Source organism: Chiloscyllium plagiosum, unplaced genomic scaffold (genome assembly GCF_037043375.1).
Source record: "Chiloscyllium plagiosum isolate Xiang-an unplaced genomic scaffold, Cpla_swu_hap1 HiC_scaffold_32, whole genome shotgun sequence".
In the NCBI taxonomy this organism is placed as follows: domain Eukaryota; kingdom Metazoa; phylum Chordata; class Chondrichthyes; order Orectolobiformes; family Hemiscylliidae; genus Chiloscyllium; species Chiloscyllium plagiosum.
In genome coordinates this window covers 11,093,107-11,165,195 of record NW_028270170.1, presented here as the reverse complement: position 1 = coordinate 11,165,195, position 72,089 = coordinate 11,093,107, and the positions used below count along the sequence as shown (strand labels likewise).

General features: G+C 40.9%; 1 protein-coding gene across 1 annotated transcript; it reads left to right on the top strand.

Moving 5' to 3' along the window:
* The first annotated feature begins 16,448 nt into the window (after nt 1-16,448).
* On the top strand, nt 16,449-71,529 carry med1 (mediator complex subunit 1). Its single transcript, XM_043674864.2, has 17 exons — nt 16,449-16,576; nt 30,476-30,582; nt 31,029-31,107; nt 32,201-32,255; nt 32,368-32,500; nt 34,952-34,980; nt 36,182-36,253; nt 39,555-39,629; nt 41,512-41,585; nt 43,573-43,662; nt 44,502-44,616; nt 46,650-46,774; nt 48,035-48,156; nt 49,023-49,224; nt 60,065-60,160; nt 61,240-61,345; nt 62,785-71,529. The coding sequence occupies exons 1-17, from the start codon at nt 16,450-16,452 to the stop codon at nt 66,017-66,019; spliced, it is 4,842 nt and encodes a 1,613-aa protein (XP_043530799.1). The 5' UTR covers nt 16,449; the 3' UTR covers nt 66,020-71,529.
* Nucleotides 71,530-72,089: the final 560 nt, after the last annotated feature.

Genomic DNA, 72,089 nt, shown 5'->3' with positions numbered 1-72,089 from the left:
CCAAATTGAGTTGTAAGGGTTAACTTGCTTGCTCAAGAGGTTGCTGCAGGCAATAAAGTTTAAATCATCATTTCAGAACTTGATTGTTTGTGATTTGGAGATGCCGGGTTTGGACTGGGGTGTACAAAGTTAAAAAATCACACAACACCAGGTTATAGTCCAACAGGTTTAATTAGAAGCACTAGCTGTCGGAGTGCTGTTTCCTCAGGAGAGCTCCGAAAGCCAGGGCTTCCAATTAAACCTGTTGGACAATAACCTGGTGTTGTGTGGTTGCTTGTGAGATTTCTTAAATCTGAAATTAAGAGTAATGTGTGATGGTTTACCCACAACACAGTGAATTCGGCTCTTGAAGCAGTGACCCAGGACCTGAGGTGTGGGACTGTTTTCGTCCTTAGTGTTTTGCCTGGTAACTGACCAGATTGAGAGGCTACTTACTGTCAAATGGGAAAAGATGCTGGGGAAATGAGAGGAGGCAGAGAGGGGCAGAGAGGTTGTTTTGAAGTTTGGGGTCTGAATTGGAGGGGTATAGGTAATGTGTACTGTGATATCAGATCATGGGGGCTTTGCAGATCACAAAATGGTAATAAGAGATCAGAATGTGGCAGGCAGGCTTGTGGTGGAGGCTGTGGAGTGACTGATTGCAAAGAGACGTGGAAGAACTACAAAAAGTTCCACTCCATTAATATGCAATTGGTTACGTGTCCATACCCAGACCGTAGTATTTCTTGAGGCAGTCTGCCATTCTGTCACATTCTGGTGACGACAAATAGGCAGAGACTAGTGTTCTGCAGACAAGAGCTATCACTACACACATAGCTTTTGACACACTTCACACCCACCTGACAGGACAAGAGTGAAGGGCGATCAATGAGAGCTAAGGTACCATTAGGAAGACCACAGAGCAGATTGTCAGCATTCTCATTCAACAGAGAGCTAGAACTCCCTTCTTAACAGCATTGCGGGTGTAGCTACAGCACATTGACTGTACATTGTGCATTTCAAAAAGGCAGCTCAGCACCACTTTGTAACAGGCTTTCGACATAGATGCTCATGTAGGCTCATCCAGAAGGTTAAGATGCATGGGATCCACAGTGATGTGACTGTGTGGATTCAGAATTGGCCTGCCCATTGAAGGTAGAATGTCAGGCAGAAGTGTTTGATCCTGAAAGGCTAATGGACTTACAACAGAAAGATGAGACTATAAAAAATATATGTATTGATGGACACCCAGAAAAGGAATTAGAATGTATTCTTGAGGGTGATTATTTTAAGGCTAGAATCCAAAGATGTAACAGTAGAATGAATGAACAGTGCTCCGAAAGCTTATGATTTCAAATAAACCTTTTTAATCTACAATTTGATGTCATGTGACTTCTGGCTTTGTCCACCCCAGCCCAACATCCGCACTTCTACATCATGGCTAACATTAAGATAGACACAGATGCCACTTGGATTGGGATAAAGGATAATGAAGCAGCTTTAGTGTTTATACACTTATTTGACAAACCACTTATGTGAGGGAATGGAGAAGGAAAGGTTTAATATGGATATGAGATGAGAGATAGTCATCTGGAAAGAACAGCTGGTGAAAAGGGAAGTGTTTCCCTTGATCCTTCAAATTCTCCAAGACTCATTTCTTACTTGATTTGTAAGAAACACAAGAGACACATCATTCCAGAATCTAGGACAGCAACTTGAACCACAGCTGGTACATGAAGTGTAGGTAACATTATGATTATGTCAACTGCAGCATAACAAAGTTTAAAAGATGGTTCAGAATGAGTTGGTAAGACAAAGACCAAAGCAATAAATTGGAAAGGGAAATTATCAGAGAATGAAAATTAAACTGTGAAAGATAGTGTGTGAATAGCCAAGCTTCCTTTTACCAGGGTAGAGGACTCCAAAGCTAGAGGGCATAGGTTTAAGGTGAAAGGGGAAATATGTAAAAGTGACCTGAGAGGCAACTTTTTCACACAGATGTTTGAAATGAGCTGCCAGACGAAGTGGTGGTGGCAGGTACAATTACAATATTTAAAAGGAATCTGGGTGGGGATATGTGTAGAAAGGGTTTTGAAGGATATGTTACAAATGCTGGGCCTAGAACTCTGTGGGAGCAAGTCAGTGATTGATGGGCCTTTTGCTGAGATGTTTGGATCATCAATAGTCACAAGTGAGGTGCTGGAAGATTGGAGGTTGTCTAATGTGGTGCAACTATTTAAGAAAGCTGGTAAGGTGAAGCAAGGGACTGGTAAGCCTGGTGGTGGGCAGGATGTTGGAGGGAAACGTGAGTGACAGGATTTACATATATTTAGAAATGCCAGGACTGATTAGGGAATGTCAACATGGCTTTGTGTGTGGGAAATCATGTCTCACTGACTTGATTGAGTTTTTTGAAGAAGTAATGAGGAAGATTGATGAGGGAGGAGAGGTAGTGGTGATCTATATGGCCTTCAGTAAGACGTTCGACATGTTTTCTCATGGTAGGCTGGTTAGCAAGGTTAGATCACATGGAATACTGGGAGAACTAGCCATTCGGAGACAGAACTGGCTCATAGATCGATGACAGAGGGTGGTCACTGACAGAGGGTTGTTTTTCAGCCTGAAGGCCTGGGACCAGTGGTGTGCCACAAGAATTGGTGCTGGTTCCACTACTTTTCATAATTTATATGAATGATTTGGATGGGAACATAGGAGGTATAGTTTGTAAGTTTGCAGATGACACGAAAATTGGTGGTGTAATGGACAGTGAAGAAAGTTACCTCAGGGTACAACGGGATCTTGATCAAATAGGCCAATAGGCTGAAGGGTGGCAGATGAAATTTAATTTAGAAAAATGTGAGGTGCTGCATTTTGGAAAGGTAAATCAGGCCAGGACTTATACAATTACTGGTAAGGTCCTGAGGAGTGTTGCTAGAGAAGCAGGTCTAGGAGTACACATTCATAGTTCCTTGAAAGTGGAGTTGCAGTTGGATAGGATCGTGAAGAAGGTGTGTGGTATGCTTTCCTTTATTGGTCAGAGCACTGAGTACAGGAGTTGGGAGATCATGTTACGTTTGTACAGGACATTGGTTTGGCCACTTTTGGAATATTGTGTGCAATTCTGATCTCCCTCCTATATCGGAAGGATGTTGTGAAATTTGAAAGGGTTCAGAAAAGATTTTTTCAGATTAGATTCCTTACTGTATGGAAACAGGCCCTTTGGCCCAACAAGTCCACACCAACCCTCCAAAGAGTAAATCACACAGACTGATTCCCCATATTTACCCCTGACTAATGTACCTAACACTATGGGCAATTTAGTGTAGCCAATTCACCTTACCTGCACATCTTTGAACTGTGGGAGAAAACCCATGCAGACACAGGGAGAATGTGCAAATTCCACACAGACAGTTGCCCAATGTTGGAATGGACCCTGGCGCTGTGAGGCAGCAGTGCTAACCATTGAGCCACTGTGCCACTCAAATCGCTTGATATTTTCAAGGATGTTGCCAGGGTTGGAGGATTTGAGCTATGGGGAGAGGCTGAATAGGCTAGGGCTGTTTTCCCTGGAGCATCGGAGGGTGAGGAGTGACCTGAAAGAAGTTTATAAAATCATGAGGGGCATGGATATGGTGAATAGACAAAGTCTTTTCGCTGGGGTGGGGGAGTCCAGAACTGGAGGGCATAGGTTTAGCATGAGAGCGGAAAGATATAAAAGAGACCTGAGAGACAGAGAGTGGTACATGTTTGGAATGAGTGCCAGAGGAAGTGGTGGAGGCTGGTACAATTACAACATTTAAAAGGGATCTAGATGAGAACACGAATAGGAAGGGTTTAGAGGGTTATGGGTCAAGTGCTGGCAAATGGGACTAGATTAATTTAGGATATCTGGTCAGCATAGACAAGTGGGACTGAAGGGTCTGTTTCTGTGTTGTACATCTCTATGACTCCAAATGGGACTAGGTCAGATTGGGATGTCTGGTTGATGAGGATGAGTTAGACCGAAGGATCTGTTTCCCTGCTGTATCAGTGTATGACTCTACAATCTGGAAAAAAACATTGACAAAGATGAACATGACCAGTGGGAAACAATTAGAAAGTTCAACTGGAATATTCAGGAGAAATGTGCTTTGCTAAAGATACAAAACCAAACTAGCTAATAATGGAATATGATGGATGAATAAAAAGTTAAAAGGAATGCTGAACTTAAATCAAAAGGCAAACATAAAGTTCAAAGAAATTAAAGCAAATAATGACCAAAGTAAATAAAAAGGAGTTACAAAAAAACTCAAGTTGTAACCTTGAGAGTATCTTCCTTTAATGGTCATACCTCTCAGTGTTCATTAAGGCCCACCTTTCAAAGCTACTCTTTTCACAATGCATTTGGTCATATAGTAACATCTCCTTAAGATATCTGTGTTTCTTTGAGTATGTGACTGTGATGTCCATTGGTACAGTTTCATATGTTAGGGGATCTATAAAGGTAAGTTGTTGCTGCATGCTTCCTCTGGTTATGTAACAAGGCAAGAAATGGTCATATTCATCTCTCAACCAACATCACTGAAATTACAGATTTTCTGGTATTTTCATGTTACTATGTTGGATCTTACTCTGTATGAATTAGCTGCCCTCTTTCTAAACTTTACAAACATGATTTCACTTCAAGACTTTGAAAGATCCTGAATTTGAGAAAAGTTCCGTAAAACTGCAATTATTTCTCCTCTCACGATTATGAGATACAAGGACTTTATTGAAGCAAAGTAACAGGTGATGCAGCAGAAGTAAATATAACCATGCACACTACATTAGCTCAGAGAGCTGACAAAGATATACTTTTTGTAATTTGGAGATGCCAGTGTTGGACTGGGGTGTTCAAAGTTAAAAATCACACAACACCAGGTTATAGTCCAACAGGTTTAATTGGAAGCACTAGCTTTCAGAGCGCTGCTCCATCATCAGGTGGTTGTGAAGGACACAATTGTAAGACACAGAATTTGTAGCAAAATTTTACAATGTGATGTAACTGAAATTATACATTGAAAAACACCTTGATTGTTTGTTAAATCTCTCATCTGTTATAATGACGATGTTAGTTTCACTTCTTTCATATGCAAATCACAAAATATTTTTTCAAAGTTACATTCTCAGATTAACTGTAACAATTGCTGTCAGCCCAGATAATGTGTTGACGGTGTTAGTCCCCTGTGTGCTGTTGTCTGTGCCATAATGGTTAGACTGATTCTAATCTAAATAATGAGTAAACAGAGTCTTACATGGATTCATGCAGTTTTTGAGCAAAGTACAATGTAACTCTGCAAGAACAAATTCATCCTACAAATGTATATGTGTACGTGTGCATGTGGGTTTGTGTGTGTATGTGTTTGGGGTGGGGGGGTCGTGAGCGTCTGTGAGAGAGAGTGTATGTGTGTGCATGTGAGTGTAAAAGGGTCTAAGTCTGTGAGAGGATGCATGTGTGAGTGTGACACTGTGTGTGTCTGCGTATACGAGTGTCTGTATGTGTGTGTGTGTATATGTAGGATTGCCTCTGTGTGTGTGTGTGTATAGGAGTGTCTATGTCTGTGTGTGTGTATAGTGCAATGGTGGTCACCTGTAGTGTGACATGAAGCCAAGGTCCCGGTTGAGGCCCACCTCAGACAGACAGACAGACAGACACACACACACACACACTCCCACGCTCACACACACTCCCACGCTCACACATGCGCCCTCTCACAGACTTAGACCCCTTTACACTCACACACACATACACACTCTCTCACAGACACTCACAACCCCCCAACCCAGACACACACACACACAAACCCACATGCACATATACACATATACATTTGTGTGAATTTGTACTTGCAGAGATACATTGCACTTTGCTCAAAAACTGCATGAATCCATACAACATTCCGTTAACTCATTTTTGAGATTAGAATCAGTCTAACCATTGTGGCACAGACAACATTACACAGGGGGCTAACACCTTCAACACATTATCTGGGCTGACACCAATTGTTACAGTTAAACTGAGAATGTAACTTTTTAAAAATGTTTTGTGATTTACATTTGAAAGAAGTGAAACCAACATGGTCATTCTAACAGATGAGACTTAACAAACACCCAAGGTATTTTTCAACGTATAATTTCAGTTACATCACACTGTAAACTTTTGCTACAAATTCTGTGTCTTACAGTTGTGTACTCTACAACTACCTGATGAAGGAGCAGCGCTCCAAAAGCTAATTTTTTTGTAGTTCTACAATACCACAAGTAAGCACAAAGCACAAAAGATAATCTCTGCATCAAAGATGATTTTCAAGTAGCCAAAAAATGACCAATGGAGCATATTGCTATCATTATCAGACTGAAGGACAACATCAGCAAGGGGAAAGATAAGGATGAGATGCAGCCTCACATCAGCAAGGAGATATCTGAAGATTCAAGGCTGACACCAGCAGGGCCATGGACCATTGCATGAATCATGTTTACTCAGCACAAGCACTGAGAATGTACAAACTACTGAAGATGTGAAACAGCATCGCCTTATGCCCATTATCACAATGGTGTGTGATTGTAGACTTCGTTCTCTTTAGGTCAACTCCAAATTCTTTCAGAATCTTCTGAGTTGTTAGAAGCTTGCTCTCTGTCAACACAAGGGCCAGGGTCTCCAGAGTCTCCTCAGGTTTCTGCACATTTCCAGCTTCATCCACCAACTGAATTAGAAGTGGGTTGAAATATTGTTTTTCAATCTCTTCCAACTGGAAAACCAGTTGGAGTAAAAACATACTGTGTAGGTTGCTGATTTTATTTGAACAAGGAACAGGTAACTTAAGAGAGTAACAGGTAACTTGGAATATTGTGTACAGTTCTGGTCGCCCCATTACAGGAAGGATATGGAAAAGGTGCAGAGGAGATTTACCAGGATGTTGCCTGGTCTGGAGGGAAGGTCTTATGAGGAAAGGCTGAGAGACTTGGGTCTGTTCTCATTGGAAAGAAGAAGGCTAAAGGGGGATTTGATAGAGACATAGAAGATGATCAGAGAATTAGATAGGGTAGACAGTGAAAGACTTTTTCCTAAGATGATGACATCAGCTTGTACAAGGGGGCATAACTACAAATTGAGGGGTGATAGATTTAAGACAGATGTCAGAGGCAGGTTCTTTATGCAGAGAGTGGTAAGGGCGTGGAATGCCCTACCTACTAATGTAGTCAACTCAGCCACATTAGGGAGATTTAAACAATCCTTAGATAAGCACATGGATGATTTTGGGATAGTGTAGGGGGACGAGCTGAGAATAGTTCACAGGTCGGTGCAACATCGAGGGCTGAAGGGCCTGTTCTGCGCTGTATTGTTCTATGTTCTATGTAAGAGCTTCTCCTGAAGAACATAAGGAGTTAACTCATTCTAAATGTGTTTCTGGCTTAAATTCCTTCCCTCGTGCATCTGCGCACACACACACACTCATTGTCATTGATCTGGAGCACTGACATTACTTGACAAAATAGGAATGATTGCAGCCTTCCAAGTAATTCAATACTTAATCTTTGCTGATATGGTTCCACAATTGATAGTGGGTTATGCAGAAAACAACACACATAAGCTCAGCACTCCCTTCATTGAATATACTGAGTGAAGCATTGACTGAAATTGTTTTTTACAGACATTCTGTAAAATCATAGCTCTATGGTTTGTGAGAATTGGAAACATTGCAAGGCTGGATGCTGTCAGAGGCATCCAAGCTGTTGTCAAATGCCAACTCCGTTTGTCTTGAATTTATGCCCAACTCGTGCAGAGAATAAAGACTGGTCACATTTGTGGCCAATTCTTTGTCTTACACCAACAGCACATGCTCTGCACTCCACACTCTACATCCAGGAGCTAAGTGGGAAGGAAGCCATAAAGGAGGTACAGAAAATATCTCTGACAGGACCCAAGACTTAAACAAGGAGCCTTGTGCATCAGACACAATGCGATTTGTAAATAAAGCTCCAACAATTTATGTATTTAATAAGTATCACTGCTCCCTCACAAATTTTCACATTTTCATTGTTCTCCTTTTGGGGCTCTTCGCAGCAAAATTATAAAAGTTTAAAAAGAGCTATAAGTGTCTGTGTCATATTCAAGCTCACATCTGACATACTGTTTCAAATTTAATTTAATTCACCAATAAAATTTAAAATTTACATCAATATTGAAAGCTATAAAAGCTTAAAATCAATTTGGGGAACTAATTTAATTTAAATCATGATACAAACTTCTGAGATCAGAAATCTACTGCCCAGCTACCAGTGGAAGCCAGTACTACCAGCTATAGGAAAGCTACCAGGGAGAGTTGTGTTCCACCTGGTGGCAGTGAATTGAAAAGCTACTTCCTGAAGAAGGGCCTGTGCCCGAAACGTCGAATCTCCTGTTCCCTGGATGCTGCCTGACCTGCTGTGCTGTTCCAGCAATAAAGTTTCAACTTTGATCTCCAGCATCTGCAGACCTCACTTTCTCCTACTGGTACTTATTGCCAAAAACAAGAGAGAATCGACTGGTGGCTAACTGGGATTTACCAGTTTTTACTAGCCTTGTTAAAACATAGAAGAATAGGCCATTCAGCCCATCAAGTCTACTCCACTATTCATGGCTGATCTGAAAATCGTCAACTCCACTTTCCTGCCTTTTCCCCGTAACCCTTGATTCCCCTCAGGTTTAAAAATGTGACCATCTCAGGTTTGAATACACTTAACGACAAAAACTTCAACAGTCCTCAAAATTCCCCAGATTCATTACTCTCTGAGAGAAGAAACTCCTCCACATCCTGATGGTATGTTTGCTATCCTTATTTGTAGATAGACTACTGCTTCTCGCAGTCATGTCTTCTCCTGTTGTATTATGCAAATTCTATCAACTTCTTTTCAAGTTCATAAAACCTGTTAAAGTATCACAGTGATAAAAATGGACTATCATTGTTTGACATCCATCATCAGCATCTAATACCTGGGAGGTAAAACAATAACTGCAGATGCTGGAAACCAGATTCTGGATCAGTGGTGCTGGAAGAGCACAGCAATTCAGGCAGCATCCAACGAGTGCGAAATCGACGTTTCGGGCAAAAGCCCTTCATCAGGAATAAAGGCAGAGAGGAATAAAGGCTCTCTGCCTTTATTCCTGATGAAGGGCTTTTGCCCGAAACGTCGATTTCGCTGCTCGTTGCTGTGCTCTTCCAGCACCACTGATCTAATACCTGAGGCCTATTGTGGACTGAAATGTTTGTTATAAAAGGTAAAACACTGACTTTCGACAGCCACTGTTATCAGCTGACCTGGTTGAGCCATGCTTCATGAGACAATCAATAAAAGGCTGAGCTGAAATTAACAAGTCATCAAAATGACTGAGACCAGTCACTTTGATCTGTATATCCAGTTTTATATACACCTTTCTGAAGTGTTCATAAAATAGGCTGAAAGTCTTCCCTTCAGATTATTCAACTTGATTTAAATAGTTAATCCAGAACACAGGAGTAAACAAATGATCTGAATCTTTTTGGCAAAGGAAAGAGGAGACGTAATGGATTTGAAACGGTTCAGCTGAATGACTCTCACTGCAGCTTTGCTTTTCATTCTCAGTGTCTCAAAAGATCAAGCAAATTGAACAAATTCATCAAGAATTCAAAGATATCACACTCAAAAGGCATTTGGATGGGTATATGAGTAGGAAGGGTCTGGAGGGGTATGGCGAAAGTAAGTATTCTAGAATTCTTGCAAACTATCTTCTAATGCCACTTTCACACTGTTAAGCAAGACAGATGACAAACCGTGTTGCTTGACTCTTAAGGATGCAAGATCACAAGTAACACAGGCAGAATTAACTATCAAAGCTCATTGGAATGATAGGGGGCTGTGAAATTTGAAATAAAGCTTATAATTATTAACAGAGTGGAGAAAACCAAGTTCTATTGCAAATCAAATTTCTGTACATTTATTTATTTTATCTATAACATATCAAACGATAAATTGGATTCACCATGAAACAAAAAGTGAGAGTTGCCGTCGTCTCAGAGGACTCCTTTTTATGGCACATCACTACATTATATTTCCATTAGAATGCAGTTCACTCATTCAGAAGTAAGGAATCAATTGCAAGGCTTTCTTGAGTGAAGAAATAAGTGAATGTGCCAAAGTCAGAGCTATCCCTGTAATATGTAACTGCAGCAAATCTCTGTTACACATGGTCATGTGATTTGTCAATGACGTCTTATAAATAAATAAAGCAATTACTATCGCTGAATGGTATTACTGTACCACATGGATTTTTCATAATGTTTCAGTAATTTCATTACCACTATTACTGTTACCAGATTTTTATTTAACTACGAATTCATGTCTCAATCTCATTGTGAGCCAATACACAGCAATTAATATCACGCACATATTGGCTACAGATTTACACTAGGGTACTGTAATAACTCCATCCCAAAACCAAGTCGCCCTTTATTTACACATGGTGAGTACTTGACACTGATCCAGCTTCCTCACAGCCAGCTCTCAGAGTGAACCGAACCCCTGACACTCCTGTTTATATCGTCAGCCAGGGCTCTCCGACTGGACCAGGCTAACAGCCCCAGTCAGGTAACTCATATTCTGGCTTACCTCACTAAAATCACTACAGATACAGTAATACTCCCCTTGATAATCTGAAATAGGAAACTCATCCCTGAACGTTCCCTGTTTGTTTTCATGAGATAATATGGATCCTAGGTCTTGATCACTTCCTTGATGACATAATTGAAAATTTCCTTCAGTTGTTTCACAATGCTGTGCCCTCTGTCTATTTTCCTGGAAAGAGAATAAAGAGAAAAAGGACATCAATTTCTTAAGGACTTCCCCTTTCACTTTGGCATAAAATGAACAATGTCAGTGATATCAACTGCATAATTCCCTGCCTAATCCTGAGTCCAGCGTTTTTAACACCAAGTATGAACAGTGTTTTCTTTTCATTAAAAAAGTGTGCAAGATCATGGAATAGTCACAACAGTATTGAGTACACTGCCTTATATGGAGATTCAGAGAAGTAAATGCAAAACTGAATCAACAAATTAATTTATTTTGGGATAGCAATCTTTCAAAATATTGCTTATCACAAAGTCTACAAAGTAAGGCACATCATTAAGTACAGAAACCAAGTATAAAGTATTGTTCCATTGACGATTATAAAACCTGTCACTTTGCTTTATGAGGACAAATGCATGAATGAAAAATTTGATATATTATCCACAATATTACTCTGGTAAGAGCTGTCATTAGCTATCTGATGCTCGGTATCTTACAGAGATACAATACATTGGCTCATGTGGCAAAATAGCCTTTGTCTGCAGGATACATTCTTCATGATTGGTGAGTCAGTTTAGTTGAGAAATATGTACCTGCCTTGGATATTTTCATCTAGTTGCTTTTTAGAGATGGCTTGCTTTATCATTTCTATTACAGACATGGTACCTGATTTGCTTTCTGGAACACAAGCTCCTTCTTCACCCATTGGAGAGCTATAACCATCAACATATTTGGTCAAGGTTGAGGATTTCAATCCTATAAAAACAAAATAATTCTATCATAAATATTACTTCTCTCCCTCTCTCTTTCGCACTTTCTCTCCCTGTATTATGTCTATATGGACGCTGGGTATGGACAGGATTGGACCAAAGGTTATGGCATCTCAACCAACACTCATTGTCACTCATCCCTAGAGATTGCCTCTTGGGTCTGGAACTGGGAAACACCATCAAACATTCCCCATCATGGTGTCACCATTTCAGGAAGGCTGTTGTAAAATGAGAATAAAATAGAAAGAATTGATTTGATAGAGGCATTTTGACTTTAGACAGTAATGTAAAACTTAGCTCATCTTACCTAAAACATTGGAAACTACTTTGGGAAGGATTTTTGATGGGCACTTAAGGATTCCAATGGCATGGATAAACAAACAAATTTAAGCATTTGTATTAAAAACTGAAAATGCAGGTCTGGCAGTGTCTGTGAAGTCAGAAAGAGAGTCAAACCTTTGAATCCAATTTGACTCTCCTTGGGATCTGAAGCAAGGTGGGAAGATAAGGTACTTAATGCTGTTGGGCAGGTTGGGATGGAGTGGGTGGCAGATGCAGCCACAGGGAAAGTTTAGATGATGTCAGAGATTATGGAACAAAAGGGTCATGAAATGAAAATAAAGTGAATGGCAAAGGTTATAGTGAAGGAACAAAGTCTTTTACACTGATTTAGCTTCCTCAGAGTCAGAGTGATAGGATATCTTACACTCCTGTTTACATCTGTCAACCAGGGCTCCCTGACTGGACTAGATTGACAGCCCCAATCTGAGAACTCATATTCTATGAGGTCCACCTGGTTGTCCTTGTAACAATCACTACACACTTCACTCAATGTAGTCTCCTGTATTCGCTGCTCACAATGTTCTCTTCTCTACACTGGGGAGTCGAAACACACACTGGGTGATCACTTTGCAGAACACCTACATCCTGTTCGCAAAAATGACCCTGAGTTTCCTGTTGCCTACCATTTCAACAAACCACTGGGTTCCCATTCCTAACAATTCTGCCTCTGACCCACTGCAATGCTCCAGCGAAGCTCAATGCAACCTGGAGGAACACCACCTCATCTTCTGCTTATGCACCTTCCAGCTTTCAGGACTCCACATTTAGTTAAAACTTTCAGAAGGTGAACCTAACCCCATACCCCAGGTAGAATCAGAGAATTCTTACACTGTGGAAGCAGTCCATCATTTCCACCTCTCCTAACAGCATCTCACAAAGACCCATACGCCTGACCCTATCCTTACATTTCCCATGGCTAGCCTGCACATCACTGGACACTATGTACAAGTTAGCATGGCAAATCCACCCATCCTACTCATCTGTGGATTGACGGAGGAAACTGGAGCACCCAGAGGAAGCTCACACAGACACAGGGAGAATGTGCAAACTCCACACATATAGTCACCCGAAGGTAGAATCGAGTCCTAGTCCCTGGTGCTGTGAGACAGTATTGATAATGGGTTGCTTTCAGCACAGCCAACCTGTTGTCAACTATTCAACCTCCATTATCATTTACTAGCTTCTCTACTTCTTTCCACCGCTCCCCCACCCCCTTTCCCATCATCAGTATAAATACTACCTTTTCCCTGTTGCTTTTAGTACTGAATAATGATCACTGGACTTTAAACATTAACTGTTTTCTCTCCACAAATGCTGCCAGACCTGCTGAGATTCTCTAGCAATTTCTGTTTTTGTTTGTTTCAGATCTCCAGCATCTACAGTTCTGTTTTGTTACAGGAAAATGAGATGATGTTCCATTCTGCCACATTAATTTACATTGACAGAATTAGATAAATCCTTCAGAAAGAATGAAAAGAGATTTAGTAAAAGAGCTATTATTTGCCATCGTGATGATTAAAGTTCCCTCTAAACTGCACATCTGTTTCACTCACAGCAATTCGCATCTGTACACCAATCACTGCATTGACTTCTAGTTCTGGAAATTTCTGTCATGCATGGGACTCAGAGAGCTATAGGCCTGGAGTGAAAATTAGATGGTGAGCTGGGGGTGATAGCTCAGAGATGTGACACTACCACATTGGCTCAATGACTCATCTGAAACTGAGTGAGAAAGAGAGAGAGCTCCTGGTCCAATGTGATCAAGGTGTAGAATCCAAATACCTCCCCACCATCCCCCCCCCCCTTGCCCCCCCCACCTCCCCCAACCCCCCCACCCCCACCCCAATCAGCGAGAGAACCCAGGCTGAGACAGTCAAATTGAAATAAAAAGAACAAGTTACCAATATCTAAGTTTTTGCTGTCCTGCAGTATGTCAGTCAGAATGATAGGCATTGATATGAATTTGTCACAGCAAAAGGGAATGAATGCCTTTTTTTGTCAGGACGAGATTAAGTGGTTCACAGTGAGATTGAGCCAAGCTTGATGCAGGAATCCATCTGCCATCAGGGTCAATCTCATTCACAATTTCCTTGGTTGACCCTTGAAACATGATTCTAAATATCAATAAATGTAAAATATGATTTGATTTAGAATTGTACATTGATGCAGAAACAATGGACTGTGTTAGTGTCACATGCAACTAACAGTTTACTTTCCTGCTGAAACCATTCTTTCCCTGTCTGAATTTTCTACAAGAAGTTTGCACTGTTACATAGAGAGCAGGAGAGGGTAAGTTTTCCACACCAGCCACACCATCTCCCCGTTGTACAGACCGTGGTCAGGATTATCTGTTTCATGGAGGGTCTGCTTTGCTCCTGTGGGAGAGTCTAGCACCAGAGAGCATAATCTCAGAATAAGGGGTCACATGTGTAAAACAAAAATGAATATCTTCACTCAGAAGGGAGTGAATCTGTGGAATCCTTTACCAGAGAGGGTTATTGAGGCTGGGCCATCAAATACATTCAAGGCTGAGGTAGGTTCTTAATCAGTGAGGGAATCAAGAATTGTGGGGAAAAGGCAGGAAAGTGGAGTTGAGGATCATAGTGATTAGAATGAAGGCCAGATGGATCTCATTGACTATGAGCTCCTTGATTGGGGCTTATAACCTGGGCCGATCATGGTGCCCTGACTGATTGCTATAAACAAGAGATCCAGAAAGTCTCCTCATTCTAGGGACTGGCTTTTCTGATGAAGGTTTATGCTTGAAATGTCAACTCCTGCTCCTTAGATGCTGCCTGACTGGCTGTGCTTTTCCAGCACCACATTTTGTGACTGTGATCTCCAACATCTGCAGTCCTCACTTTCTCCTAACATCATCAAAGATCGCTCCCATCTCCATAATGTTCTCCTACAACTTCTTCCAACAGGCAGGAGATACTGAAGCCTGAACACATGCAACTGCAGGTCAGGAACAGTTTCTTCCCAGCCATTATTAGACTTATGAATGGACTCTGTAACTTCAGATAATGCTGATCTTGCTAACGTTGATCTTGTGTAGTGCGTTGCCTGTGCAACATAACCTGTATGCCTCTATCTAAGTATTTTATACCCTATGATCTGTAATATCCTTGCTCACTATGATCTACAGGTAGAAAAGCTCATAAACAAAGCTTGTCACTGTACTTTAGAATAACTCACCATAAATCAATGAATCAATCAATAGATGCATGGGAAATCCTCTACCTTCAAGTTCCTCTCCAAGCCATACAATATTCTGACTTGGAACGAAATGCTATTCCTTCACTGTTGCTGGACCTCTCGCTCTCTAATAACACTGTGGCTGACCCTACATCCCAAAGACTGCATTCCTTCAAGAAGTTAAAAATCATACAACACCAGATTACAGTCCAACAGGTTTATTTAGATGTACTAGCTTTTGGAGTGCTGTTCCTTTATCAAGATGAAGGAACAGTCCTCCGAAAGTCAGTACTTCAAAACAAGCTGATTGGATTGGAATATCTGGTTGGCATGGATGAGTTGGACCAAAGGGTCCGTTTCCGTGCTATATACCTCTATGACTCTAAGCCTCTTGGACTATAACCTGGTATTGTGTGATTTTTAACTTCCTTCAAGACAGCAGCTCACAACCATCTTCTTAAGGATAGTTAGTGACTGGCAATGCCCACATCCATGAATGAATGAAAAAGATGTATCTGTTGTAGTTCATTCATCATGCAAATCCTGGAATTCCCTCTCTAATGTCATCATGGGTGCACTGACAACACATGAACTGCAGTTGCGACAGTGCAGAGAGTCTGAGCATGAAGTATCTCAGAGTTAGTGGCCTTCTCACCACCAGCAAAGCGATGTCCTGGTGCTTGATAGAAAGTTCTGGCGATGAGGCATTTTTCCAAAAGACTTTGACAATCTGCTCAGGGAACCACTTGACAGGATCACCCTCTTTTTTTCCTGCAAGGTCTCGAGGATGCCAAGTGCTGACCACTGCCTGAAGGGTTTGTGGTCAAAGATATTTTCTTTGCAAAGTTCTCAGTGATAAGGAACGGTCCAACTACATGGACCGACACAGAGATGATGGGTTGAAGGGCCACTTTCCGTAAACTTGGTTTAATGTAGTACCGAGCAATACTTCTGCTGGCATCTTGACCAAAGGGTGGCTGATGCCCAAGGAGCCATGCCGCAATGAGGAAACTGAGTCTACATTAGAGTGTGGTGCTGGAAAAGAACAGGCAGCATGCAAGGAGCAGGAAAATCGACCTTTCGGGCAAAAGCCCTTCATCAGGAAAGGAAACAATCAGGTGAGGGACAATGCAATAAGAAAGAGCCATAAATTCAACAAGAGAGGGAGCTTCTGCACAATCTGATCCAATTTTGGGGCAACACTGCAGTCTGCGTGTACTCCCCCCAGACCGCCTCTGCGGGGCGCTGTGACAGCTCTGTGACGTCTAGATGGCTGCGTCGGAAGTGACGACGTTAATCCGCGCGGCGGGGCCGTGCGAAGGGGAGGAACGGGAAGATGGCGGCGCTGCAGGGGTATCCCGTCTCGGTGTCTTACAGCCACAGCGGCTCCGCCGACACATCCGCCGGGCCGCAGCCCCAGCCGCAGCCGCCACACGCCGAGCGGAGCAAAGAAGAGGCGACAGGTAAATGAAGGCGGGGGAGGGGCAGGTCCACGGGGGGGGGGGCAAGGGCAGCAGAGACCGACCGGGTGATCCGAGGCCTGAGGGTGGGCATCGGTCCACGGGGGGCTAAGGGCCTGAGAGTGTGCATTGGCCCTGGAGGGGGCGGCGGTAGGGAATAGGAGCCTGAGGGTGGGGATTTGAACTAAGGGCCTGAGGTTGGAACATCTGATTCGAAGGGTAGGGCCCTGAGAGTGAGCGTCTGATCCGAGAGTTAGGGGCCTGAGGTTGGGTAGTGGACCAGAAGGATAGGAACCTGATGGTGGGCATCAGGCCCAAGAGGTAGGGGTCTGGAAGCATAACAGAGGCCTTGATGGCCTGCCCCTTTGCTGCAGAAGATTACACTTGAAACATTGATTTCTCCACCTCCTGATGCTGCCTGGTTTGCTGTGTTCCTCCAGCCTCCTGCTTGTCCCTTTACTGAGCCTGAAAGCAATCGCTAAATGAGATGAAATAATGAAAATCCTTCACCTGCAGAAGCTCTCATGCCCTGGTGGGAGATCTTATTAGGAGGAGAAAGTGAGGTCTGCAGATGCTGGAGATCAGAGCTGAAAATGTGTTGCTGGAAAAGCGCAGCAGGTCAGGCAGCATCCAAGGAACAGGACAATCGATGTTTTGGGCATAAGCCCTTCTTCAGGAAAGGGCAACACATTTTCAGGGAGATCTTATTAGTCTAGATTAGAGCTTTGCTGGAAAAGCACAGCAGGTCAGGAGCATCCAAGAATTTTCCTGCTCCTCGGATGCTGCTTGACCTGCTGTGCTTTTCCAGCACCACTGTAATGTAGACTCTGGTTTCCAGCATCTGCAGTATTCCCTTTTACCTGAGAGATTTTATTATCCTCTTCATCCGCTCCCTTGTATGACAGCAGGCTCAAATTCTACTTAAACAGTTGTGTTTATAAACCTGAATGGGTGATCTCTTAATAGCACCCTAGATCCTGTTGGATAAAATCAATAAATGGAGACGTAATTGGGATTAGGATAAAAATCACACAACGCCAGGTTATAGTCCAACAGGTTTAATTTGAAGCACTAGCTTTCAGAGCACCGCTCCTTCATCGGGTAGTTGTGGAGGACACAATTGTAAGACACAGAATTTATAAAAAACTTTTGCTATAAATTCTGTGTCTTAGAATTGTGTCCTGTTGGACTATAACCTGGTGTTGTGTGATTTTTATCTTTGTACACCCCAGTCCAACACCGGCATCTCCAAATCATAATTGGTGTTGGTTGAGTTGTACCACTAGTAAGGAGGTAACATGATACTCTGTCTGTCTGGACGCAGTCTTTTCCATCAAAATTATATTTGTTGATGTTTCAACAGTTCAAGTCTACATGATCGCTGTAATAATTGACACATCACCACTTAATCTTTGACGAAAAGTTTTCAAGTCATCTCTGACCACCTCCGTCATGAGGCTCTTTAAAAATCATTGAGGGCAATTGCGCTTTATTTGTAAATGAGAGCCACTGTTCATTTCAGACTAGTGTGAGTGATGTTATTTACAGTTGTGCTGCTTCCTAGATAAATCAAGTTAGTTTGTTTCGTTAATAACACTTACGGATGTAACAAGTAAATGATGGAACCAGGTGAGGCTGCAGATAAGCGTATAGAAAATGGAAACTGAAACTCCATCATGTGTATTGTGGAGATTAGAAGTAGTCACTTTCATGTTGATTTGATTAGGGCATAAAATCATAGCCTTGTGGCAAATAAGGAGATTCTCAACCCATCATATCTCTGACTGAAAAAGAGCTAATTAACCTAATCCCTTTTTTCTAGCTCTTGGTCCACAGCCTCAATGTTACTGCACTTCAACTACACATCCAAGTACTTTATAAACATAATAAGGTTTTTATTGGGTAACATCTTTTTAGGCACAGAGTTGTAGACTCCCACTACTCTCAGCGTGTAAAGATTTCTTCTCCACCCCTCTCTAATCCTTACGCCAATTCTTTTACTTTGTTTATGATCTCTTTGCTAAAAGAAAATTGGTGCATTTGTAATTGGAAGTGTGTTTCTATTGGGTTTTTTAAGACTCGGTACAAGGTTGTTTCCTTGTTGTGATATGTAGCAAGGATTTACGCTTGCATAGGTAGCATGATAGTGAAGAAGGTTGACTGCATGACAATATGCGTGGATTGGCTATCTTTTCAGAAAAGTGGCAAATAGGAGTCATTTCAGAGAAGCCGGGGTAATGCATATTGGGAGGGTAAACTTTAAATGATAGGTTTCTGAGAAATAACAGAGGAATCTTGAAGTGTATATCTACAGATCCCTGAAGGTAGGAACAAGTTTAGTAAAAATATAAGAGCTGAGAAGTTATGACAAGTTTGTATAAAATAAAAGCAAATTACTGTGGATGCTGGAGATCTGAAATAAAAAGAGCAAGAACTGTAGAATTCTCACAGTTCTGGCTGCGTCTGTGGAGAGAGATAAAGAGTTCACGTTTGAAGTACAGTCTGGCTTGCCTTTGGAACTGTGGTTACAATACTATGTTCAGCTCTCCTCACTGCATTACAAAAATGATGTGAGATCATACAGAGGAGACTTACGCTGTTACTAGACTAAGAGGTTTTTAATTGGGAAATTTAAAAATGAGAGACTGCATACTATTGAAGGAGTAAAAAGATGGCTAGCTGTTTGACCTCGAAATTGGTGGGGTTGTGTGTTTATCTCCATTGTTGTTTCTGTTTGAATACATTACATAAAGAAGTGATCATTGATTATTCTTGGATCTCACCACCTACTAAGAGGTAGAAAAAGCTACTAAATTGCTGTCTGTTCTGGGCTCAGAGAGACCAGATGCATGTTGAATACCGTTAATGGAAAAGGCACAGAGAGCAACCAAATCAAAGCATTTTAGAAGAAAATTTTAGGAAAATATTAAAGAAAAACAGTCTTAATAGCAGCCAATTTCCATTGTGAGTTTAAAGTGAAAATATACTGATGATGTATTCTTAATAGCAAATTCTTCTTCATGTTGGAAGGAGATAATGTGATTACAATATTGTTAAATTAGAACTACAGTTTTACAACTGGTATGTCTATCACTGCTGGCAGATAGCAGTCTGAAGTTATATGATCTTAGATTGGTACCTTGGATTGATCTTGGCATCAAAAGTACAATATACTGTTGTTTGTGCAGAGAATTCCATTCCCAAACTATTAATTGTCGAAAGTTGAGAGAGACCAAACATGTATTTAAATTTACTAACTGGGTTAATGCATCTGTCTTTGTCAGAAAGTCAAAGGGTTCAGCCCTAGTTCAGGACTTGAGCATGTAATCTCTCAATGTATTAATGAGCAAATGCTGCATAGTTGGTGGTGCCAATTTTCTTTTCAACTGAGGTTTGTGTGTTTTAAGTTGGCAAAATGCCCTGTCTAACCAAAGAAGAAGCAAATTCTTCTGGTATCATGGCCAGGATTTGCAATCCAACCACCACTAATTAATTGCTTAATAGTCTCATTGTTGTTTATGTATAAAATTAAAAGAGAAGTCCAGACTTTTTACTTCATAAGCAACCTGTTGATTGTGAAGTGCTTTGTAATATTCTGAGGATTTGTGCCATTGTATAAATTCCAATTATTTTGTTCAATTATAATGCAAGGCGTTGCCGACAATCAAATGACATTATTTAGTGATGGATTTTTTTGTTGACTTGAAAATGTTTTATTGCCACTTTTGTAGTGCATGTCAGCTATGTGTTTTAGAATACAGTGCTACTTAGTGGTGGGATGTTGTAAACAATAACTTCCCCATAGTTATAGTGGGCGGCACGGTGGCACAGTGGTTAGCACTGCTGCCTCACAGAGCCAGAGACCCGGGTTCAATTCCCGCCTCAGGCGACTGACTGTGTGGAGTTTGCACGTTCTCCCCGTGTCTGCGTGGGTTTCCTCCGGGTGCTCCGGTTTCCTCCCACAGTCCAAAGATGTGCAGGGTCAGGTGAATTGGCCGTACTAAATTGCCCGTAGTGTCAGGTAAGGGGTAAATGTAGGGGTATGGGTGGGTTTCGCTTCGGCGGGTCGGTGTGGACTTGTTGGGCCGAAGGGCCTGTTTCCACACTGTAATCTAATCTAATCTAAACCTGGCTAATGCAGAAACATGATAAGGGATGAAGTGAAAGGGAAGTGTTCTTATTTCATGAATCTGGTTGCAGAATAGCACTTTTGCCATCCTGGTATAAATTTTATCATCAGTTAAGAGTACAAGTTAATTATGCAACATTATCTTCCAAAGAGTTTGAATTTGATTTATTGTTGTTACATGTACTGAAGTACAATGAAAACTGCTGGTTTGCATACAACACAGGCAGATCATACCATACAAAGTGCATCAAATAGCAGAATAGAGTGGTACGGCCATGGAGAAGGTGCAACGAGAGCAGAATTAACATTTGAGAGGTCCATTCAAATGTTTGATAACGGCAGGGAGGAAGCTGTTCTTGAATCTGTTCGTATGTGTACTCAAACTTTGAGATCTTCAGCCCAATGGACGAGGGTGGAAGAGAGTATAACTGGGACAAGAAGAGACTTTGATTATGGTGGTTGCTTTCTCAAGGCAGCGGGAAATATAATGGAGTCAATGGACAGAAGGCTGGTTTATGTGATGGACTGGGCTGTGTTCACGACTCTGTAGTTTCTGACAGTCTTAGAGTCATAGAGATGTATAGCATGGAAACAGACCCTTCGGTCCAACCCATCCATGAAGAGCAAGGTTGCCATAAAATGCTGTGATACATCCAGTTAGGATCCTTTCTGTGATGTATCTATAAAAATTAGTAAGAGTTCTTGTGGACATGCCAAATTATTTTAATCTTCCAAGGAAGTAACAATGTTGTTGTGCTTTCAAATAAATGATAAACAAAACAATTTGAATTAGCTGCTACAAAACAGAAGTTGCTGGAAATGCTCAGCAGAACCCTGATGAGGAAGGGTCAACGGACCCAAAACGTTAACTTTGGTTTCTCTTCACAGATGCTGCCAGTGCTGCTGAGCTTTTCCAGCAACTTCTGTTTTTATTTCTGATTTACAGCACCTGCAGTTCTTTCAGTTTTGAAATAGCTGCTGTTCGTTATTAAATATTATGGTGAAATCCAGTTACGCTGGTTTAGCAGCCAGCGTAAAAACTTCCTCCCCTGAGAATAATTTGACACTTGTAAGTCTATGTTTGCAAAGTTACCTCAGAATAGTCTGAACTTGAGGTAAGTGTCAGCATTATATGTATCAAATCCACTTGGTTAGATGCAACTAAAATATAATCATAATTAAATGTTTTCAGTATTAAACTTCTAGAGTAGGTTGCTATGACTAAATAAGTTTGGGTTCAAATTATAGACCCCAAGTCACTACCAACTTCAAGTTGAAAGTTTCAATTAACTCATCAAATCTTTAATAATCTACATCCTGACTATAATCCTGATAGTGCATATCAAAATGCCTGTGGACTACTCATTTACTTTGCTGACACTTCATTTGAGATCAGAAGGATCAAATTATGAATATTTGCTCTGCATGATTCCAGACTGTTTTTCAGAAACTGATGTTCTAACTTCCTCAAGCAAGTTTTCACAAAGGGGCAGGGTGGACTGTGTCGATATGCTATTTATTCCAGCATTTATGGGGAGTGTTACTAATTGTGACTACAATTCAACACCATGGATCATAGAGCACTCTAAATGTTATCATTCTTCTCCTTGGAGAATGAGATTTTAACACAGATGAAAATCCCAAAAGGCTGAAGCTTCTTTGTTTAAATCCCTTATTCCCTTCATAAGTTGTTAGCAGCTGTGCACTGCAGCATTTCCTCCTGAATTTTCAGTTTACTCATGTAAAACAAAAACAGCACGAGGATTTGTTTGTTGCTGTTTCTCCCTGGGAGATATTTCCACAAATCGGATCTTGATGAGGAAATAAAAGCAGCAACAATGTGATGGAACATTTTTTTTAAACTTTAAGAATGGAACCTGATAAATAAAACTCAGGAAAGATGTTTTGAGTTGAGAGTAAAAGGGATGAGAATTTCCAAATGACCATAAGAGTTCACGATCTTCAGTCTAAAACATCCTTGCCCACTAGGTATCCTAAATAAATCTAGTCCCATTTGCCAGCATTTGGCCCAGATCCCTCTAAACCCTTTCTTTTCATGTACCCATCCAGATGTCTTTTAAATGGGTTTCCTCCAGGTGCTCCGGTTTCCTCCCACAGTCCAAAGATGTGCAGGTCAGGTGAATTGGCCATGCTAAATTGCCCGTAGTGTTTGGTAAGGGGTAAATGTAGGGGTATGGGTGGGTTGCGCTTCGGCGGGGCGGTGTGGACTTGTTGGGCCGAAGGGCCTGTTTCCACACTGTATGTAATCTAATCTAATCTAATCTAAATGCTGTGATTGTACCAGCCTCCACCACTTCCTTTGGCAGCATATTCCATACATGCAGCATCCACTCTGTGAAAATGTTGCTCTTTGGGTCTCTTTTAAATCCCTCTCACCTTTTTTTGTAAATATTTTTATTGAAAAGAAAAAGGTTTTTGAGTTGTTTTTACAAAATTAATACAAAATAGTGTAATCATTTTACAGTATAATAACAGCATCAATATAAAATTAAGAAAACTAACTACTAATCTACTCTACAAACTACCAAAACACAAAATAAGGTACAAGAAAGAAGGCTCTATATGTAAAAAAGACACAGTATAATACATAACTAATAACAAACTAAAGAAATAAAAGAAGGTAAATAAATAACTAAGCATTCAAAATAAAATTATATCAAGTGATAACAAAACCCATATTTATACGGTATTCTTCCTCCCAGGAGCCCCCAAACCAACAAACATCATCCTCACAGCTAAACAAAGGCCTTAAACAGTGTGGCTGATAGATCTGCATCGGTGTAGTTCAAAAAGGACCGTCATGTTCTATAAAATAATTCAATTTTTTTGGTGCAACATATTCGTAAGGAAGTCCAAGGGAATATATTCCATAACTATTCTATGCTAATGCGAAAGTCCTGGGGGACGTTTCGATACCCAACTTAGTAAAATGCCTTTCCTCGCATAGAAGGAGAGGATAGTGAACAGTTTATTGCCGTATGCATCTAGAGAAGGAAGATTTGGCAAGCCCAAAAGGAGAGACATCGGGTCCAACCCAATCTCCAGTTCCAAAATCTTTGCCAAGGCATACGCTACACTGTCCCAATATCTACAAACCTTATAGTATATCCACAAACAATGGGTGAGAGTAACAACTTCTATTTTACATTTAGGGCACATTGGGGATGCTCCTGCCTTGAACTTTGCAAGCCGTTCTGGTGCCATATGAGCCCTATGCAGTATCTTCAATTGAATAGCTTGTGTCCTATTACAGATAGAGATCTTCCTGGCACTTTCTCAGATATCCTCCCACATCTCTAAGGAGATTTCCATCCCTAATTCTTGAGTCCAGGTTTTATATAACCATTCCATGTCCTTTGATACCTTATTACTAGCCGGTGGTAGAGAATAATGACCGAAGGTGCACCTCGCATTAGTCATCAATATGGTCTTTTTATACGAAGTCTCATACTTGAAAATATCGAAAAAGGTCCTTGCCAAACAATCTGAACTTCTGACACAACTGTTCGACGGACATCATGACCTCCATATCGAACAGATCTCCCAAGCAGGAGCTGCTTCTGGACTCCCAGATTTTAAACCCAGCATCTGTCAAGCCTGGCTGAAATCCCAGTGTTCCCACTATAGGAGTAAATGGGGAGGTTTTTGTAAATTACCCTCACCCTGTCACTTCATCCTCCAAGCCTCGATTGTGTTTAGTACAATCGGGTTTTTACAATGATCCGTAATAATTCTCATCTTATCCATAAATATAGATTGATGAGGGTGCATTTTGCTTGGCAAGCCTCAGTATCCAGCCAAATTGGGTTGCTCGTGATCCACAATCAATCAGCCACATATGATAACAGGGAACTCAGTTGGTTCGTTCTGAAATCCGGAAAATCTAGACGTCCCCTTACTTGTGGGAGCTGCAACTTATCTAATTTAATAAGGGGCCGTCTATGATTCCAAATAAAAGAGCCGAACCAACCATCAAGCTTACGCAGCGCCTATCTCGGCAACATCAAAGGAAGCATTCTCATAGGGTATAATAGGCAAAGGAGACTATTCATCCTAGCCAGGATATCGGGAATCTTTCCAGCATTTGGGTCCTGCCTTATTTTCTCTAATAAATGCGTATAATTAGCTTTATATAGCTGAGCAAATACCGGGATAATAAAAATACCAAAATAGAGAAAACCTCCTAGTGACCACCGAAACGGGAAGCGGGATCCATCCGCATAGCCTCTGATTTTGTAAAGTTAATTTTGTAACCTGCGAACATACCAACCAAATTAACCACTTGAATTAAGCGGGGCACAGATGTCGATGGATCATTTAAGGAAAGAAGGACGTCGTCCGCATAAGGAGTGATTTTATGTTTACTTGATCCTACCTCCAGGGCCGTTATATTAGGGTCAGTCCGGATAGCTTCCGCCAGCGGTTCAATCACTAGTGTAAATAGTAGTGGCAAGAGAGGGCATCCTTGATGACAACCTCTACCAACACTAAAGCTATCTGACCTTATGCTGTTGGTAATCACTGCTGCTTTCGGGTCATTATATAATACTGTGACCCACTTGGTAAAAACCTCTCCAATGCCAAACCATTCCATTGTATGAAAAAGATATGGCCTTCCACCTGGTCAAATGCTGGCAAACCTATACCATGTTTAACACTCTTCTGATATTATTAGTAGATCTGTGACCCTTAGTAAACCCCGTTTGATCCTTTTTTATTAAAAATGGTAAAACCCTCTCCAGTCATCTAGGGCTTTTCCTTTCTTAAGAATGAGAGAGATATTTTGCTTCTCTCAGAGAGGTCAGGAGACTACCCTGACTATGTGAATAGTTATACACATCTATAAGTGGTCCGGCCAATTCGTCTATAAACTCTTTATAGAACTCAGCCTGAAGTCTGTCTGGTCCGGGCACTTTACCACCCTGGAGCTACCTCACCGCCTCCTGCACTTCCTGAGTTGTCTGGAGGGCATTCAAAAGCGACACCTGCTCCGAGGTTAAGCCGGAGAGAGACAGATTCTTTAAAAAAACTCCATCTTCCTCGCTCTATCCTCACAGCCCTCCGAGTTATATAACTCGAAGTAGAACTTTCTAAAAGCTGCATTGATCTTTTTAGGATCACAAGTCAGAGTACCAGCACCTTCTGTAATAGACATTATGGATTAGGGAGCCTTTTTCTTTCTGGCAGGGTGTGCTAGATACCCGCCCGGCTTACCGCCATGCTCAAATAATCTCTGCTTCACAAATAGTATCTCCCTCTTTGCTGTTTGAGTAAGTGTGGTATTCAAAGTACCCCTGAGGGCTGTAATCTTCTGTAATTTAGAAATGGATGGCCTATCAGCATATGCTGTCTCAGTTGCCTTCAGGCGAGCCTCAAGCAGACACTGCTATTCTCCCTTTTGTCTCAGAGTATGAGATAACCAAACCGCGCGCATATGCCTTAACAGTCTCCCACATCACCGATGGGTTACTGGCTGTATCTGAGTTGATTTGTCCCAGAATGTTTGAAATTCCTGCGAGAAATATTCTATGAACTTACTATCCTTGAATAGGAGAGGGTCCATACGCCAATGCCGGGAACCCATCTTGTCATCACTAGTCTTGACCTCCATATACATTACTGCGTGGTCGGAAATAGTTATATTCCCTATTTTGCAAGACAATATTGAATTCAGAAAGGTTGAGGAGACGAAAAAAAATCAATTCTGGTGTGGCACTTGTGTAGGTTATAATAAAAAGTAAAATCTCTACTCTCAGGGCGAAAACACCTCCACACATCTACCAGTCCCAATTCCCTATTCAGATCAGCCAACTGCCTAGATCTCAGAGATATACCCGCAGAGCTCCTAGGTATCCTGTCTGCCTGGGGATCGATAATACAATTAAAATCTCCCCCTATAATTATGTGATGCACCCCGACGGCCATCAACTTGGAGAGCTCATCTGTTATGAATTTAAAATGATGTGCCGGGGGGCAATATACATTCAAAAGCTCATACTGCTCTTCGTATATTAGGGCTTTAAGTATTATAAACCGTCTGGACTCATCTTTTATCTGGCTTAGCATTCGGTAGGGAAGATTCTTCCGGATAAGAATGGCTACTCCCCTACTTTTTGAACTAAAAGATGGAAAGAACACCTGACCAAATCCTCCCGCTGCAGCTTCAAATGCTCCTTATCAACTAGATGTGTCTCCTCTAAAAGGGCTACATAACCCTCTCTTTTTTTTTAGACTTGATAATATCTTTTTTCTTTTAATTGGCGAGTGGCTCCCCTTGACATTCCAGGTGCACCATTTAAATGAATGACTAACCACGATCGTTCAGAAAAGTCCGAGAACCCCCAGGAGGAAGAACCCCACTCAAAAAGCATTGAGTGGAGACTGTAAACAATTCACATAAATTTAAAAATACAACTTTAAAACAACTAAATCAAGATTACTAAGAATTATTAACATATGACACAATTAAGAGGAGACTTTCCCCCTTGTCCACAGGGCCACTCCTACCATCCAATAATCCCACCATAACACCTTCTGGCTAGAGCCATGCCCTTGGCCCAGACATTGCAAAGTAAGATAAACAAATACTAATATCTTATAATACAGAAATTAAAAGTGGGCAACCAATCTGCACCCTCCATATTATTACCTAGGCATTCTTAACAAAACAACAACATAAAATAAAATATATAAAATTACAATCCCAGCAAATATTGAGGAAAAACTCGAAAACATCCCCAAACAACCAGATTAACCAAACCAGGTATAAATAAGAGTTAATAGAAAGAACCCCGTCCAAAGAAGGAAGGATGGAAAAGAGAAAGTGGGAAGGAGGAGGAAAAGGAGGGGGTAAAATAAAGTAATTGTCTATATAGTTCAGGTCGTCAGTCTATTTGAGAGCATTCAAAAATTCTCTTTTTCCGGCGATCCGAAGTTATGCACAGACCTTCCATGACTGAAGTGCAACGTTGTCAGGTATCTCATGGAGTACTGAATATTTAAATCCCTCAGATTCTTCTTTACCACATCAAATGCCTTCCTATTGCATACCACAACCGGAGAGAAGTCCTGGAACTGCATTATTTTGGATCCCTTGTATACCATGGCTTGGGGATGCTTCCCCAAAACTCTGGAGGCCTCCAGTGACATTTGCTTATCCCTGTAGTGCTGGAGTCGCACTAGGACCGGGTGGGGGCACTGGATTGACCCAGGCCTGCGCACAGCTACCTGGTGGGCCTGCTCAGCCTGCACCTGGCCCAGTTCAGACTCTAGCTTCAACAGCTGTGGGAGCCTTTGCTCCAAAAAGACAACAAGCTGGTTTTCCTCCTCTGTTCGGGGCCGAACAACTTGTCGATATGCTCTTCTAAGGCCCGGACTCAACATTCCAGATCCTGGACCTGATCCATGGAAGATTCAGCAGTGGTCTCGGAGGCTGCGGCCCGTTGCTCCGCCCCTCGAACACGCTGCCCGAGTTTCTCAATCTCTCAATCATGCTGCACAAGCATGACTGAGATCGGCTCCCACCCGGACCGGGTCTCTTCAATCGAAGCGTCGATCTTCTCTCAGCGTTTGACAAACTCCATGATCCTAGACTGTTAGTCATTTTAGAATGTACCAAACTGCTAAAGTTTGGTGCAAAATGACTGTACCTGCTGGGAAAAAGCTATTTTTAACAATTTAAAAAGTGACGGGAAGGTAGGTACCCCACCTTGCCTGGGTTCTGGGCAGAGCTCAGACCTACTGGGTTGCCGCCATCTTGAATCTTCCCCCCTCCCCACCTTAAACCTGTGCACTCTAGCTTTGGACTCCCCCCACCCCAGGGAGAAGACCTTGTCTATTCACTATATTCATGGCCCTCATGATTTTGTAAACCTCTATAAGGTCACCCCTCAGCCTCCACAGGGAAAATAGCCCCAGCATATTCAGCCTCTTCCTGCAGCTTAACTCTAACCTCCAGCTTAATTCACCAGGAGCATATTTGCCTTTGTCAAAAAGTCAAGGAGTCAAACCAACTTCAAGACTTGAGCTCAAAACCTCGCAATTCAATAACAAGAGGTGTTGACTTTCATTTGAGTTGTTCAACCCAAGGTTGTGATTAGATTGATAAGAAAACCTTATGATATGATTTAAAGAAGAGAAGATAAATTTTTTTGGTGTCATGGTCAACATTTATTTTTTTCAATTATATAGTGAAGAGACTTGAACTCAGTAAGGTAAAAACAATGACTGCAGATGCTGGAAACCAGATTCTGGATTAGTGGTGCTGGAAGAGCACAGCAGTTCAGGCAGCATCCAAGGAGCTTCGAAATCGACGTTTCGGGCAAAAGCCCTTCATCAGGAATAAAGGCAGAGAGCCTGAAGCGTGGAGAGATAAGCTAGAGGAGGGTGGTGGTGGGGGGAAAGTAGCATAGAGTACAATGGGTGAATAGGGGAGGGGATGAAGGTGATAGGTCAGGGAGGAGAGGGTGGAGTGGATAGGTGGAAAAGGAGATAGGCAGGTAGGACAAGTCATGGAGACAGTGCTGAGCTGGAAGTTTGGAACTAGGGTGAGGTGGGAGAAGGGGAAATGAGGAAACTGTTGAAGTCCACATTGATGCCCTGGGGTTGAAATGTTCCGAGGCGGAAGATGAGGCGTTCTTTCTCCTGGTGGTGAGGGAGCAGCGGTGAAGGAGGCTCAGGACCTCCATGTCCTCGGCAGAGTGGGAGGGGAAGTTGAAATGTTGGGCCACGGGGCGGTGTGGTTGATTGGTGCGGGTGTCCCGGAGATGTTCCCTAAAGCGCTCTGCTAGGAGGCGCCCAGTCTCTCCAATGTACAGGAGACCGCATCGGGAGCAACGGATACAATAAATGATATTAGTGGATGTGCAAGTAAAACTTTGATGGATGTGGAAGGCTCCTTTAGGGCCTTGAATAGTGGTGAGGGAGGAGGTGTGGGCGCAGGTTTTACAGTTCCTGCGGTGGCAGGCGAAACTATCAGGATGGGAGGGTGGGTTGTAGGGGGGTGTTGACCTGACCAGGTAGTCACGGAGGGAACGGTCTTTGCGGAAGGCGGAAAGGGGTGGGGAGGGAAATATATCCCTGGTGGTGGGGTCTTTTTGGAGGTGGCGGAAATGTCGGCGGATGATTTGGTTTATGCGAAGATTGGTAGGGTGGAAGGTGAGCACCAGGGGCGTTCTGTCCTTGTTACGGTTGGAGGGGTGGGGTCTGAGGGCGGAGGTGCGGGATGTAGACGAGATGCGTTGGAGGGCATCTTTCACCACGTGGAAAGGGAAATTGCGGTCTCTAAAGAAGGAGGCCATCTGGTGTGTTCTACATCCCGCACCTTCGCCCTCAGACCCCACCCCTCCAACCGTAACAAGGTAGGACTTGTCCTACCTGCCTATCTCCTTTTCCACCTATCCATTCCACCCTCTCCTCCCTGACCTATCATCTTCATCCCCTCCCCCCACTCACCCATTGTACTCTATGCTACTTTCCCCCCACCATCACCCTCCTCTCGCTTATCTCTCCATGCTTCAGGCTCACTGCCTTTATTCCTGATGAAGGGCTTTTGCCCGAAACGTCGATTTCGAAGCTCCTTGGGTGCTGCCTGAACTGCTGTGCTCTTCCAGCACCACTAATCCAGACTTGAACTCAGTGCTCACCAAGCTTTGTTTTTCTAAACTTTCTCTGTTTGTAGGGAACATTATACAAAATAATGGACACATTCTCTCAAGACTGTTTTATTTATTTTCTTCTCTATTCTTTTGCAGAAGCTGAGAAACTGAGTAGAATGAACTCCTTGCTTGAGAAACTGCATGCAAAGTACAGTCAGACAAGACCCTGGACTGAAACAGCAAAACTTGTTCGGCAAGCCATGGTAAGATTGCAAAGCAGTTTACACGGTTCCAAGCTGTGGATCATGGCCACCAAAAATGCCTTAGTTTTTAGTAGACTTGTGTTTACATGTAGACATCCCAACTCAAAGATGATTCAAGTTAAAATATAAACTTGCCATTGTGAGAGAAAGCATTTGTTCCATTGTTTGAGTTAGTTCATCTAAGTTTGACCACCAGTGTATTGGTTCAGTTCACTGCAACATCTGTGTCAAATTCAGCAAATGTTCTCTCTTCTCCATCCACTGATTTATTAACACGGGTTAATAACTTGGTAGCAAATAGCTGAGTGTTCCAGGGTACTGATTCTAATTTGGTTTGGGGGTAGTGTTAGTTATCACAATCTACATTATCTCCCAAAGAGCATATCATCGCCTATCTTCTATTTGTAATATGATGTAATTGTTGTTTTGCCTCTTCTTTTGTAAAGGAGAAAAGAAGTATAATGAACACTGGAGGCCACCAGCATCTTATTGCCTGTTTGGAGACTCTGCAGAAAGCATTAAAAGGTTTGTGAAGTTCTTTACTAGATGATTCACATGGCTAAATGAGCAATGTTTTTTTTGGGCTGTGGAGATCAGCAGAGGATTTCACGTTAATGTATTTGTACAAAATGAAAAATAGACAATTTGGTCCAATCATGGTCTTCCCATAGACCATGTACAATCTGCTTTGCTCTATGATTACCTCTAAGCAATGCCTTTCATGGCCTGAGAAAATGTTGCATGCAGTTCTTATAATTTCCACTGGGGTTCAGTTATGCACAATTTCAGATCATAGTTCCAGCAGAGGCCTTCAGAAACGGTTTGACACAGAAACTCCAACTCATTTTTGTCTTCTCTTCAGTCAGTCATGCAGCTCTAACTGAAATCTGTGAACTGAGTACAAACCAGAGATCCAACTTGGGGTATCTGCTCAGTCATTAAATGAATGCCTTTAGTCACTCAACCACTGAGGGAAGCAATTTTTTTAATTCATAGATAATTTTCAATTTAATATATAAAGTGTTAGTATTCATGCGCTCAGCCATGTTCTCTGTACATGTATATATTAGATAGTTCCAGATTTTGTTTTTAGATCTCAAGCTTGTATGTTGATCATTATGCCTTTGTCACTTCCAGATGTGGCCATTTTAATGTTGTTCTTCTACAAATTACAACTTGCCTGAATGTATATTATCCATATGCTATCACAGTTGCCTACCAGCTCCACCACTCACTGACCTTCACTGGATCCATGATCCGTATGCATTCAATTTAAATGCCACGTCTGTAATCAGTTGCGCACTCCGCTCCTTGTTCCCTCTGCAGGTTTTTCCTGCCCTGTTATACTTTGCATTCCTCTTAAAGTAACCTTCTATTCATCCTCTTCTCCCTTTGGCACACCTTTTCCATTGGTGGCAGAACTTTCACCCTGAGAGTTCTTATTCTGTGAAACTCCCCTTGGAAATCTTTACAGCTCTTTCTGTATCTTCAAACATTTTCTTCAATCAAGTTGAATTTCTCTCTTTAAGTGAAAGGTTCTTTACCAAATCAAATGTTCGTCTTGTTTCTTTGAGCTTTCATTTTGATGTTGACTGTTACTTTATGCTTTTAATTTTAGTCATGTCCCTGCCTGCAATGACAGACCGCCTTGAGTCTATTGCCAGACAGAATGGGTAAGTCGCTAAGACACACACATTCAGTGAGCTGCCATCATTTGGGCTGTTTAATAAGCAATTACATTATTTTTAAAGAACTAATTCTAGTTTGTCCATTTCTCTCATCCAGCCTTGGTTCACACCTGAGCCCTTCTGGTACTGAGTGTTACATTACGTCAGACATGTTCTATGTGGAAGTGCTGTTGGATCCAACAGGCCAAGTGTGTGATGTCAAGGTGGCACACCATGGAGAAAATCCTGTGGTATGCATTTTGTTATTTTGCTATGAGGTTTCTGAAAGTGTTCCTCTGCTGGCCTACTTAATGATTTTGGTCTTGGTTAAAATTCTCCACTGTTGCTTAATGTGCATGCTGTGTAGCCTCCGGTAGAAGGGAGCTATCTATCAAGCAGATTCCAGTGTTTGTTTACATTTGATTCCTGAACATTTGTGGGGATTGTCATCCTACAATTATTTTTAGCTTTCTGTATTTTATCTAATTAGCTATTAATATAGGAACCTTTGACTATAAATACAACAGTCAGTAATCAATCCAATAAGGAGATCGAAATGAATTTAGTTTCCAGTGGGTAGTTAGAATATGGGATTGCTAATTAAACATGGTTGAGCCACGTGACATTGCTGTATTCAATGAGAACCTAAGCACAAAAAGAATAAAAAGGTATGTTGAAGAGGTTAGAAGAAGAACTCCAATTTAAGGTATCTGCACAGATTTTTGCAGATTGAAAATATAATTATTTTCACTGTTTGGTAAATCAGTAACCAGAGGCATCAATTCAAAACCATGAATTGAATGAAGAGAGAGGTTAGACTTTATTTTACACAGTTGTTACTGCATTCAATTTTTAAAAAGTGAAAGTATTGGAAAGGAAAATGTAAAAGGTAACAGATAAAGGTCTACATGATTAATATTTTAGAGACCTGGTACAAATGTATGAGAATAAGTGGACTCCTGTATTGAAAAGCTCTGAGTGTGCAAAGCTCCACACATTTTACACACAGCTTCCTTAGGAATGAAAGTAATGCCCACTCTTGTGGCTCTCCTCCATCAAAGTGCCACTGATGAAAGTTGCCATTTCTGCTGGGAATACTGAACTGATCCTCGAGTCCAAATCAAAGAAAGAAAAGAAGAACGTCGTTGTATTTCTGTAAATGATTTGGATGTGAGCATAGAAGGTACAGTTAGTAAGTTTGCAGATGACACCAAAATTGGAGGTGTAGTGGACAGCGAAGAAGGTTACCTCAGATTACAGCAGGATCTTGATCAGATGGGCTAATGAGTCGAGAAGTGGCAGATGGAGTTTAATTTAGATAAATGCAAGATGTGGCATTTTGGGAAAGCAAATCTTGGCAGGAGTTATGCACTTAATGGTAAGGTCCTAGGGAGTGTTGCTGAACAAAAAGACCTTGGAGTGTAGGTTCACAGCTCCTTGAAAATCAAGTCACAGATAGATAGGATAGTGAAGAAGGTGTTTGTATGCTTTCCTTTATTGGTCAGAGCATGAATATAGGAGTTAGGAAGTTACTTTGCAGCTATACAGGACATTGGTTAGGCCACTGTTGGAATATTGCATGCAGTTCTGGTCTCCTTCCTATCGGAAGGATGTTGTGAAACCTGAAAGGGTTCAGAAAAGATTTACAAGGATATTGCCAGGGTTGGAGGATTTGAGCTGTAGGGAGAATTTGAATTGGCTGGGGCTGTTTTTCCTGGAGTGTCGGAGGCTGAGAGGTGACCGTATAGAGGTTTGTAAAATCATGAGGGGCATGGATGGGATAACTAGACAAGGTCTTTTCCCTGGAATGGGAGAGTCCAAAATTAGAGGGCATACATTTCAGGTGAAGCGGAAAGATTTAGAAGAGACCTAAGGGGCAATCTTTTCATGGAGAGGGTGGTGTGTCTGTGGAATGAGCTGCCAGAGGAAGTGGTGGAGGCTGGTACAATTGCAACATTTAAAAGGCATTTGGGTGGGTATATGAATAGGAAGGGTTTGGAGAGATATGGGCCACGTGCTGGCAAGTAGTACTAGATTTGGTTGGGATATCTGGTCTGCGTGGATGAGTTGGACCGAAGGGTCTGTTTCCATGCTGTACATCTCTATTACTCTTTTTATGGGCACTTTTCATAACAGTAGACTATCCCAATATATTTCCCATCTGGAGAATAGTTCTGTAGTGTAGTCACTCGTCGTATTGAGGTACATAATACAATTCCGAGAAAGAACGCTATAAAATTTAGTGTTGGTGGTGATCATTAAAGAATATGTGTTGGTCATCAGGAGAACACCTCTACTTTTAGAATAGTATCATGGGATTACTTTCAGCTACCTTAACAGGACACAAATGGAACTTTGATTTGACCCCACCAAAAGGGGGCCCTTCCAATTATGCGCTTTGCCCTCAGTAGTGGACTGAAGGTGCATGCATAGTGAATAGCCATATCTGCATGAGCTGTCATATCTGAGAGCTAAATTTATTTTTGACACAAATTCCAACAAATTTAGACGTTACAAAATAATGTATTTTTAAAATAAGTATTGTTGAATTTTTACATAATAACTGATAATTGGAAGAATTCTTCATTGAACAATAAAATATCTTATGGTTTCATTTGATTAAATGCCACTCATTTCTGCACTGCCAGACCTTTATTAAATATGTAAGTTTATATGATGTTTTTAAACATATTTTTCCCTAGAGCTGCCAGGAACTGGTGCAGTATCTGAGGTAAGCCTTTTTTTTAAACAAGTGGTAGAACAGATATATTAAACTGTTAAATAATATAAAGTGTTTAAAACAGGAGAACAAGCTATCAACCAGTCTGGAAGATAAATATATGGAGTGAGATAGATAGTGAGATATTGCCTCCAGGTGGCATTAACATTTCAACATACAATCAATTGAGATACTGGGATAGAAATAGAACATCTCCCTAATTCCTGTTAATGATAAATAGAAATAGGCAGAAAATCTATAATATTGCTGGAATTAGATGTATGTTTTCAAAACATGTCCGTAATTGGAATGTGTAGCAGTAAAAATTTCATGGTGATGATTTTGTAATTCACAGTGTCTCCCAGCTGATAAAAGTTGAGAATAGACTAAAGGTGCTGGGCAGAACAGTTTTGCTTGAGATTGTGTTATTGCTTTGTTTCTACTAAAGGGCTACCAGCTTTCATTTTTTAAATTCAGCTTGGATGTTGATCATAGAATCCCTACAGTGTGGAAACAGGCCCTTTGGCCCAACAAGTCCACACCAACCCTCCGAAGAGTAGCCACCCAGATCCATTCCCCTACTCTCCATTTCCCCTGACTAATGCACCTAACCTACGCATCCCTGAACACTATGGGCAATTTAGCATGGCCAACTTACCTAACCTGTACATCTTTGGATTGTGGGAGGAAACCGGACCACCCGGACGAAACCCACGCAGACACTGGGAGAATGTGCAAACTTTGATGTCACTAACAAAACCAGAATTTGTTACCTATCCCTAATTTCGCTTGAGCTATGTGGCTTACTAGGTCATTTCAGAGGGCAGTTAAGAGTCACATTGTGTGGACAGTAGAAAGGTTTGCCAGGGAGGGAGGAGAGAGAGAAGAGGAGGAGGAGGAGGTTTCCTGTTCTTGAGGCCATTACTAGGTGGTACGCTGCAGTTGGAGAACACTCTCCATATATTAATCATCCTTTAGGATTTGTGGTGATTTACCCAGTCTTATGTCTGAACAGATCGGAAGAGTAACACAATTGAATTCTCAATCCATTGTTGCTCAGTGTATTGCAGCACCACTAATCTCTGCCTGAATATTCTCTCCAAGCATTTATAGAAAGGGGAATGAGCATACCTTTGAAGCTGTAAGTTCCTCATGCTCTAATGAATTTTTTTGTTTCCTGTTAATAAAAACTGACGGTTTAATTTTGTTGCAGAGAGAAGAATTTTTTGGAGTTCTCAAATCACCTTAAAGGTCTCGTCAATTTATATAAACTCCCAGGGGACAAGTAAGTATCAGGAGTTTTATCTCTTTCTCTCCCTTGGGACTTTCTACTGATTTGATTATCAATATCATTCTATTTGTTTACGGAGTCACATGGGTTGGTCCCATGCCAGTATAGCTACCATAGAATGCTAGGATAACTACTTATATTGATATAATACAGCCACAAATGGTGTGATCAAGCTAATCATAGAGTAAGCAGCTAGGATTAGACAGGAGGATTTCTTACGCTGTCAGGGACAGGTAGATGGAGCACATGATGAGGTACTCCCATCTTGCGTCTTCTGTTAATTTGTCCTCCTGTGGCATGAAGGCATCTTGTGTAGGCTTCCAGAAAGTGAGTCCATATACTTGGATACTTTTTCAACTTCAGACTTTAACGGAGAAGGGAATGTATTTTGCTATCATGCAAATAAAGCGAGTTGGAGTTCGTTCACTTTCTTCTCCTGAGGTTAATGGAGTGAAAGCATTCTGTCTGACCAAAAACAGTGTCTGGGTTATAAAATCGATACCATTTAATTTTATTACTAAACTGTTGCATGCAATTTTTTTAATAATGCACATGAATGCAAGAACTAAAATACTAAAATAAATATCATGTAGTGATAGATTTTAATTGTTCATTACAAAACTATTAGATTGAAGTGTCTGTATGAGGAGTAATGATACAATAACCATGTTAGTCAACTAATTTGGTTTGCCTTTTACCAAATTAATAATCATTGCTCCTTCCTCAACCCCTGGATTTTGCTTGATTGCTGTACGTTGATAGGACATACGAACATAGAAATTAAGAGCGGAAGTGTTCCATTCAGCCTCTTCAACCTGCTTCACCATTTATTAAGATCATGTCTGATCAGCTTGGAACCTGAAATCTGAAATCACGCCTGTCCTTGATAGTCTTTCATCCCCTTCCTTAGCAAGACCAACCTAGCTTTGCCTTAAAAAATATTCAAGGACTTGGCATCCAACACCTTTTTGGGAAGAGTTCTAATGACCTCTGAGAGACATTTTACCTAATCTCTGTTTTAAGTTGGTGACACCATTAGAGTTCAATAGAGTTCCTAATTCTAGACTCTCCCTTCCCCTACCCACCCAAGAGAAAGCATCCTCTCCACATCTATCCTTTAAGACTGTTCTAGATCATGTATGTTTAAATTATGTTGCCTCTTACTCTTCCAAATTCCAGATGCGGGTCTAGCCTGTTCCTCAAAAGTTAACTCTCTAATTTCCAGTTATTTGCCTGGTAAACATTCTCTGAATTATTTCGAATGCATTTGCATCCTTCCTTAATGCTGTATGCAGCACTTCAAATGCAGTCTCATCAGTATCCTGTAGAGGTGAAATATAACCTCCCTGCTTTGTATTCAGTTTTGCAATGTCATACATTGTATTAGCATTCAGAGTTACTTGCTGTATCTGCATGCTAACCTTTTCTGATTCATGCACAAGGATGCTCGAATCTCTCTGCATTACATTTCTGCAATCCCTCACAATTCAGGTAACACTGCTTTTTTATTCTTCTTACCAAAAAGAACAATTTCACATTTTCATATACTACATTTGCCACAATCTGGCTCATTCACTTACCTTATTTTTGTAGCATCTTATGTCATTTTTATAATTATTCCCCCACACCTCTTATGTCATCATCAAATTTGACAACTGTATCTACTATCTCTTCATCTTATTCATATAATTTGTCAACATTTGAGGTCTCAGTGCCGATCCCTGTGGCACTGAGACCTCAAACGTTTACAAATCACTATACCCATTTGGAGGTCCATTATAGATGATGAATCCTGTGAGTCTTGCTCCATATTGTAGACACAGGAAGAGAGTGTATCGTAATTTGTTAACCTTTACCTTTGCTGTAGTTTGATTTTTAAAAATGGGGTGCTATTTTTCAGTTTTATATTTCAATTGTCCTGGGTAGCAGCAGATAGTAATTACTATATTTATGTAGTATGTGTAATCTGGATATTAACCAGTAATTAATAAAGAAATTAGATCTTGACATTACATCTGAGATGGTGTTGACAGAGCTTCTTTTTTGTAATTCTGTTTATTTCTAAATGTTTTGTTAGTTTGAAAACAAGTCTGTGATGTTCATTGAGAAAAATAATTATTTAAAGTCATCTGTGTGGAATGCAAGGACACCCTTAAAGCAGCACAAAATGTATGAATAAATAAGGATAGTGTGATGTAAACTGTGGGCCTGATGTGTATATTTTTAAAATGTTATTTGTTGTGAGTTTGAATTACTAGTTTTTGAGTTAATAACTGTTGAGTTTTCTGTACGTCTAAAGTTACTAATTAACTTGTCAGAATTTCAGAGCTGCAGTGATTTCTTTTAAGAACAGCTTTTGAGCCCTAACTTTAGAGTTAATGGATTTTGTACACCGCTAATGGACTTGTATTTATTTTAGATTTTTACTTATTTTAGATTATTTTGCAGGCCAGTATGGTAAATAATGGGGCATCAAAGTTTGTTGATATGTTCTGGAACTTTTTTTTAAGCTTAAGGGAAACACTGAGAGAAAGAGACTTTTACTTTTCACTGTTAGTGGGACAGCCCTATGAAACCTTTAGAGTATGATAGTTAGGTAGACAAGTGCTCTTGAATAGGAAAGGATATGTAGTGAACTATTATTATCTTAGAGTAAAGAGCTGATGATAGTCTTAGACCAGGACTGTTGGGATAAAACCCTGAACAGGTCACTTAAATCTGAGGAAGATTAAGCAGGGAAAGGGTAGTTTAAAAGTTAAATCGCGAGTGACTTAAACCTACCAAGGTGTTAAATAGAGCAACACTTGTGTGAGTACGATATGTGATATTTAGGATATTGTGTGTGTGTGTGTGTTTCTGGTGCTGTACAAAAACTTGTTTTGTGTCTTTTTCAGTTTATAAATGTGTTTTGAGATTAATGGGGTTATATTTTTACTCTGGTTAAAAATATTTGAACTTACATGTAGAAAGTTTGAATTATTGTATCTTCATTTCTTTTGTAATAAGCTTCCATTTTACTGTTTAAGTAAAATTTGCAGAATTGTGTGTTATGTTTCAATGAGAGGCCACTTTTGGATAAAGCCAAAACAAAAAAACAAGAATGATTTATCAATCATGTTCGGTCTGAGGTCTGACCTATGTGGTAATACATCAACTAGCTATAAAGAAGCAGTTCTTCCCTGATAAGCATGCTCTTATTGTTATTCTCCTGACTTGCTGGAGATTTTTCAGAATTTACAAGCAAGTGGATAATCGGTGGTATGTGAGATTCCTGGTTTCTTTTTGTTTCTTGCAGTAAATTGAAAACTAAGATGTACCTGGCCCTACAGTCCCTGGAGCTTGATCTTTCTAAGATGGCACATATGTTCAGGTAAATCTACACTGTTCTGGTCTGGGGCAGTAATTGTTGAGATTGGAAATAAGAACCAAAAAAGGCTGGAAAAACCTACCTGGTCCGGCAGCATTTCTGCAGAGAGACAGTTAACATTTCAGGTTGATGACCTTTCATCAGAATTCTTTTTTGTTGGGGAAAACAATGGAAGTTGTCCAGCATAAAAGTGAAGTGCACCAGATAGAACAGGAAAGTGGTGGGTGAAGACTGGTTGGGTTTCCATTCAATGAAGAAAATGACAAATGAGGGGTGGAGGTGTAGAGTCCTTGGAAGGTAGTGCATCTGGGAGCAGGAAACTGTTTCAGTGCAGTATGGCATCAGAAGAGTCCTGAACTTCCTTCAGAAGAAACTATAAAAGAGGAAGAAAAGTCAAGTCAAGATAGGAATAAAGATGTTCAGTGGGACAGGAAGCAATGGATACACTAGGTGGACTTATTTATGGAGCACATCTTTTTGTTTTCCATTGTTGAGATTGGTTTGTGTCAAAGTTGGATTACAATGACTTAAAACAGGAGGTAAGATCACTGAAAATAACTCTGCAAGTCCAGTGGCTTGTCATGAGAAGTGTGAAAAACATGTGGGTTTGATTTTGTGCAAATTCAGGCACCCAAACCTCTAGACTTGCTGCTGAAATGAAGTGAAATGAGTAGTGTCTCTTGATTCAGCTAATTTTAGAAGAGTCTTAAGTGTCTATCTATTTCACGCTTATGTTGTATTGATGTTTCCTTTTTGTTCTTAGTGATGTTCGGTTGTGAGTCAAGTGTGTGTAGTTGATCAGGTTAAAAAATAAAAATGAATGAGTTCCCTTTCAGATACGGCTCTTATAAAGGTTGTGAACTGATGCCAGAGACTTATGCTGTGTTGTGGTTAAAGTTCAAATTTCTTGCTCATGTTTGAAACCCATCCCAAATGTAAAGCTTTCTCCGTCCTTTCATGATGGTAATTGACCTGAGCTGAGGGATCATTCCACAGATTACCAGGTGGCATGTGTTTCCTTAACCACAATTCTTTGCCAGGCTAACCTATCAAAGAGGCATCACACTCCAGTCCAATGAAAATGCCCATGCATTTTCTAATGGGATCACTGGATTGGAATGGGAAGCTGGTTAATTTCTCCATTCTCACCTCTGCCTATTTCCAGAAGCCCGTTATAACATCCCAGTTCAGCATTTATAGACTTGTGTTTGTCCACTAGGACTTTGCCAATCAAATTTGTGGCGATCAGCATACCATATTCGATACTTGATACAAAATATATTGCAACGGGTGGGGTAAATTTTCTAAAAGTCTCTTAGAGGTGAACTGGAATTAAGGAACAAGACTAAAGGTGACATCAGCCCTGTCAAAAAATATGTTTGGTAGCAGCAACTAATCACCACACAGCATCCAGTTGTGGTCTAGCAACTGAAATATTTTAACGTGTTTTATTTCATTTATTGAGGACCTCTTTATCACATACCTAAATGAACCCATTCTTTGGGTTTTTTTATGTTTAAATTAGTTTTCCTCACAAGAATTTATGCTTTTGACATAATCATGAATTTTCAGACAGTCTGGAGCTAGGTCCTCAGTTGAATAGGTCACTGCAAATTCATAATGTCCTTCAGATTAAAATCTCTTGCCTGCTGTAGTGCATCAATTCAACACGTTAGTAGTCAATTTCCTCATAAAGCAAGCGGCAAGTGTTTTTAGCTTCTTACTCAGTCGGCATCTAAACAGAAACCCGTTTAATTACACATGCACCAATTGGGAGTTGGCTATTTGGATGTATTAGAAATTTAGTATTATTGTGAGATGACTAATTAGAGACTTTACAATATTGCTTTTATTGATACTTTTTTTATTCTTCACATTATTACAGGTTAGCAACAAATGCAAGTAACCTTGATACAATACTTCAAGGAAGTGTTGGTTACCTTACCCCAAGGAGCGGTGGTATGTTTCTTTCATTGTTTGACCTTTGCATTTTATAGACAGTGTTCAAAGTTTGTGAGAAGATTTGTAGCTCGGGTGCTCGTTGCTGTGGTTCTGTTCGCCGAGCTGGAAGTTTTTGTTGCAGGACTAGCCACACTACCATACATCAAGAACATCTCTGAAATGACAGCCAGACTACTGAGACCACTAGGACTTATAACAGCACACAAACCAACAGCCACTCTCAGACAACAACTCATCAAAACGAAGGACCCGATACCCAGCATGAGCAAAACTAATGTAGTGTACAAAATCCCATGCAAGGACTGCACAAAACACTATATAGGGCAAACAGGAAGACAGCTAACGATCCGCATCCACGAACATCAACTAGCCACGAAACGACACGACCAGCTATCCCTAGTAGCCACACACGCAGACGACAAGCAACATGAATTTGACTGGGACAACACTACCATTATAGGGCAAGCGAAACAAAGAACAACCAGGGAATTCCTAGAAGCATGGCACTCATCCACAAACTCCATCAACAAACACATAGACCTGGATCCAATATACCGGCCTCTACAGCGGACAGCTGAAACTGAGAACCGGAAGCGGCAGGGACAGGCCACTATAAATGCCGGAGGAAACACCACAGAAGCGCTTCACAGGAGGCTCCCAAGCACTGAGGATGTCACCTAGACAGGGGACGAAACGTTTGCAACAAAAACTTCCAGCTCGGTGCAACAAAAACTTCCACCTCGGCGAACAGAACCACAGCATAGACAGTGTCTCGACAATGAGCTTGGCCTGGGCACCAATATTAATTGTTGCACCCCTGAAATAATAGCAACACAATTAGACTGCACAGGTTTGTGAAGCTCCAGGTAGTTTCACAACAGTTAGCAATATTTCCAATGTTACTTTCACTTTACCTGGATAACATACAGTAACACCATTACATCTCGTCAGGATGAATGTGATTGGGACACCATTGTGTCAGGCACTTGTAAGTGTGTGGGACTGATTTTGCACATGCAATTTGTGTATGTAAGTAGATAAATTGACAACATTTTACTGCAGAAAACACCATTTATATTGGGAGAATTACTGGAGTTCCTGTCATAGCTATTGTTTGCTGTAATTCATACAGACTGTTTGTCCCATTTACTGTCAGCTGTGTTTGGGGCCAATGCCACCACTAGGGGGAGCACTCTAGGTAGTTAAAAATGCTCACATCTTGAATGGAATAATGTACATATTTGAGGCAGAATCTGTAAATTAACATATTATAAGCATTTTTTCTGTTAATAAATTGTTTACAGTTAATAATGCAGCTTACATACTGCAATTAGTTTACGTCTGGCTATATCACACACACAACCCAGGGTGTCGTTCAAAGGGAAGTGGCTCAAGTAACAAATTGTGCGAATTACAAACTTTAATCTTTCCAGCAATCATAGGGGTGTTGAGGAGATAAATTTAAGTTTTTTTTTCATTCCCACCTTTATATGTTGATAATAAAGGACAATTCAATGCCATTGTTGTATGTGCAGTGTGTATTTACTGTGCCCATGGATTTCAGTGGCTATTTCACAACGTGTATTGTGAACAAGTACCTCGTTGCAGTTAAGAGTTGTGTAAAATACACTGTTTGCTATAAGTCTTGCTGAAAATGCAGCCCTCCTGCCCTAATGCACTGGCTACAACAGTGGTACTCTGCCTTGCCCACCCCTCAGTACACATTCCCTAAAAAACTAGTGATTGGCCAAAGTAGCAGCAGCAATATCTCTCACAGTATCTTTGTTAGTTTAGACAGCGGGAATTGTTTAACACTCTAATGAAATCCTTCATGAAAATTGATAAAGGTTTCTACACAAAGCATTAATCTGTCTTTCCATTTCAGCTGGCAATTGATCTTTATGTCTAATGCTTCTAGTTTTTTTTCTGTTGGCTTTATTTAGTGGTGGCTTTGTCTTGAGTCAATGTATCTTTGATTTTGCAGGACACTTGATGAACTTAAAGTACTACATCTCTCCTTATGACCTGTTTGAAGAGGGAACTGGTTCTCCTATGAACCTTAATGAAAGTAACGGTGTGTTGCCAGCATTCCATTTGTTGTCAGAAGCTCATTAGAGGGTGAAGTTAAGAATATAATGAGAAATATCCAGGATCTGGGAAACTGCAAAACTAAAGGTGTATTGTTTTCCCTGGTATCATTTTGAATCGAATTTATCAGCTTCCGGGGGTATGAAGGTGAAAGACGTTTTGTTCATATCATTATTACTTGACTTAATTCAGCCCATGTTTAGCTGACTTTCTGTGGTAGTCCTAAGTCGGTTATCTAGGCGAAAGTGAGTACTGCAGATGCTGGAGATTAGATTCAAGAGTGTGGTGATGGAAAAGCACAGCAGGTCAAGCAGCATCTGAGGAGCAGGAAAATTGACGTTTTGGCAAAAGCCCTTCATCAGGAATGACATTTCTGATGAAGGGCTTTTGCCTGAGATATTGATTCTCCTGCTCCTCGGATGCTGCCTGACCTGCTGTGCTTTTCCAGCACCACACTCTTGAGTCTAAGTCAGTCATCTGTCAATGTAATTTTGGTAAGACTTCCTAATTCCTGTAAACTCATCAAAAGCAACATGTTGACAGTCATAACACGATAGATCAGAAAGAGAAAATACAATACTGTATGACTGAAACTGCAGACTCCAGAAAACAGTTTAAGAAACTTTGTCCTTTTACACTGATAAATAAGTTTGGTGAGTTGAATGAACTGCCTCAACCTTGGAAGCTCAACTGTTCCTATTCTCAGTCAGACCTGTTTGTAATTTTGTGTAATGCTGTCTTTTTTATATAACAAAGTTCTGTTTTGTTTTAATGCTTTGTTTTGATGTAGTTTGAAAACTAATAATTTTTATTCCTCCTGTGCAGTTCCCCGTTCCTTGGGTATGAATGTGTTTGTAACAATTGAGGGACCCACCACGGCAATGTGTAAACTGCCGATAGCCCCCCTGATCAGTGGTTCTCATCCCACAGACAACAAAGGGTAAGAATACTTGTTGCTGATGAATGGGGGATCTTTGGCTAAAAATAATTGTTGCTTGTTTAGTACTGCAGTTTGGAAATAATTGTCTAAGTATAGTGTTAAAAGGTACTTTCTTAACAAAGCAATGAGGTGGTTGACAATGGTCCTCACATCGGCTAATAATTGACCTTACCAAGATGCAATTACACCATTACAGACTGGTACAAAACTGTTTGGCTTTGCAGCAGCACTGCATTGTGTTGGTGCAACTTGAATCTGGAATCAAAACCAAACCAGCACCTTGAAAATGCTAGGCCAGAGGTGGGGAACCTTTTCATGTTGGAAGGCCACATTACGTTAGTTGTAATCTAATAAGGCCACATCCAAGAAACTTCAATTATATATTCTTCAAAATTCACATTATTTTGTAAAAATCTAACTACTATGTACTGACTAACAAAAAAAGGAAAAAAAAAAGTTAACTCTCTGGTATTTTAAATACATTCATTTTAAGATTAAAATAAAAATAATAATGGACGAATAAAACATATCTTTAAAAAAAAGAGATTTGTTCTGCAAAATTTGGATTCATTCAAAAGGCCACACACAATGGTCTAGAAGGTCGCATGTGGCCTTAAGGCCAGGTTCCCCACCCCCGTGCTAGGCCACGTTGTGAAAGTGATTAACAGAGCATTTCGGATCTTGGGCTTCATAAATAAAATTGTTGAATACAAAAGCAGGGAGTTATTCTGAACCTTTAAAAAGCTCTGATTTGGCCACAGTTAGAGTAATACATCCAGGTCTGGACAAAATTCTGAGAAGGATGTGAGGGTTCTTGAGAATGATCATGTGAGAGGGATTTTAGCTACATGATTAGTTTGGCGAAGCTTAGAGATTCTCCTTAGAGTAAAGGAGGTTATGGGGAGATTTGGAAGCAGTGTACAGGATTATGACAGATTTAGATAAGGTAGGTAAAGAAAAGCTATTTTCATTAGATATGAGATACAGATACAGAGGGGATCTGAAGAAGGTTTTTTTTAAATCCAGCAAGTGATAAAGCCCTGGAGCATGTTGCTTATGAGGATGGGAGAAATAATAATCACTGGTTTCTAAAGGAAATTGAATAGGAACTTCAGAGAAATAAATTTGCAGTGCTTTATGGGTAGAGTGAGGGAATGGGACTGGCTGGATGTTGGGCCCTTAACTCTAATTTATACAATGTATTTTGACTTTGGCACAAACATAAAACCCATTCAGATTGATACTAAACTTGAAGTGTAATTGTAGCCACAGCTACAGGAAAAATGTTTCACTAGCTATTCCCGAAGCAGTGTTTGGTGGGTTATGGGTTGGGGAGGTGGTCTGCACGTGCTGGTAATGTTGCAGCTTCTCACTAACAATCCATCCATAAGCCGTTTTATGAGCCATGATTTTTTTCCCCCTCTGTTTACATTGCTAATATTTGAATAATTTTCTGTCATATGCTTAGGCATTGTAGGATGGTTTCTATTCCAAATGGTTTGCATGCTGCTTTATTTAATTTAGGACAGAAATAATTTTAAAATTGGCTCTCCAAATGGTATATCTACCATTTCCTAAATGTAGGGAGAAGCTTATAGCCAAGTCCTTCAGCCTTTGCTATATCAGCTGAAAAAATGCACTCGCCTGTTTCGAAACCACAGTGCCATCAAATAGTAGTAAATTGGGTCCTGTCTTCCACAACCAAACACTTTTTAATGATCAATAATTAGCATCAAAAAATTATGGCAAGGCTTTGATCAGTTATGATCTTGTTTTCGTTTCGCTATCAGTAGCTCATTAGTCACACATGGAGGAAATTCCTTATTTAATGTCTAGTCAAACTATGACAAATACCCAATCATAAGATTCATTTTTCCAAAACTCCTTATTTTATTCTGTGTAATGCTATGGCATCATTTAAAAAAAGAGAGTTTGCATTGAGGCTTACACCCTGAAGAGATGCCAAAATGCTTCATCGTGTCCTGACTGTTGGGTAGCTGTGTGGTAACCTTGCCTCATTTTTCCTCTTCTAGCACTCCTTCCTTCTCTTCTGTGACAAATGCAAACAGTGTGGACCTTCCAGCCTGCTTCTTCCTAAAATTTCCAAGGCCAATTCCTGTATCAGCGTTCTGCATTCAGAAACTTCAGAACTTTTTAGGTTAGTTTATGGACACCATTTGTGAGAGAAATCATGCCATCAAAGTTTTGGTTTTGTTCTGAAGATCTTTTTACAGTCCTGTTTGGTGAGATTATCGGGATTGAGCAAGTGAAGTTTGAAGTACTTCCTACTATCATTGATCAAAATTCTGCAGCCAGCACAGTATGGTGTTTTTCGAGTTTCACTGTGGTGCTCTTAGTTTAATCAATTCGTAGATTAATTATAAACTCAGCGCATGATGTGCATATCATTTATGATTTTCTGATGTTGCAGCAATTTTTCTATTCCAACAATAACTTGCAGTGTCTTTCACACGTGGAAATATCACAAAACACCTAACAAATATTATCAGTCAAAATGTGACACATTAGGAGATAGTAGGCCAACTGACAATGGGTAGGTTTTATGCAGCTTCTGAATGGAGGAGAGACCTTGAGAAATAATTCCAAAGCTTAGGACGAGGGCAGAATGTGTGTCCGGTATGTAATGATAGCCTTCAAACAATCATCCTCTGAAAACAACCAGGATTTCAAAGTTAGAACATTCAGGAACTGTCGAAGCACTGCTTAGGTGACTCTCAGTTCTGTGCTGAGTTTTTTTTATCTCAGTTTGGGAATAACAATTGAACTCTGTGTTCATAGATTAAGTATTTTTTTTAAAATGAAATCATCTGGGATTCCTGCACCTGATCTATGTTTGGTGACATTATGCAAAATTGGATTGGGAGCAGATGACCTCACAGACTCATCGCCCAACTCTCACACACTTTGTCTCACCAACACAGATGCGAGCATACGCACACACAGACCCCTACACAAGCACATCCTCTATGATTTACATTTCTGAGAGAAAGTGGGCATTTTGAATTCAGTATAAATAGTGGTCGGGGTTTAAATAATTTTCAGAATAGAATTTGAGATCTTAGGCCTTCAGTAATGTCCTGTGAAATTTTAAAAAAGCTCACTGATGCCACCTAGTAGTGAAAGTAGTCACTGTGATGGAATAAAGTACTAGTTTTTGTTGCAGTTTATTGGCAGAAATGTATTACAGATTATAGTAACCTGTAAACCATGAGCTAAATTTGTAACGAGCTTCTTGGTTTTAAAAGGATGTTTAGTAAATACAATTTTCAATGTTTTTAGCTCAGAAAGCAACAAACCAGTGCATAGTCTAAACTGAACAATTAGAAGTTCATTTGTGTCTGATAATGATTTTTCACCTTCTATTCGTGACATTTGTCATCTGTGTATATTTGGATAGGTATCCCGCTCTTTGATCCTCCTGCCGCTCCAGTTCCACTCTATGAATTGATCACGCAATTTGTACTCTCAGGGAAGGATGGCATCTCATCAACTTTGAAACACAACATGCGGTTTTATGCTGTGAGTGATTGAAATATTGAAGTTTATAAACATAGAATGCTATTCCTTTGAAACATTGTAATTGATTTAGTTATTAACTGACTTGTGTTTTGAATGCTGAGTTCACTGACCTTAGCTAGGGTGCTGTTCGCCTCACTACCCTTAGGCTAGGTGTGGAAACATTAGGCAGAATATTCATATTTGCTACTCATACATATTTCTTGCAGAGTGCACTTAAGTGGACATTGGCTGAGGACAGGATTGGACTTCATGTGATCTCTTTCACAATTAAGTAATCTGTTCATTATCACCATCATCATTGACTTGTGAAAGATGTCTCTTAAATGTAATAAAACTGTAGCAGGACTCATTTTTATGGCAAATGGAGAGCAAAGTGAGGTTATATGTCCTGAAGTAAATATTCCTGTACAATGTCAATATTCATATGGCAGACATACAATCTCTCACTTATTCATTTGATTGATTTCTTTAGATTTAGATTTTATTGTCATGTCGACTTGGGTACCGAGAAAAGTGTACAAAGTTGTCATTGCCTGCCACCATTTAGTGTACAAAAGACAGGGCTAAAAGCAGAAGCAGAAATAAAAGAAACAGCCAAAAGAAACAAGTGTCCAGATCACTCCTTGCCTCTGCCATGAGTCCTCGTCACCTTAAAAACCAAGCCCATTCTGTATGTGTAAGTGACATGGAGTGGATGGGTGGACGGGGGAATAAAAGTAAGCTTTGCGGGTTTGACAGAGATCCTCCTGTCAACAACATCAATGATAAATGTAAACTGCAGGCTAACTTGAAGCTTATCTGTTAGCCTCTATTTCATAAAAGTACGTGTAATATTTAATTAAAGTAAACGCTTGATGTTTTGCCAGTCTTTACCAGGCCAGCAGCATTGCTACTTTCTGAACAAGGATGCCCCAATCCATGATGGAAGGTCCCTGCAGGGGACACTACTTCATAAAATCCCTTTCAGACATCCAGGCCAGGTGCCACAAATCCTGGAACTTATCCGACATCAAGTGGCCTACAACACACTGATTGGGAGCTGTGTGAAAAGGACTGTGCTAAAAGAAGGTATGAGGAGGTTTTCTTTGCAAGAATCTACTTGGTTTGCATGCTGGGGTTTTACATTTAACTGTTTGTGAGTTGGATATGCTCAGATTCTCGGATTGTACTCCCTTGTGGAGCAACAGAACCTTGTTATATCTCATAATGAGTTGTTGAAAATTGTTTCTATAAGTAAGCAAACATGCACTTAACTTCCTTGTGACTTATTATGTCCTTGAAAAGACAGCTGAAAGGATTTGTTTTGACATTGATGAATTTTCTGTTCAGCATTGGCAACACTCAATGATTAATCTCCCCCATTTATTCTGGGCTTCCCCTACCATTTAATCACAGTCAGTTTTTGGTTAATATCATGCTGAGTGTCATAGAGTCACAGAGATTTGCAGCGTGGAAACAGACCCTTCGGTCCAACCCATCCATGCCGACCAGATATCCCAACCCAATCTAGTCCCACCTGCCAGCACCCGGCTCATATCCCTCCAAACCCTTCCTATTCATATACCCATCCAAATGCCTCTTACATGTTACAATTGTACCAGCCTCCACCACTTCCTCTGGCAGCTCATTCCATAGGAGGTAAAAACAATGACTGCAGATGCTGGAAACCAGATTCTGGATCAGTGGTGCTGGAAGAGCACAGCAGTTCAGGCAGCATGCAGCTCATTCCATACATGTACCACCCTCTGCGTGAAAACGTTGCCCCTGAGATCTCTTTTATATCTTTCCCCTCTCACCCTAAACCTATGCCCTCTAGTTCTGGACTCCCCAACCCCAGGGAAAAGACTTTGTCTATTTATCCTATCCATGCCCCTCATAATTTTGTAAACCTCTATACGGTCACCCCATAGCCTCCGACACTCCAGGGAAAACAGCCCCAGCCTGTTCAGCCTCTCCCTATAGCACAAATCCTCCAACCCTGACAACATCCTTGTAAAGAGGAGAAAGTGAGGACTGCAAATGCTGGAGATCAGAGCTGAAAATGTCTTGCTGGAAAAGCGCAGCAGGTCAGGCAGCATCCAAGGAACAGGAGAATCGACGTTTCGGGCATAAGCCCTTCTTCAGGAATGAGGAAAGTGTGTCCAGCAGGCTAAGATAAAAGGTAGGGAGGAGGGACTTGGGAGAGGGGCGTTGGAAATGCGATGGGTGGAAGGAGGTCAAGGTGAGGGTGATAGTCCGGAGTGGGGTGGGGGTGGAGAGGTCAGGAAGAAGATTGCAGGTTAGGAAGGCGGTGCTGAGTTCGAGGGATTTGACTGAGACAAGGTGGGGGGAGGGGAAATGAGGAAACTGGAGAAATCTGAGTTCATTCCTTGTGGTTGGAGGGTTCCCAGGCGGAAGATGAGGCGCTCCTCCTCCAACCGTCATGTTGCCATGGTCTGGCGATGGAGGAGTCCAAGGACCTGCATGTCCTTGGTGGAGTGGGAGGGGGAGTTGAAGTGTTGAGCCACGGGGTGGTTGGGTTGGTTGGTCCGGGTGTCCCAGAGGTGTTCTCTGAAACGTTCCGCAAGTAGGCGGCCTGTCTCCCCAATATAGAGGAGGCCACATCGGGTGCAGCGGATGCAATAGATGATGTGTGTGGAGGTGCAGGTGAATTTGTGGCAGATATGGAAGTGTCCCTTGGGGCCTTGGGGGGGAGGTGTGGGCGCAAGTCTTGCACCTCTTGGGGTTGCAGGGGAACTTGCCGAGAGTGGAGGTTGGGTTGATGGGGGGTGTGGATCTGACGAGGGAGTCACGGAGGGAGTGGTCTTTTCGGAACGCTGATAGGGGAGGGGAGGGGAATATATCCCTGGTGGTGGGGTCCGTTTGGAGGTGGCGGAAATGCCGGTGGATGATACGCTGTACGTGGAGGTTGGTGGGGTGGTAGGTGAGGACCATCCTTGTAAAGTTTTTCTGAGCCCTTTTAAGTTTCACAACATCTTTCCGATGGGAAGGAGACTGGAATTGTATGCAATATTCCAACAGTGGCCTAACCAATGTCCTGTACAGCCATAACATGACCTCCCAACTCCTGTACTCAATACTCTGACCAATAAAGGAAAGCATACCAAACTCCGCCTTCACTATCCTATCTACCTGCGACTCCACTTTCAAGGAGCTATGAACCTGCACTCCAAGGTCTCTTTGTTCAACAATACTCCCAAGCACCTTACCATTAAGTGTATAAGTCCTGCTAAGATTTGCTTTCCCAAAACGCAGCAGCTCGCATTTATCAGAATTAAACTCCATCTGCCACTTCTCAGCCCATTGGCCCATCTGGTCCAGATCCTGTAAGGAGATCTCAGCTATCTGTAAGAATAATCAGGTAGTTATGGTAGGAGATTTTAACTTTCCAAACATAGACTGGGACTGCCATAGTGTTAAAGGTTTAGATGGAGAGGAATTTCTTAAGTGAGTACAAGACAATTTTCTGATTCAGTATGTGGATGTACCTACTGGAGAAGGTGCAAAACCTGACATACTCTTGGGAAATAAGGCAGGACAGGTGACTGAGATGTCAGTGGGGCAGCACTTTGGGGCCAGTGACCACAATTCTATTAGTTTTAAAATCGTGATGGAAAAGGATAGACCAGATCTAAAAGTTGAAGTTCTAAATTGGAGAAAGGCCAATTTTGATGGTATTAGGCAAGAACTTTCGAAAGCTGATTGGGGGCAGATGTTCGCAGGTAAAGGGATGGCTGGAAAATGTGAAGCCTTCAGAAATGAGATATCAAGAATCCAGAGAAAGTATATTCCTGTCAGGGTGAAAGGAAAGGCTGGTAGGTAGAGGGAATGCTGGATGACTAAAGAAATTGAGGGTTTGGTTAAGAAAAAGAAGGAAGCATATGTCAGGTATAGACAGGATAGATTGAGTGAATCCTTAGAAGTGTATAAAGGAAGTAGGAGTATACTTAAGAGGGAAATCAGGAGGGCAAAAAGGGGACATGAGATAGCTTTGGCAAATAGAATTAAGAAGAATCCAAAGGGTTTTTACAAATATATTAAGGACAAAAGGGTAACTAAGGAGAGAATAGGGCCCTGAGAAGGTGAAGGCAAAATAATTTGAGCATACCCTTAAATGTCTGCAAAATTAAAAGGATGTGCAGGGGGGTGTAATGACATTTTAATGAAAGTTTAGAAGTATCTGCTGTCCATTCACGAAGGGCTTCGTGGGAAAAAAATTATCAAAATAAACCCAGAGGCAACAAACTGATTAAGCCACCCAGCCTTGTTCAGTGGTACTCACTGTTGTACTGTTTGGTAATATAGACATAGTGGCTTACTTTTTATTCCTGCCTTTCCACACACCCACTCCATCTCACTTAAACATACAGAATCAGCTTTGTTTTTCTCAACGATGTGTTGCCTGAGTTGTTGGTTGGTTGCCGACCTCCTTCCAGAAGGTGATATCAACTTGCAACTGGATTCATGCTGGTTTGGAGCTTAGAGAGCTAGTTACTGTGGTCATCAGTATGAATGGTTTATGGTATAATGCATGTGGACTGATTGGCTCTAGTGCCTTCTGGTTTGCTTAGAATATTATCTTTCATCTTGACCATGTAATATTTGTGCCACACGAGTGCCAAGCAATTACAATCTCAGTAATAGAACCTCAATATCACCTCTTGATATTCAACGGCATGACCATCGCTAAATCTCCCGATACTATGTCAACATTATGGGGGTTGCCACTGACCATAAATTGAATATGTGTATACATACTGGGGCTACAAGAGCAGGTCAGAAACTTGGTACTTGACTGCACATAAATCATCTTCTGACTCTCCAGTGCCTTTGTAAGGCACAAGTTGTCTGTGTAATGGAGTATTCTCTACTTCCTTGGATGGGTGCACCACCAATGACTGGCACCCAGTCCACCACATTCAATACCTCCACTTCTGACGCACTGTGGCAGCAATGAGTACCATCTTCAAAAATATGCTGCAATACCTGACTAAGACGACGCTGATAGTGCTCCTTTCAAACCCACAACTGCTGCCACTTAGACAGGCAAAGGCAGTAGATACATGGGAACGCCATCATCTGCAAGTTCCCTTCCAAGCCAGAAGCCATCCTGACTTAGCATTTTCGTCTTTCTTTACTATTGCTGGATCAAAATTCTGGAACTCCCTTTCTGGAAGTGTTGTGAGTTTACTTAAAACCTCAAGGATTGCACCAGTTCAAAAAGGGACTTCAATAACAATTAAGGATGTGCAATGAACAGAATGTATGTTCCTCATGCCAATGAAGGGTGTTGAAGCCTGCATATGCACAGAGAGCTCATATTACAACAGTCAACCTTAACAGGATCTCTATTGAGAGTATGCAGCAATATGCAAATGCTGTCAGTATTTGTGCATTGGCTGGGATGATTTCAAATTCATCTAGTCCAGGAGAGAGTGTAAAAGGGATTTACAAGATTGGTTCCAGGAATGAGAAACTTTAGTTATGAGGATAAATGGAAAAAGTTGGGTCTGTTCTCCTTGGAGAGAAGAGGTCTGAGAGGAGATTTGGTAAAGGTTTTCAAAATCTTTAATGTACCTTGTAGAGTAGGTAGGAAGACACTGTTCCGGCTTGTAAAAGGAGCAAGAACAAGAGGGCGTAGGTTTAATGTGATTTGCAAGTGAAGTAAGGGTGATGTGAGAAAGAAAATTTTCATGTTTTGAGCAGTTAGGGTTTGGAAGGCACTACCTGGAAATGATTGTGATGCAGGTTCAATTGAGACGTTTGGGAGGGCATTGGATGATTATTTGGATATAAATGAGGTGCAAGGATGTGGGAAGAGGCAGGACATTGGTAATGATGCTTGTTTGAAGAGCCAGTGCAGACATGATGGACTAAATTACCTGTTTCTGTGTCGTAACCTGCGATGGCCCTTTCGTATTATCACTCCACTTTTAATCCAGAAACTCAGATAATGTTCTGGGGACCAGGATTCAAATCCTGCCACAACAAAATTTGAATTCAATTTTTAAAAATCTGGAATTAAGAATCTACTGAGAAACATGAAACCATTGTCAATTGCTGCTGTCTTAGCCTGGTTGGCCTATGTGTGACTTCAGACCCACAGCAATGTGGTTGACTCTCAACTGTCCTTTGAAGTGGTCGAGCAAGCACTCAGTTGTATCAGTCACTGCAAAGTCTTAACGAAGAAATGAAACCCGACGGGTCACCTGGCATCAATCTAGGCACCAAAAAATAGAATGGCAGCCCTGTGGCTCTATCATCATCAAAGAAGGGGGTCACCCCTGGTTCAGTGGAGAGTGCAGGAGGGTATGCTGGGAGCAGTGCCAGGCATACTCAAACATGAGGTGTCACTTTGGGTAAGCTACCAAAAAGGACTACTTGCATGCCAAACTGCATGAGCAGCAGGTGATAGATGGAGCTAAAAACCTCACAATCAACAGATCATATCTAAGCCCTGTAGTTCTTCCACATCTGGTCGTGAATAGTACTAGACAATTTAAGAACTCACTGTGGGTGGAGACTCCACAATGATGGAAGAGTTCAATACACCAGTGCAAAAGATCTGGCTGGAGTATTTGCAGCAATCTTCAGCAAGAACTGGATGATCCATCTCAGCTTTCTCCAGTCATCTCCAGCATCACAGATACCAGTCTTCAGCTAATTTGATTCCTCTCACTTGATATCAGGAAATGCTCGAAGGCACAGGTTAATGCAGGGCTATGGACCCTGACAACATTCGGCAATAGTACTGGCAATTTGTGCTCCAGAACCTCGTGTTCCACTAGCCAAGCTGTACCAGTACAGCCACAATGCTGGCAGATACCAGACAATGTGGAAAATCGCCCAGGTATGTCCTGTACATAAAAAGAAGCAGGGCAGATCCAACAGCCAATTACCGCCCCATCAGTCTACAGTCAATCATCAGTAAAGTGATGGATGGTGTCATCAATAGTGCTATCAGGCTCAATGACATCCGGTTTGGTTTCCATCAGAGTCACTCAGCTCCTGACCTCATTGCAGCCTTTGTTCAAATATGGACTAAAGAGCTGAATTCCAGAGGTAAGGGGAGAGCGACAGCCAAGAAGACCACATTTGACTGAATATGGCATCAAGGAGCCCTAGCAAAACTGGTATCGGGGGCAAACTCTCTATTGGTTGGAATCATATCTGGCATTTAGGAAATTGGTTGTGGTTGTTGGAAGTGAATCATCTAGGCTCCAGGACATCTCTGCAGGAGTTCCTCAAGATAGTGTCCTTCGCCCAACCATCTTCAGTTGCTTCATCAATGACCTCCTCTCCATCATAAGGTCAGAAATAGGGCTGTTTGTCTAATCATTGACAATGTTCAGCTCCATTCTCAACTGCTCAGATTCTGAATCTGGCCATGTTCAAATGCAGCAAGATTCGGATAATATCCTGGCTTGGGCTACTGCCAAAGTACCGATTTGAGAAGGCTCAGGGAATCACTGATGAACTTGACCTGTAAGCCTCTCCTGGTTCATCCTGGAGATCGTACTCTATGGTTGTCTGGAATATAAAACTCTTATGGACAGTTTAATTTAAATTGTTAGCTTTATTTACCAATGGCATCAATGTTGCACTATAACATAGATACCTACAAGCCAGGCTTTAAAATCATTAGCAGAGTAGGGGTGCCAGCTCTTACCCCTAAGTGCTTTACCAGGTTACTTCCCTGATTGTTGCAAAAAAGCTGTCTTTATACAGAATTTTGTATTAAAATTACAAAAACGCCACATGTCCTTAATCTGATAAGCAGCAATAAAGTGGCAAAAGTTTGTAGAGGAAACGAAACTCATTGACAGGTCTGTGTATGCTTGACTAATTAAGCTACATGGACATCAAAGTGGGAGTCCTGGATCAAGCCAGGCCAGATGGTCAATTGTTTTGGCTAGTGCATCATAACGAGAGACTAGTCTAAACTATGTGGAAAAGGTCATGGGATCATCTTGCTCAGCTAACATGGCCAGTACCATTGTCCTACAAAATGGCTTTTCTTTTAAAATCATTTTAAATTCCCAGAATGCAAATTAACTTCATAACATTTCTGGATCTTGAGCTCCAGAGAACAACATACAAACATTCAATCATGACAAGCCAGTGCACATTCAAATCAGGCCCTAAAGGGTTAATCTTTCCACCAGCTTCCGTCCCGTCTGTCTGTCTGTCTCTCTTTCTCTTTGTGTCCCTTGAACTCTTCAGTCTGTGAATTAAATTTACAGTAGCATGTTTTCTCACTCACACTAACATCTTCCAACTTTCAGCCTTCGTGTTTTCCTAGCCTGTAAGGGTAATGAGACATTCACTTCCCAGCACAGTCAAGATGAGGGAGCTGAGCTTCATAAATTCAAATCTGCTCAGTGTGGTATGCATGAAAATGTATCAGGATTCTTCGATTGCGTGCATATTCCACTCTGCTTATTAAACTACAGGTTCTTTTCCTATTGAGTATGAGTTTTGTTAAGAGTCTTTGATATAACCCAGCAATTTAATTAACTGATCCGTCCACGGTGAAATATGTGCGCATCCAGTGTGAGAAGGAAGCACTGCCACAGATTCCACAAGTGAACAAATGTTATCACCTCATTTACACCGATCCATTGACACTAAGAACAGATGTCCCCAATTCTTCTGAACAAATGGGCCCCCCTCCATGGTCGAGTGCTTTCCTGCAAATCTTAGCAGATGTAAGGCTACCAACATTCTCAGTAACAAGCACACACAAATGTCATGCATTGACCTACTCCAATAAGAGACAATCTAACCGATGCCCTTTTACATTCAACGGTGTCACCATCACTGAATCCCCTACTATCAGCAATTGGGGATTACTTTAGCCAGAAACTCAACTGGACTAGTCACATAAATAAGAGCAGGTCAGAAGCTAGAAATACTGCAGCGAGTAATTCACCTGATTCTCTAACACCTGCCCACCATATACAAGGTACAAGTCAGGAGTGTGATAGAGCACTTGCCAGGATGGGTGGGGTGTGTGGCTGTAAGCTTGACACCATCCAGGACAAAGCAACCAGCTTGATTGCCACCAATAAAATCTTCCACTCCCTTCACCCCATATGCTCCGTAACAGCAGTGTGTACTATCTACAACATGCACTGCAGAAATTCGCCGAAGGTTCTTCGACAGCTCCTTCCAAATCCACGACCATTTCCAACCAAACGGATGAGAGCAGCAGATATGTGGTAACACCATCACCTGGAAGTTCCCCGCCAAGTCCCTCCCCATCCTGACTGAAACACATCACTGTTCCTCACTATTGCTGGGGCAAAATACTGGAATTCTCTCCTGAAGGGCATTGTGTGTCAACCTACAGTATGTGGATTGCAGCGGTTCAAGAAGGCAGCTCGCCAACACCTTCTCAAGGACATCAAAATCGGGCAGCATTCTGTCCTGCCAGTGATGCCCATGCCGCATGAATTAATAAAAAAAATCTGTAATGTCAGAGGGAATCAGAACGGTATTATTGCATAACATGAAGTTAACATTGCCCCAACATGATTCTCTTTCTGTTTTGCAAATGGCCCATAGCCACTTTGGCATATGCTAACTTTGCAAATTAAAGCTTTTAAATTGGTGGCATGCCAATTTTCCTGAACAGGGAGAGCCTAGCGTAAGTGTTGCATATTTGTAGAAATCACTCCTTGCCTCTGTAGCAGGCTGCAATTTATTGAAGGAAGGATTTTAAATGTATGAGAGTCTCAAAAAAAAAAGTTATGGAATTCAATTTTTAATCGAATGATTAGTCAAATCCATCTATTACCAGGTTGTTATGATGTTTCCCTTATCTGTAGTATCCAAAGGACTCCATAGGAAGGTGAAGGGCTGTAAATTTAAATTGTTCTGGGTTCCCCAGGACAGTAAACTGCTGTGAGATTGTTACTCATATTGGTGTGATTTGGTGAGATTCCATGATTTAGAAGGAGTGAATCACAACCAAGGTTTTTGTCAGTGATGCCACTGGAATGGGCACACTAACAATAAATTAGACAATGTTAAGAAAACCAGCTGCTATTCTGTGCATCTTGAATAATATTTTAGATGGATACAGTTCTTTCAACTAATCTCACTAAACTGTAATAATCTTTAGTGAAAGGTAAGCATAAAGCCTTCATGATCTTCCCAGACCAGAGGGCTGCTGTCTCATTGGGGAGAAATTCCTGATGGTGGTTTAACCTGAGGGTCACCATGCCTCAAGCAAGGAGAGAGATTGAGAAGGAGAACCATTCACCAAAACCTGAATGGGTGCGCGAATTGAACCCAGTCTGTTGGCATCATTCTGCATTGCAAACCAGCTATCCGTCCAACTGAGCTAGCTGATTTCTAAACCAATCACATTTTTAGTATCTGTAAAAGACACCTCACGAAGTTAAATATATAGTGCTTGCTGAAAATGCCAAAATAGTTGACTGCTTGAGGTTGACCTGCCCTGTGAATGTATGGCCAGTGTCCTATGTGTGACAGACTGGTGCTATTCCTTAACTTTTTCATGATATGGCGCTGCAGCACTTATGTTCTTGCAAGTGTATCATCATTGTGCCACCTTGCTCTGCTGTTGTCAATAATCTTAGCTGCCAACAAATGCTAGTGATGCTCACATCTGCAAATGATTAATAAATTTAAGGAAAGTGCCTTCCAATATACTGCATTCAAGATGCCAAGTGTTTTAAGGAGGTTTGTCATTATCAATTTTCTTTCATGCCTCAGTGATTAATGCTAGAAAGCAATTTGAGCACAAATTTGAATATAATATTGAAAAGCCATTTAACAATGCCATTGCTATGGTGCTGTTTCCCTGGGCCCATTCCAAATAGGTGAGTGACCACTCTGTATAAGCTGGCAGAAATCAGTCCATTAATATTTTAACAAAAATGTGGCTCATTTCCAGCCAGGCCACTTCAGGTCAGTCTGAGATCCTGCCAGAAAACTGAGTTCACTTATCCAGCTTAATCAGGTTTTCCACTCGCTGTTCCCTCTTTTGCTACAGACAGTCTACCTTTCCAGAGACCCTTTCAGGTTGTGTAATTTATTGTTAAGGATATATACTAACATTGTGCTCAGATGGCATCTATCAAAGGCTCAAATTCTTGATTTTTTTTCTCTAAATTGTTATCAACCAGTAGGTGGCATAATGTGGGCACAATAGTGGTTCATCTCCGTTTGCCCTGAAGAAATGGCTGACCTTGTTCCTGAATTGCTGGGTAATTGTTAATACAGCCCAAAGGGTTCAATTAAAAATCAATTACCCTGTGAGACAGCAATCAGGTATTAGCCAGCAACTTGCATAGGCTGAAGGACATGTGTGAACTAGTTGTGCTTTTATAACAATCTGGCTGCTATCGTGATCATTGTTCTGGTACTTGCTAACAATTATTCAATTTGTTGAAGTCAATCTCGTAACTTGCCATGGTGCGATTTGAAGTCATTGTGTTTGGGGCTGATTGATATCAAAATAAGTAAGAAAAAATTTGTTTAGGGCATAGTTGGAATACTGTATGCAATTCACTATATAGTGAATGTTTAAGTCATAAAGTTACTAGAATTAGAGATGTTAGCTATGAAAGTTTTGAAAGCTTAAGGTTTGTTTTATAGAACGGAGATGGGGGAGCGTTTCTTTCAGCATTCATCCCCAAAGAATTCCATAATTCGAAAAACTCCTATTAGCTAATGGTGACTATGAACTGGGTGATACATCCCACGTTAATTTTTTAGCAACAGAAAGAAGAAAATATCTTGTTGAATCAGTGAAGAAAGATAACACCTATCTTCCAATCATTAAACAGAGTAGTTGTAAAATGTATCATCTTAGAGCGAAGTTTATTCCTTTCCTGTACAGTTTTCTTGTCATTTTGTGTTAAACCTTTAATTACAGATTTACCTGGACGTTTGCAATTTGAGGTGTGTCCACTGACTGATACCAGCTTCAGCCTGTCTTTCCAGCACCCAGTCAATGACTCCCTTGTCTGTGGTATGTTGCCTTACTGATTCATATCTTTTGAGTAGTTTGTGTTCATATGTAACGCCCTGTATTGTAATGTTTTCAATGCTTGAACAGAGTTCTGAAGCATCGTTTTTTGTAACTGATCATAAAATGAACAGAGACAAGAGCAACACGAGAACTCAGTTTCTCCAGTGTGTTTTTTTTCTCTGAATTTGCCTCTAATTGGTGCTGAGCTACAGATTGTACAGGCAATATACTCCAGTATCTTGTCCAAATAATCATCTTTCATGTATAAGCCTAACCGAGGTGCAGTCTTTTGTTCACTTATGGTGGGTATCATGGCTGAACCCACGAAGCACAGGTTAACTATTCAGCGTGAGATCTTACTGTTCAGTTCACACTGTTCAGTGCACTTAAAATGTAACATTGGCTAGCCCTTTAGTTCCATGGAATCTGATGGCACATTGGTGGACCGTGCAACTGATGTGCCTGTGCCTGCTCTTTAAAATAGGAATTCAACTGATTTCTGTTCCTGCTTTTCCCTGTGGCCTTGCAAATTTCTCCCCCTCAAGCATTTATCAAGCCCCTTTCGAATGTTATTAGTTAATCTGCTTCCACCATATTTTCAGGAATGTATTCAAGATCATAACTTACAGTGTGACTTCTTTCTGACATTGCTTGAGAAAAGAGTGCTGATTGTTTGATTGACAAGTCGAGTTGCAGGAAAAAATGAACATGTGCAGGCATTGTATCTTTGTCGAATTCAACCAATGTGCGAGGACCAGGAGCTCACTGGCACAAAATTCATGGCAATACCTTGACTAATCAGCTGGTTTGGCAACCACAAAGAACCGTTTCTTGGTGCAGCATAAAATGTTACTCCCTTTGAATTTTGGGTTTTTTGCATCAGTCCTAATGAGTATAAAATGAAAAGCTTCAATGCTGTTCCTTTTTTTTCAGCAACACCCAACATCTAGTTCAATTATTTCTAAATATCACTTCTGTTCTAAACAATCAATGTAAACCCTCAAAGAGTAATCAGTGCTTAGTTGTGTTTCCTGGTGTAGCTCCTCCGTTTTAGTTTTCATTGCTGTTTATTTTACTAGTTGTGATGGATGTACTGGACTCAAGACAAGTGAGCTGTAAGCTCTATAAAGGACTCTCCGATGCCCTCATCTGTACTGATGACTTCATTACCAGAGTTGTACAGCGGTAAGGGTCTTCTCTATATTGAATACACTCCAGAAAAAGGAGGATTCAGGGCAGAATGTACTGATTTGCAGATACTGATTTACTCAAATTCCATCTTTATTAGCATTCTTACGTTTGTACCAGAGTTTCGATGATCACATTCTCCAGCAGTCTCGTTGGATGAGTCACTCCTTGGTTTCATACTAGCGCTTAGAGAACAGAGGATCACAGGTTTGATTTTAAATTAGCATCCTGGTCTCGAGAGGAAGATTTAGCCAAGATGTTCAACCCCAATCACTTTCCTGTTATTTCTGCAGAAAAATTCACTCAGTTGGACATTAGGTGAGAAAAGATTTTAGGGCAGGTTATGGTACCATTCGTAGCTGAGTAACCTGTTCATACTGATTAATCTCTCAGTTGGGATCTGACCACTTGTGGAGTTGCCAGTGAATATCTAACAATGTCCTGTCACGTTATTACCTTCTACAAAGGACGGAGAAAATCACTAGAAATAAGTAGCAACCTGTTTCAATAACACAAAAGCTCCAGGTACATTGCCTCAAAACTGGAAACCTCGGAACTGAGTCCATGCTGGATTTAAAACCTTGCCTTTTTGGGAGAAGAAAATTAGAACCTTACTTCAGTTAGTAGGAGACACATAAAATTATATGAAAGCTTAAAAAGGGAATGTGCAATAGTGAAAAAATAAAGTTTGGAGAAAATAATAAAATAGGTTAGGCTAAGGGTGTGCTGAATTCAAAGGACTGACATGATAAGACACATCAGGTGGGGTCGAGGGTCACTCAGAACATTGGGAGAAACCAGTAGATGTACCTGATAAATGGACCAATACATCATTTAGTCAAATTATTTTATGCATTTCCTAATTAAAATTGATGCGTGGCAGCTTATTGTGTATGGTTTACAGGCCACTCCAGTTTTTGTATAGCCAGATTTGAGACATTCAACTTGTATTGCTTAGATTTTAGTCGGTCTTGTAGTAGTTATCATTTTTTAAAATGGCAGCTTTTTGGATGTTAAGGGTTGAGAAGAGATCAATATGGAGTGCTACTTTAAGGCTACAAATGTGGGACAAAGAAGCGAAAAGCATAGTAATTGTTGTCAGATTGTGTTTGTACATGGAGTCATATGTAGAATTGCTTTCATTCATGTGGGAACATACTGACATGGCAGTGGAGATAAAAAACTTGGAATTAGTTGAGTGCTGCAACACCTCCCCTTTTTTATGGGCTTGAATAGGTTTTTCTCCTTTGTTATATAAAGTGTATTTTAGAATGGATATGATGTTCATTTGTTCATATTTGTTAACATTTCTAATAAAGAAGCTACACACGAGGATGCTTTTCATTTTACTGATTTCACTTTGAGATCAAGCTGATCAGTTCAGTTTCATAGACGTAAACTTGGGTGATATTACTGAAATCACATGTGTTTTACAGATGTATGTCCATCCCAGTGACGATGCGAGCAATCCGTCGAAAGGCTGAGACCATCCAAGCAGACACTCCAGCCTTACCCCTCATTGCGGAGACAGTCGAGGACATGCTGAAAAGGAATCCACCACCAGCCACCAGTCCTGGCTACAGTACACAACTGGGCAATAACCCAGGTAGTGGCACCACGACTCCAACAAGCACCTTTCCTGGGCCCATTACCAACATCTTCAATTTAGGAAACATGGGAGTGAAAGAAAGGCATGAGTCAGGGCATGTGGAGGATTCTTTTAAAGTAAATCAGAACCCCATTCTGACTAGTTTACTGCAAATTACAGGGAGTGTTGGTTCATCCATTGGTTCAAGTCCTACGCCACCAGGCCATACGCCACCACCAGTATCTTCCCCTGCAAGTAATACCAAAAATCACCCCATGCTCATGAACTTACTTAAGGACAACCCAAGTCAGGATTTCTCTACACTGTATAATAGTAGTCCTTTGGAGAGGCAGAATTCTTCATCAAGCTCTCCTAGAATTGATGTGGCTTCAGGCAGCACCAAACAGAAAAAAAAGAGGACAAGGTCACAGACAGATAAGCCCAAGCAGCAACAGACTGAGGAGGACTTTCAGAGAGAGCTCATCTCCATGGACTTTGATGCTCCAAACAGTGTCTTTGATGTAAACTTGGCAGGAGATTCTTTGGACACTCCGCACATCACCCCTGCCCCCAGTCAATGTAACACACCACCTACTACCTATCCTCCCACGGTTGTGCATTCTCAGCAATCCAGTATGCCGAGAATGGTGCGCCTACCCAGCACAGACAGCATTGGAGCAGATGTCACTGAGATTCTGTCTGACATAGCAGAACAGACTGCGAAACTGGCCAGCACAGGGGACAATTGCCAGTCCATTGGGACACCAGTCCGTGATTCTTCGAGCTCTTCTCATTCTGCTGTAAATAGTACATTTGATGCAGATGTTTTTCAAGGTGAAAGCAATGAGAACACTTACACCGATCCTGCAGATTTAATAGCAGATGCTACTGCTACTCCAACCAGTGACTCTTCAAACCAGTTTTTTCCCGATGGAGTAGATTTTTTATTAGATAATCAAAGTGGGAACAATTTTGTGAGTGGCTACTTTGATGAGAGCAGCCAGGGTGGAGATGGCGAGGACACAAAGAGTTTTCCGTCACAAGCACTTGACTCGATTAATGTGCATGCAATGAGTAGTGATGCTGGAGATCGCTCCAAAGGAAGTAGCCATACGGACATGGTGGATTTCAGTATGTTTACAAGTGGCAGCAAGTCATTAGGGCCATCCGATGGGATGGAACACAGTGGGAATCAGAGCCCTTTGTTGAGCACTGTGGAAGTAGGAAAAATGGATAAATCTCAAAAGCAGCGATCTGCTAAGGAGGGAAATGGTAGCAGCAACAGCAGTTTATCAGGGATGGGTACGGATGGAAAGCCTGGGAAACGCACCAGGACACCATCAAATGAAGGGAAAAGCAAAGAAAAGCCTCCAAAACGCAAGAAAACTGACTCCGAAAGTAAATCTCCCTCTCATAGTGTATCAAGTCGTCCTTTCACTCCGCCAGCTAGCACCACTGGCTCTAAGTCACCTGGAAGCTCCAGCCGGTCACAGACACCACCTAGTGGGGCCACCCCTCCAATTCCAAAAATTACAATTCAGATTCGCAAAGAGATGGTTGGCAAATCGTCCTCACATAGTCAGTTTGGGTCAGGCTCTTCATCCAGCAGTAAAAGTCACCACTCGCATTCCTCAACTTCCTCTTCCTCCAGCAAAGTGAAAAGCAACAAATCGGAAGGCTCTTCCAGCTCGAAAATGAGCAGCAGTCTTTATCCAGGCCAAAGCAGTACCAGCTCAAGCCAGTCTAAGAGTTCTTCTCAGTCCATGGGAAAACCCAGCTCTTCTCCAGTCACCAAGCATGGGTTAAGCAGTAGTAATAGTTTGAGTTCCAGCAACAGTGGTAGTAATAAAATGAAACCGCAAGTTAAGTCATCATCCTCCTTGGTTAATCCATCTGGAGGAAAACCCAATGTGTCTCCTTCCCATTCGAGACCTTCAGGTAACTCAGACAAACTTTCATCACCATTGAAGCCCATCCCCGGGACCCCGCCTACAAAGGCAAAATCTCCAGTAAGTTCTGTCTCGGGGAGTTCTCACATGTCAGGTTCTAGTTCCAGTTCAAGCATGAAACAGTCTTCTGGTATGGCATCCTCAAGTTCTTTGAACCAGAAGCCTCCAACCTCCTCCTCCTCCTCAGCCTCCTCTTCCTCAGCTTCCTCAATGTCCTCATCTCAGAATGCTCATGGAAACTTAATTAAAGGAAAATCTCCAAGTCGAACCAAGAAGCCATCCTTGACTGCAGTGATTGACAAGTTGAAACATGGTGTGGGTGGCATAGGTGGTTCGGGTTCAGAAGACTGTGCAGATGGTCAAGTGAGTACGGCAACAATGTCTTCTACTCATAGCATGCCATCCAAACACAATATGTCCCCTGCAGATTACCAGGGAAAGCGAGAGAAAAGTGACAAAGATGGAAAATCCAAAGTGTCTGTCTCAGGCAGTTCAGGTGATGGTGGAAAGAAATCATCTGACTCCAAGAATGGTGGTGGTACTGGTGTGGCAAAAATTATTATTAGCAAGCATGATGGTGGTTCTCCAAGCATTAAGGCCAAAGTTACCTTGCAGAAGCCAAGTGACGGTAGTGGTGATGGTTTGAGACCACAGATATCTGGTGCAAAAAACTATGGTTCACCGTTGTTCAGTGGTTCAACGCCGAAACATGAACGCTGTTCACCAAGTTACAGCAAATCTCCTGCTTACACCCCCCAAGGGGGAGATAGTGGCAGCGAATCAGGATCATCCTTTGCTGAGAAGTCCCACCAGAACAGTCCGAGTTCAGATGACGATGTCCGACCACTCCCTGAGTACAACTTAGAAAAGCATAAAAAGCACAAAAAGGAGAAGAAGAAGGGCAAGGATAAGGATCGTGACAGGGACCGAGACCGCGATAGAGACAGGGAGAAGAAAAAATCTCACTCCAGCATCAAGCCAGAAAGTTGGTCAAAGTCTCCTATTTCAACTGACCAATCCTTAAATATGGCAGGGAACACATCCCTGAACTCTGAAAGGTCGTCTCGCCCTAGCCCAGCATTTTTGTTTGGAGATGATGATGACCTTATGAATGTGGCTCTGATTGGAAACTGAATCAAAGTGCATTGTTTTTAAAGCAAGGCTGTCTATTGTGTGACAATAGTATTTTATTGCTGATTACATGAGATTCTTGACTTTAAGCTAATAACTTGCTGAGAATCTGGCAGATGCCTCAGTGGTGTTAAGCTTGTCATTTTTTAATGTCAGCAACCATTTATCAAACAGTGTATGTGAAATGTAACATATTGTATATTTTTGAGAGATTGGGTTTTGTTAAGTCTTACATGAAAATTATTTTGTCTTCCCTTGCTTATCAGTCTTTTAAGGGGGCAAAATCCACCCAAATATTGGGGTTTTTGTATGGAGACTTCCTGGCCCAAAACAAAAGGTTGGGCCCAAAAAAACTTAGCAATTCTTCACTAATTGCTCCTAATCCCCTCTTTGTGTTTGGTTCCTACATTTTACAGCAGTTTTACTGACTGAAATATACTTTAAAATTGAAAGGAGACTGAGGCCTTGTGTGCTAAGTCTCTCATATTTTTCAAATGACTAAGATGACCATGCGAATACTTTCTCCTTGTCTCCCATGCCACGTACAAAGATTGTATTTAACTATTTGCAAGGCCCAGATTCTTTTATATAAAAACCTAAGATGCTTTTAACATACTTTATTTTTAACTATTTATTAATCTCTTAACTTCAGAATTGTTTCATGTGTTAATTCAAATCATTTTTTAAAACAGTTTCTAAAGCTTCTTGTAATCTATTTTGAAGGCAAAGGTTTTGCATTGCTTTGAATACACAGGCTGTGCTGCAGCCTTTTTTTCAGTTTGGTGAAGAGTAAGAATATATACTATCATTTGTATTAACACTTTGAAGCTGATGATTTAGTTCAGTTGAAAGAATTTTTGTCATTTCTTGGTCATCTGTCAAATTCAGTATGTGGTTTTTGTCTTGTAACTGTTTCCTACTTCCTCCCAGTTTAATGTTGTGAGTTGGGCGGTGTAGGAGTTTGCATGCCTATGCACCGTTAGGTTGAAACAAAAGCTTTTGCTAGTTATCAGAAAACTGAACCAGCCAAACGTTTTAACTGATTTCCCAGATACCTATTACCTTTGACATAACTTTGTATCCATTGAATAACCAGTGAAAGATAAATGTTCTCCCTTTTGTCCTGATGATAGATGGTTAGTTGCTGTCACCAGGAGACCATGCTTAATTACATGCAGACACTGTTCTTAAAAGGAGGGAGAGAATACTGTCTGCTATGCATTGTCTAAAATTCATGGTAATACCTCTTTGTGCTCTCCAGTTCAAAAAAGATCAGAACTAAAACATAACAGTGCTTAATTGGAAAATGTAAGTGCATATTGTCTGATTTCACATTATTGTTGGGGAAGGTTCTTGCTTCCCCCCCCCCCCTCCATTTGATGTACTTTCAGTGGAATTGTGAAGCATCTTTAAAGCATCTATATCACCCATGCAACCAGATCATGACAAGCATAGGCTAGTGTTTAACCCAGCCTTGACCCTGTGCATTAGCTTCAGGGATGGTAAAGCATTAACATTGGGCAGTATTAATATAAAACTGAAACTTTGTTTCACTGTTGTTCTAACACCAGATTTTAGCAAATGCCACAGATATTTCTTATAAGCCAAATATTTAAGAACATGGCCTAACTGGACAAACTGCTGTGCATCTCAAAGCAAATGTTGAAAATTAAACTTGGGGCCTAGAGTAATTAGTGAATTGTTCAGATCTCACCAGTGGTTCAGATGATGGGAAGAGTGTTATCCTTTTGCCCTCCAGTTTTACCAAAGAAATTGCCAAATAAAGACTCATTGGCATTTTGTTCAATTGGTAATGATTTTGTTTGATGATAGCAAATGCATGATCAGTTGCAGTTTATCGATAGTGCAAGGGTGACTGCTGAATGTACTGAACAGCTGTGAAAGCTCTGCCACCAGAATCTAATAGGTTATAATATTCACATTGATGCTGTTTATGCTGTGAGCATGGGTGAAAGACTTGCAATTACTGATGGGATATTTCTTATATGCCCCACTTGATTCCTTTTGTGCGTTGAAGTGAAGGGAAATAAATTGTCAGTGTTTTAATGACCAGACAATGCATATTGCCAGTCTTCCATCCAGGCTCAAAAGTTAAAATTCACCCCATTCTCCTAGAGCAGTTCTTGTCTCTGCCAGTGCAAGACTAACCTCAAGTATTTCCTTTCCTCTTACTATTGGCCTTAGCTCAAAATCTCTTGTCCAGTCTGTACTTTTATATCTTTACTGGTAATCAGCCCTCACCATTCCCTAAGTCCTCAAAGCACTGACTCGTTTTGGGTAATACAAGCACCAGCTGCCCATAAAGGTTGCACCTAAGTAGCTGTATTCTATATGTCATGACAATGAATGCCAGCAGGTTCTTTGAAGGGCATTGTTCCAAAGCCTAGCCCTGTCCTTGCTTAATATCCTGTGTAGTTGCAGTTTCCAAATGGTAGCAGAAGGTGATTGGTAACTGACACCCAGGCCCACGATTCCCTACTTAGGCCATTAGTGTTGGAACAAACCCAGTTACAGCCCTGATGAGGTTTGTGTGCTCAGCAAAGACTGAGAATCCACCCACTTTTTCATTGCTTAAAGCATTTGTGTTTTGTATGGGAAATACCTTAAAGACTGTTTCATTCTGTGGATTGTGGCAGTTTCTTTAATGAAGGTACAAAATTTGATGACTTGAAAACTGAAGTCAGCGTCAGGTACAATTTTAAAATATTAATGAAATTTGACAATTGCATTGACAGTATTAGGAAAACATAATTTAATTCATTATTGAAAAATGTTTGCAAAGTATGAAATTAAGTCCTGTCATTGAATGACAGTTTTTATTAAACTGCAATTTTCAACTATAAGAGCTTTCACTGATATTGTCTTTTCCAGCACTGGGTTATTGGTATTGAGACAGATAAAAGCTACGAATTTTAGCACCATTGTATGTCAGATTGCATTTTGTGCACAGTTCAATGGGTTTGCAAGCTTGCAGAGGTGCCTTGGTTTTTTAATTGCTCTGTGTTTATTCACTGTGGCTAAATTCAGGCATGAAACAGAATTGTAAAAGCAAAACGTTACAGCAGAAAATCAGGCTAAACAGTCCCGTAAGTCTGCCCCAGTTGTCTTCTCCAGGTGTGCCACCTGCTCTAATCTCTTGTTTCATTTGTTCCCTATTCCATGGTTTGTCTCTCATTTTTAAGTATTTATCTAAACACCTTAAAAGGCATTTAGAGATTCTGTTTCATTTATGATCTAAAATGTCAAAATTTCCCACATCTCGAAATAAATTTTTCTTTTATTTTATATTGGGACAGCATGTGGGGAAAGAAAAGTGAAAGTGCACAACTGGTTAGTCGGCAACCAAAAGTGAAAATTATTGAGTATTAAATATGGATTATCTTCAGTCACCCTAAGTGAGAATGGTGCCTCAAATCTGAACCATATTTGTCAAAACGGGCAAATGGAAAAGCAAAAGGGTATTTCTGGATGTATTGTCAGAATTTTGATTTAAGTGAACATACAATTTACATTTTCCCAGTATGATGTTCTGTGTGCCTAACTAGTTGGTGTTCCCAGTTGCCTGAAGAGTAAAGTTGCATCTTTGTGAGCAGTGCAGACCTGAGCAGCCATGTTTCATTCCTTGTCTCTGCTGCATTTTAACCAGTAGTGGCTGTATCTTTGTACCTCCAGACTTTAGAGAGGAGCAAAACAGCTTTAATTTTTCATCACTGTTCAGTGGTGCCTGTGAAAAATGCTGTGCAAAAACATCTGTAATATCCAACATAGTCAAAACTTCGGACCGAGCACCCAGTATAGTCCTAAATAAGGAATGACCACTTTGATGAGGCATCAAATGTGCCCTGGAACTACCCCAAGAAGAGTCGGTGGTGATGATAACAGTAGGAAAAAACTGCTGCCATGAATCAATTTTAAAATTCCTATTGTAGAATTAAAATCACATTTCTCCCTACTTTCTCATTTAGGTAGCCATTTTGAAGTTTTCTAGTGGTTGCTTGAAGTAGTTGGTTGGGTGTGTGTGTATATAAAAATAAAAGTCAAAATGTGAGGCTTTTTTCTTTTAAATTATTTCCAGAAACTTTCAAATATTTGCTTTTTAAAAAAAGTATTTTTATATATATTTTGACATAAGACCTTGTAATTTCTCTTTGTACAGTGATCTCAGTGTGACAATGAAAATGCCCAGTGTTTGACTAAAGCAGATGTAGGTAAAGAAAATGGGTGACCACTTCATATTTCATTGAGAATTGTTTTGCTTTTCCATGCTGCATGTAAGTTGATTTGCAGATTTCTTCCTATTTAACATAAAAGCTAGATTTGTGCCATACACCTTGCAACATGTAAATATTTTTCTGGTGTCTGCATTGAAATAGGTGTTACTTTGCAGAAAAAAATAGAGGTGTTATTGTTCATAAATACTTGGAAAGTAGCAGGAGTACTTATATGTGTTAACATTACATTTGCAGGAATTTGCTCTGTATATTGCAGTGTTGACTGTTTCTGCATTGTAATTTTGATGTTTCCTTAAAAACAAATTGTAGAGAAGCTGGGGATGATTTGGCATATCACATCCTTTCACTTTTAATACCTGGGTTTAAATGCATCCCAGACTATTGGATTCAGAGGCTCTTTAGGACCATCAGTGAAGTGTGTTTAAAATCTCAGAAGGACACAACCCAGACAATGGTGTTTCTATTCAAAGTTTGGGATAAGATTTGTGTTTCTATTCATCACACCGGTATGAGCTGCTTGATGGAGCTACTCAATTAATTCCACACTCTCGCTCTTTCTGCTGAGACTTGATAATTTTTCTGTCAAGTATTTATCTAATTCCCTCTTGAAGCTGCCCCTGTGTCACCTGATTCTCTTGTAAATCACCTTAAATGTTTGTCCTTCAGTTATTAACCTTTCTACCACGAAGAATAGTTTATCCTAATGACTTTAGCAAAAGCTTCCATGGTTTTGAACCACCTCTTTCAAATCTGTTAATCTGTGTGAGAGATGCAAGGTCACCTTGACCAGAAATGCCAACTTTATTTCTCATGGCACGTGTTGCCTGACCACCTGAGTATTTCCAGCATTTCGTGTTTGATTTCAGATTGTCAGCATCTGCGATATTTAGCTTTTTTTCTTAACCTTCTCAACTTAAGAACAGACCCAGCTTCTTTAGTCTCTCCACATAACTGAAGTTCCTCATCTCTTTCTCGTAAACTTCTGCACTCTTTCCAAGGCTTTGGCATCTTCATAATCTGTGGTGTTGATCACAGCATTTGAGTTGAGACGAGCCAGTGTTTTCTAAAGGTTTCAGTGTAACTTTGCTTTTGTATGCTCTGCCTCATTCATAAAGGACCCCATGTGCTTTTCTTAGCAATCTTCTCCATCTACCCTTCACTTTCAAAGACTTGTGTACATATGACCCAGATCTCTCTGTTCATGCATCCTTTATAAAATTGTAAATTCTAAAATGTAAATAAAATTTTAATTACTTGTGACATACATTTGTGTTGTCTTGATTCAGTGTTAATAGTTAGTAGTATATTATACAAGATTACCATGGAAATGTGAGATTTATATTTGACCTTACAGTTGTCTACTGTTGATGAGTTGGAAGGACCACATGTGGAATGATCCAAATTTGTATGAAAACTACGTCTTGTCTAACCCACACCTTCCCAATCCTGGGCACTCTTTATGCTGAGGCCTGTCCTATCACTGAAGTAATTTAGTTGCAGTATAATAACAGTGGGAAAGAAAAGGTATCAATTTGTAAAACAATGAGTTATGCCCAAAGCAGTTCACACATAACAAATTCATTTGAGGTGCAGTCATTGCTATGCAAGCACTTGCAACCATTTTGTGTACAGCAAAGTCTCTGTAAAGGCAATGCAGTGGATAGCCAGTCAGCCCATTTTAATTTGAAAGAAGATAATGTCATTAAAATAATTACATAGATCTTTAGGTCTGGCTGAATCACTGGGTCAAATTATAGGACCTGGTTTTAGTGTTTCTCTTGTTATGAACCAGGACAGATCCCCTCAAAATATTTTAAGAA

Coding starts and splice junctions, on each gene's coding strand:
- med1 (XM_043674864.2), top strand. CDS start 16,450: ATGGCGGCGCTGCAGGGGTATCCCGTCTCGGTGTCTTACAGCCACAGC. Junction 41,586..43,572: donor CCTTACCCCAAGGAGCGGTG/GTATGTTTCTTT, acceptor TTGATTTTGCAG/GACACTTGATGAACTTAAAG. Junction 43,663..44,501: donor GAACCTTAATGAAAGTAACG/GTGTGTTGCCAG, acceptor CCTCCTGTGCAG/TTCCCCGTTCCTTGGGTATG.